This window comes from Vigna unguiculata, chromosome 4 (assembly GCF_004118075.2).
Source record: "Vigna unguiculata cultivar IT97K-499-35 chromosome 4, ASM411807v1, whole genome shotgun sequence".
In the NCBI taxonomy this organism is placed as follows: domain Eukaryota; kingdom Viridiplantae; phylum Streptophyta; class Magnoliopsida; order Fabales; family Fabaceae; genus Vigna; species Vigna unguiculata.
Window position 1 is genome coordinate 19,281,683 of NC_040282.1, and position 72,089 is coordinate 19,353,771.

Below are 72,089 nucleotides of genomic sequence, written 5' to 3' on the forward strand. Positions count from 1 at the left end.
ACGTCCCTGTCTCTTTTAACATAAAACAAGCCTCTGTAGGATGATTAGTAGAAGCACAAATTCCACATAAAGTAGAAGGGATAGGCTTTTTCTGTAAGTCTGTCAAGGTCCTTACCATGGCTGCTAAGTCATCCAACTTCCCTTCTAATTTCTTGTGATCTGCAACATATGAAGCTTCTACTCCATGGGTTCCCTTCAATAGAGTTATAGAATTACTCCTTGTGGAAAATTGTTGATGGTTCGACGCCATAGTTTCAATCAATTGTCTTGCATTTGTTGGCGTTTTGTCCATCAATGACCCTCCACTTGCAGCATCTATCATTTGTCTATCCATGATACTCAATCCCTCATAAAAGTATTGAATGAGGAGATGCTCGTTTATTTGGTGATGAGGACAGGAAGCACACAACTTTTTGAATCTCTCCCAATACTCGTGAAGACTTTCTCTTTCTTGTTGCCTTATCCCATAAATATCTTTGCGAATAGCAGCAACTCTAGATGCTGGAAAAAACTTTTCCAGAAATAATCTTTTCAGAGTCTCCCAGGTATTGATGGATCCTGGCGGAAGGCAGTATAACCAATTCTTAGCGGCATCTTGCAATGAGAATGGAAAAGCCTTAAGCTTGATATGTTCCTCTGTTACTGTCGTAGGTCTCATGGATGAACAAACAACATGAAATTCCTTCAAGTGATGGTATGGGTCTTCTCCTGCTAATCCATGGAATTTGGGTAAAAGATGGATCAACCCAGACTTAAGCTCGCATTCTCCATCTGGATATTGGATGCACATGTTTTGTGTAATTGCTGCATCCGGTGAAACCAACTCTCTTATTGTTCTTTCTTCCATTCTATCTTCTTGAATTTCTGGTTCAGGTGATGGATCAGAAGATATGTTAATCACCGGAGGTGATTCTAGCGGTACACTTTCAGTGGTAGGTTCAGATGATGATGGTGCTCCTTCAGTAGAACACCTGAGATCAAGTCTCCTACGTGATTTACGCAAGTTCCTTTCAAGTTCTGAATCAAGTTGATAAAATTGACCCGGATTGGCCCGAGTCATGCACTATGCAAGTCCACCTGAAAGTGTTTCCCTGTGTGTTTTTTTTCTTCTTCCTATTCTTGTTTTGGAGAAAGATTTCAAGAAAGAAATGAGTTAAGATGTCGTTGGGTCTACTCCCAGGAAAGAGAGGTGCGTCACAATGGACAACTTAAATACCAAGTCTTTCCTAGACAGAGTTTTCCAAACTAGTCTCAAAAAATTTCTTAAAAGAAATTCTTAATCAAAACAAAAATAGAAATTTGCTTGGAATATATTAACAGAAAACTAGATACTACAAAATAACAAACTATATCAAACGTATATGCGTAAAATAAATAAAAAAAATAAAAAATAAAAAATAAAAAATAAAATAAAATAAAATAAAATAAAATAAAATAAAATAAATAAAAACAGAATCAAAATAAAAGAAATACTAACCGTATTCCCCGGCAACGGCGCCAAATTTGATATCGCTGTCGTTAGGCGATCAAATTACCACTACTTTAGCAACTTCAGTATTGCCAGTTAGTAGTGAACAAAATAGTTAGGGTTAAGATAACCCTGAGTCGTCTCACAACGAATACGGAATTGATCTCAAATATCTGATTCTCAAAAATGCAATTTAAAACTAGCAACTATAAAAATAGGGGGGTTTTGATATGCAAAGAAAATGACACGGAAGATTGTAAACACAGTAATAGTAAATAGGTCAATTCCACTGCTTTTTCTAAATAAGATTCTTCATTGGTTATCTAGAGATTATTGTTAAATTAATTATTGTTGTTGATTTACAAATAAATCAATGTAAAGACTCAATTCATTTGTTGGCATCCTCACTTTTAATCAAAGTACAGTCTCAATTAAAAGTGAGAATTGTTTAGATTGTCCATAGTAAATTTAATCAAAGTACAGTCTCAATTAATTTTACTATGCCTAATCATGTCTATTCCTTTGTTTCTTTACCAAATAGAAAACTTAATTAATCAAAGTAAAGTCTTGACTAATTTTAGTTAAAGTAATTACCTCTAATCAAATTAAAGTCTCAATTATTGGCAAAAACTTATTTAATCAAATGAAAGTTTCTAAACAAAATCAAAGTAAAGTCTCAATTTAATTTAAAAACCTTTTAACTCATATGATTAGCATGTATGTAGATTTAAAATCATTATTTTCTATTCGATTAAGAAGCAAAGGACATAGATAAACAAAAACCACAACAATAATCAAAATAACAAAACATATAAATTCATCTAACCTCAGAATCCATTTAAGAAATTACAGTGGAATCAACCCTTAAAAGCTTAGCCCTCCATGGCTTTGATGGAATACATGATGATATGAAAGAAAGAAAATAAAAGAAAGAATGAGAGATGTGGTGGAGACGGTATTTGCCAAAACCAGAGAGTTCTAAGTGTCTAAGCTGTAAGTTGTAAATTGTCAGTTCCCCCGTTTCTGCTCCCTTAAGTCTCTTTATATAGGCTTCCACTGGACTTTGGGCTTTATCTGTCAGTTGCTAAAATCATTTATTTTTATTTTTTATTTAATTAATTAGCAACTTAATTTCTGTCCAATTTCCAATTCTGCCCCTCTTATTTAAACATTTTTACAAAATTGACCAGAATTTGACTGCTGACTTTGACCAGTTGACCAGAGTTGACCAGTTGACCAGTTTGACTGTCCAATAGCAGTCTGACACGTGGCGAGTCTCTCTCCAGAACTAGGGTTTCTCTCTCACACTCTTCCTTGGCTGCGCGGCTGACGGCGGCTGCTGCCGTTTTCCGGCGTGGTGGCGCGAGGAAGAAGATGGCGGAGCAAGGTTCGTGGTGGCGGCACTGCTGCAGTCGCGGTGGCGTCGCGATGATGGTGGCGCTGCTGCGGAGATGACGGCGCGAAGGCTGTGTGCTCGCAGAGATGCAGGTGTAGGCGCGGTGGAGATGGCGATGGTGGTGGCGTGTCGCTGCAGAATCGTGGTGGCCGGAAACGGCGGTGGCTGCCGTGGAGGTTGATGGTGGCGGCTAGGGTTTGGGGAAAATTAGGGTTTCTGTTTTGGGAGATGAAGATGATGACGTGGCAGAATCTGATTGGTTAATTTGGTGAGGGTAGGATTATGACACGTGGCTTGTTCTGGTTGGCTAATTTTAAGAGGTGGGGATTGCCACATGGCATGATCTGGTTTAGTGGAGTTTAAGTGGTAGGAGGGGTGCAACTTAGTGAAAACTAGGGGTGCAGAACAGGTTTTTGTGGTCCACTTGAGCAAGGAGTGTGCAAATAAAAACTGGGGGTGCATTTAGCTCCTGATTTATTCTTTTTCAGAATTTCTTGATTTTGGACTTATTTTGTAACTTTGAATATTTCAAAATCACATTATTAATCGACCAAAAATAAATTCCAGCTGCATTAACAAACGTTAAAATATCCAATAATATTTTATGCAACTAAAATCAATTTTTATGCCACTTTTACCAAACTTACTCAATAAATCCAATAATCACAAATCCTAATTAAATCAATCTTTAAGCACAGAAAATTCAATTAAATCCCCAAATTTAAATATTAAATGAGGGCAAAAATTTGAACTCATCAGTCAACCTATTGTACAAATTTAGTTACATCCTCTAGTTCAATTTTAATCAATTAATGCACCATAAATCTTTTTCTTTCATTTAATTTGTGCACGTAAATGCAAATGATGACGTTTTGTATTCAACATTTAAAAATAGGCAATTAATAAAATTCAACTTTTCTATTTCTATCATGGGACATTATATATATATATATATATATATATTTAGGAAAGACTTTTCAATTATCATGCATATTCCCTACATAATACTAATTCAAGTTTAATAATGTTATTCATGTGTCATCCAATATAAGAAAATATCAATATTATACATTCACACTTTTATAACAATTACTATATGTAATAATAAATATTCATTATACACTCATTTCACATATACATTTCATGTATTTCATGATATAAAAGAAAATATTGATTCTTACTTATAGATAACCAACATCAAACATGCTTATTTTATATAGTAATAATGTCATAGACAATTCATGATGAAGGATTATCTTGTTCCTTTTTAAGATTATTGAATATGGTGTGAGTTGTTTAAGAAAGCTAAGTGAAATCCCCACTAGACATTAAGATAGCAAGCTATCTAGATGTGAAGGTTCCTTTCACAAAGCTAAAGAGAAGAAGATGATGGATTGATTCAAACAAAAAGGAAATGGAAAGAACATAAACTATAGAAAACCAAGAACAATTAAAGGAAGAAGAAAACATAAAATGGAAAGGAAAGAAATGGTAAAAATGTGAGAAGCACGCCACTACAGGGCTAGGCTAGAAGCCATGGAAACCTTGAAGATGAGTGGATGTGTGCCGCCACTTGCTATGCAAGATAAGGCTTAAAAGTATTCACTCCCTAGGGAGGAAACTCTCACAAATGGTTGAGACACAAGAGTGTTTTTACTTCAAAATGTTCAACCCTTTTACATGTCTAGGAGCACCCCTTATATAGAAGAGTTTAGGGGCCTCTAAGCAAATAAAAGATACCTAAGGATGTCTCTACAAAAACCTAACCCTAGCTTCTAGAAACTAGGTCAAATAAGGTTACAAAAATGAGAGACAAAAGAGCCACTATGGTGTGTGCAAGGCTAATTTCGTTCTAGCACAAAAGGAGACAAAGAATGTGTCTCATATGTCTCCAAAAAGTGGCCAAAGTGTGCTAAAAACAAAGGAGACCAAAGGTACATAGGTACACTTGCTTCATGCCTTTTACTTTATGCTTTATGTCTTTGCTTTACTCTCTCCTCCACATCATTTATGCTCCCCAATCACCATGCGCCACCTAGCATTGCTTTCTTACTCCTAATTAACCTACAAAGCAAATAAACATAGATTAGCATGTTGGCTTAAGTCAAGTCAACTATAGTCAACAAGTCAAACCTAGTCAAAGGTCAACAAGTCAACTAAAGTTGATTCAACTAAGCCAACTTAGGGAATCAAAAAATAACAAACACAAATGAAAGGAATGAAGTATTAGTGAACTTCCTTTCTAAACATGCTTAGTCTTCTTAAGCATGTGCCTCCATCCTTGGTTGGGGTCAATCCTTCATCATCCTCCCCTTCTTGGAGAGAATTTGACCACAAATTCTTTAAGCCTTTGTGGATGGAACTTGACTTGATTTGGGTGAGTATTTGCGCCTCCCTTTTATGAGCTTTTGTTCCATCCTTTCTAAGGGTATTACCCCTAGCTTTGGTTAGGCCATCTTTATTTTCTAGACTACTCTTCCTCTCTTGCTTATGCTTTGGGCCTTCCTTTTGGCTTGGGAAGAGAAGGAAGAGTGATGCACATCTTGCTTTGGAAGAATTTTTTTGTAGGCAAGTAACACCTTGGTGAAAGCTTGCCCCTTTTCTTTTTCTTCTTTATCTTTTCTTATTTTATTTCTATCCTTATTAACTTCTTGAGGTGATAGAGGTAGTAAAGTTGTCTTTTTCCCATTTTTGAAGAAAATGTATTGGTTGGTATGGCCATCATGTAAAGTTTATTTATCAAATTGCCATGGCCTACCTAGTAAGATATGTGTGACTTCCATGGGAACAACATCACATAGCACCTCATCTTTGTAGCTTCCTATAGAGAAGTTAATTAGGACTTGTTTATTTACATCTATTTCTCCCTCTTTACTTATCCAAGCAAGCTTGTAGGGCTTAGCATGAGGAATGGTCTTTAAGCTAAGCTTTTCCACCAACCTTGTGCTAGCTACATTGGTACTACTTCCTCCATCAATAATTAGAGAGCAAACCCATTTGTTAATTTTGCATCTAGATTGAAAATGTTTTCTCTTTGAGTTGGACCAAGCTCACTTTGATCTTGACCTATCATGCGCCTTAATAACATAGGGTCTTTCTAAAAAATTTTAGTTTTACTAGAGGAAGAAGGTTCTTTTGAAAGAGAATGGGGAGATAAGTGTTCACTTTCAACATCATTACTCTTCTTTAAGATCATGGTCCTCTTGGTTGGGCAATTTAAAGCAATGTGATTATAACCCAAACATTTAAAACATTTAATAGAACTTGATCTTGGAGAAGTGGAATGGTGAATGTGATCACTTGGTGACTTACTTTTACTTGGTGGTTCTTGATGAGAGTTAGAAGGGAACTTACCATGTTTCATTTTATCATTTCCCTTCCATGAGTGACTAAAGTAGTGGTTAGGTGAGTAACTCTTCCTTGCCCTTCTTTTTCTTTTCAATTGAATTTCAATCCAAGGGCAAGTATGAAAACATTTTCAAGAGTGGAGTACTCATACAACTCTACTTGGTCTTGTATGTCTCTCCTAAGACCACTTACAAATCTTTTTATTTTTTCTTTGTTAGTTTCTTTTATTTCAACCCTACGCATTTAAGACTCTAATTCTTTAAAGTACTCACTCACACTCATAGAACCTTGGTGAAGCCTTTGGAGCTTCAAAAGAAGTTCCTTCCTATAGGAGGGAGAAACAAATCTAGCGCGCATAAGAGTTTTAATGTCCATCCAAGAAGCCGCGGGTGGCCCTTGGTCATAATTCTTACAAACTTTATGCCACCAAGTATTGGCATACTCCAAAAATCCTAAAACTACTAGATCAACTTGTGTTTGATCCTTTACATGATTTTCATTGAAAATTTGATCAACTTTAGCTTCCCAATAAAGTGATCAACTTTGGGATCACTTCCTCCATAGAACTTAGGAATCTTTGGAGTTTGCTTCTCTTGTGATGGGTTGCGCCTAGAATGCCCTCTTTTCCTAGCCTCTCTTTCTTGCTCTTTAGCTTCAAGCCTTTGAATGTGCTCTTGGATTCTTAGGTCACTTTGCTCCTTGTCTTTTCTTAATTGTTCAAAGGCCTCCTTCCTAGACAACTCCAAATCCCGGAGCAATCTCATCAATGTATTGTTTTTGTTTGGTGTAGGTGCATTTGATGAACTTGCCATGATTCCTACAACAAAAACACTCAAATCCGAGACAAAATAAATGGATTAGAGGTTAGACAACATGAAAACCGAGACCAAATGCAACCCAAATTGTAACCCAAGTGTTTAGATCACTCTCCCAAAGTAACAAGGCAAGGCTAGCACTCAAAATCCACCAAAGGAGTGAAGCAAACACTTTTAAAAACTTGTTCAAAACCTTTCAAATGCAAGACAAGTGATTCGGCCACAACATCCCAAGAGTTTCAAGAAAAGAAAACTACTAAGACACAACAAAGAACACCTAGTGACAAGCAAGAAAAGCACAAAAACAAGAAAGTTTAACTTCTACGGAATTTTTGTTTTAAAGAAAAAAACTTGAACAAGAGTAAAGCAATGAAAAACACTTTTAAAGACTCTATGGAAAGCATTTGAACAAGCCAAGATTATACCTCAAATTATGCATACACCAAGAAAGATCATAACCAAGTTAAAACATGGAACTAATTTGTCAATATCACCCAAAATCCAAGTATAAAATTTGGTAGCATAACACCTAGTAAAAATGGCCAAATGGATTCACCAAGCAACACATTAGCTCTCGGCCAAACTGTTTTTGGTCTTGAAAACACTTTTTCTTTTCAAAACTAGGTACTTAAAATGATGAGAAGGATGTTTTAGGGTGTCTTGAACACTTAGTTCCTTAAAATTAGGTCAAAATCAATTTCAAGGAGCATGCTACAACAAAGGCATAGATCTCATGCAATAGCTCAAATACTTAGAAACAAGAATAAGAAAACTCAAAGAAGCATATGACATATGACTCAAGCAAAAGTTAGACACATTTAAAGACTCAACATGACATACACAAAGACACAAACATGTAGCTATCATGCATTTAAACTCATGGATTTGAGGCTCAAAGACTAAGCATCCAAAGACATGTTATCCAACCACATTTAGGCTTAAAGAGGTGCAAAAACCGTAGCCAAACTGCCACAACAAAACCTGAAAACGCTGATTCACGTATTCTTGGCAGATCTGACCTTTGCTCACTAATTTCATCATAACTTTTTCCATGGAACTCCAAATGCGTTGGTTCTTTTTTTTTTTGGAAACTAGACTCAAAGAGATTTCTTTTGATATAAAGAACGTTACTTTTGGACCACTGAGCTAGCTGCAGTATTTTTTTCAAAAACGCACACGTTGCTGCCAGCACTGTTTTTATGTGGACCATTCAAAGATAGCTACACAAGACAAGGTTAGAACATGAAAAACACGATATTCAAGATAACCTAGGCTCTAGATACCAAATGATGAAGGATTATCTTGTTCCTTTTTAAGATTATTGAATATGGTGTGAGTTGTTTAAGAAAGCTAAGTGAAATCCTCACTGGACATTAAGATAGCAAGCTATCTAGATGTGAAGGTTCCTTTCACAAAGCTAAAGAGAAGAAGATGATGGATTGATTCAAACAAAAAGGAAATGGAAAGAACATAAACTATAGAAAACCAAGAACAATTAAAGGAAGAAGAAAACATAAAATGGAAAGGAAAGAAATGGTAAAAATGTGAGAAGCACGCCACTACAGGGCTAGGCTAGAAGCCATGGAAACCTTGAAGATGAGTGGATGTGTGCCGCCACTTGCTATGCAAGATAAGGCTTAAAAGTATTCACTCCCTAGGGAGGAAACTCTCACAAATGGTTGAGACACAAGAGTGTTTTTACTTCAAAATGTTCAACCCTTTTACATGTCTAGGAGCACCCCTTATATAGAAGAGTTTAGGGGCCTCTAAGCAAATAAAAGATACCTAAGGATGTCTCTACAAAAACCTAACCCTAGCTTCTAGAAACTAGGTCAAATAAGGTTACAAAAATGAGAGACAAAAGAGCCACTATGGTGTGTGCAAGGCTAATTTCGTTCTAGCACAAAAGGAGACAAAGAATGTGTCTCATATGTCTCCAAAAAGTGGCCAAAGTGTGCTAAAAACAAAGGAGACCAAAGGTACATAGGTACACTTGCTTCATGCCTTTTACTTTATGCTTTATGTCTTTGCTTTACTCTCTCCTCCACATCATTTATGCTCCCCAATCACCATGCGCCACCTAGCATTGCTTTCTTACTCCTAATTAACCTACAAAGCAAATAAACATAGATTAGCATGTTGGCTTAAGTCAAGTCAACTATAGTCAACAAGTCAAACCTAGTCAAAGGTCAACAAGTCAACTAAAGTTGATTCAACTAAGCCAACTTAGGGAATCAAAAAATAACAAACACAATGAAAGGAATGAAGGATTAGTGAACTTCCTTTCTAAACATGCTTAGTCTTCTTAAGCATGTGCCTCCATCCTTGGTTGGGGTCAATCCTTCATCAATTCACCTTCAATTAAATTATAATAAAAATAATTTAATATATAAAACTATATTTTGTATTGTCACATAAAAACTTCTTTTGCAATTTTATAAAATAAAGTTCTTTATACTTCCCTTTAGTTTAGCTAAGAAAAACAACAATATCAAGATGAGCGACATCCATATTTTTATAAAGACAAAAGTGTGTTTCTATGTTTTTATCCCTGTTTTGTAGGATGTTTTTATGTAAGACAAGTATGACCCAAATGGTCTTTACCTCAGGAATGATAAATTATATTTTCATATTATTTGTCATTGTTTTCATCTTCTTCTTTTATCATTTTCATACTATTGTTCCACTTCTTTTGATGACAAAATTTCTCTTTGAAATTTCCTTTATGATCACAAAAATATGGATCAGATGTTGCTGCATTCACTTTTAGGAATGTAAGACAAGTATGACCCAAATGGTCTTTACCACCGTAGTGATAAATTATATTTTCATATTATTTGTCATTGTTTTCATCTTTTTTTTTCTCATTTTCATACTATTGTTCCACTTCTTTTGATGACAAAATTTCTCTTTGATATTTCCTTTATGATCACAAAAATATGGATCAGATGTTGCTGCATTCACTTATGGGAATGAAGCATAACCAATTTAGTCTCATGGATGTTGCTCCATTCACTTCTGAGAATGAACATAACCAATTTGATCTTATGATTTTTCATCAAAAACTCATTGTTTTGTTTAGCCATAAGAAGGCATAAATAATTTGAGAATATTTGTGAAATAATTTTTTCACGATATTGTTGTAATAAGAGCAAATTATTGCTCAAATGCTTTATTTCTTTTTCCCCCTTTTTTAGAGCATCATCAAGACTCATTGCATCTAGATGTATTTCAGTCTCTAATACTCAAGAATATGAGTAATTTTTTCTTATAATATCAAAAGTCATAAATTCAAATTTTGTAAGGTTTGACTTTTTTTTAAACTAGCTCATAAAATATTGATAATAATCAAATTTTATTTATGAAACTATAAAATTAATATAGACAATAATTAAAATAATCAACATCACAATAAAAATAATAATAGTAAGACAGATGAAACTTAATAAAGTAAAAAAAAAATTATCCAAAAAAATAAGAATATAAGACAAAATTGTCAATAAGGAAAGGGTTAGAAAGAGTTTGTATTGAGGTACGGAGAGCATTGTCCTTAAAGAGAAAACAAAAATATCTCCACTAACTCAGTTGGATAGCCTTTGTACTGATAACATGTTATAAATAAAGGAGAGAAAGAGAATAGAGAATAGAGAGTAGAGACTGGACCACCGCTTATATCCAATATCTAAAAACCAGCAACCCCCCACAAGATGCGGACAAAACTTGGCTGGCTAAGGCCGCCAGGTATACCATGATAGGCGATGACCTCTACAAATGCGGGTATGGCCAACTGCTTCTCAAATGTGTCACTGTAGAACAAGCACAGTATATCATTAAGGAGTTACACGAAGGCATTTGTGGCTACCATTCCGGCGCACGCACTATGGCTACTAGAATCCTTCGAGCCGGCTACTTCTGGCCGACTATAGAAGTAGACTGCCAGGACTACGTCAGAAAGTGCAAACCATGCCAAAAACATGACAACTTTATCCACCAGAAACAAGAACAACTCCATTCCATACTATCCCCATGGCCCTTTGCTAAATGGGGAATGGATATCCTCGGCCCCTTCTCCCCCGGCAAGGGGCAGGTGAAATTCCTGATTGTAGCCGTTGACTATTTCACCAAATGGATAGAAGCCAAGCCGTTGACCACTATCACGGCCCAGCAAGTTCAGCAGTTTGTTTGGAAAGATATTATATGTAGATATGATGTTCCACATACTATCATCACCGACAATAGCCGACAATTTATAGATAAGGAGCTAGCCAAGTTCTACACTGGTTTGGGCATCAAACACATCACAAGTTCTGTAGAGCACCATAAACAAATGGACAAGCAGAGGCGGCCAACAAAGTTATCCTAGTAGAACTGTGCAAAAGATTAGATAGTGCCAAAGGCCGATAGCCCGAAGAGCTAGTAGAAGTCTAAAGGTGCACCCCTCAGTCATCAACAAACGAGTCCCCATTCAGCCTAGTTTACGGTGCAGACCCCATGATATCGGTCGAAATTGGCGAACCATCCTTACGCCGAGAACTATACGACCCAACCCGCAACCACCAAAACATGGCCACTCATCTCAACCTCCTACCCGAACTCAGAGAAAAAGCCCAGATACGCAACTTAGCCGCCAAACGAATAGCTGCTAGAAAGTATAACGCAAACCTATGCCCACGATCGTTCATAAGCGGGGACTTAGTATGGAGAATGGCCAGCAGTGCTAGAAAGAAGGATGGCAAGTTCTCCGCCAACTGGGACGGCCCATACTGCATACGTGAAGACGTAGGAGGAGGAGCTTATCGCCTGGAACACTTATCTGGGGAAGAGATTCCCAACACTTGGAATGTGTCCCACCTCAAATTCTACTTTAGTTAAATGTATACTGTATTGAACCGAATACTTGTAACCCTGGGTGTACTCTTTTTCCTCACCTGGTCTTTTTTCCCTAAGGAGGGTTTTGGCCAGGAAGGTTTTAACGAGGCACTCCAGATTCAATGAATAAAACGAAGGGTTCTCAACTGTACGACTTTTCTCTATTTAACTTTCACATTCGTGTTTAGTTCCCCACCCTTACCAGAAGTAAGCAGCCTGGGTCGAACACCCTTAACTCGTTGGTTAATTCGTTTAAGTTCCCCACCCTTACCAGAAGTAAGCGGCCTGGGTCGAACACCCTTAACTCGTTGGTTAATTCGTTTAAGTTCCCCACCCTTACCACAAGTAAGCGGCCTGGGTCGAACACCCCTAACTCGTGGTTAATTTGTTTAAGTTCCCCACCCTTACCACAAGTAAGCGGCCTGGGTCGAACACCCCTAACATGCAATCAACTTCCCCAAACATAACATACATCACAAATCATCATCATCCGGTACACAAAATAGCAAACTAAAAATCAATCACATTAAACATAAAAGCAAAAGCACTGTACCAAGTATCACGAACACAATGTACCAGTTATTACAGACAGAGGCTCAATAATATTTTCAAATCATTAAAAATCAAAGTCCTATTCTGTTGCATCATGGGCCACCTTCGCGACATCATCCGCCTCCTTCTCCTCTTCGGCCGCCTCCTTCTTCGCCTCCTCGTCTGGACTGCTCTCATCCTCCTTGACAAGCTTCCCATCAACAACATCCTTGTTCACATCAAATTTTGAGTCTGCGGCGTCAACATCTTGGTGAAAAAAGGCCGCTTGCCGCAAACCCTTCTCAAAGCTGTTGATATGCTCTTGGATGATGCAATTCTTCAAGTCATCGAGTTCACCTACAACACCATCATATTTTTCTTTCAGCTCATCGTAGTCTGCCTCCGAATCTTCTATCTTCTTATTCAATTTTCCCTCTGTGTCCAGGCAGCGGACCTTCCATGTTCCCAGCCTTTTTCTCTCCTCCACCCAACTCTCCCTTTCTTTCTTCCACGCGGCCCTCTCCTCCTCGAACTTGTCCACCTGTCCCTGCAACTCTTCCACTTTTTCCCTGCCCCCTCCTTTACCTCCCATCGATATAGAGACCCAACACGATGACTTAATATCAATGCTTTGCTTCCAAACTCGACCATCGTCCTCACAATATGATTCGCCTCCATACCGTCAATAGAGTTGATGATGGTATCTGGGAGGTTGATCGCAATATCCTTTCTGACAGATATCTCCGGCAACTCGATCAAGCCGGACTCCAGTCCCTTCGCCCCACTGACCGACCTTGCCCCACTAGCCGACCCCTCCCCGAGTAATGTCGCCCTCACCTTCTTCACATCTTTCCCCTTGCCGGGTCGAGGTGGCAACTCACCTTCCTCTTTGTTCTGTCGTGCACGTGTACCTCGACCACCGATTCCTGCAGGTTTGGAACATCAGTCTTCCCAACTGCCTTGGCTTTAGCAGCCATTTCTTTCCTCAGCGACTGGAAGAGCGCTATATTCTTCTTCCCCGATTGTGCCATGTGCCTTACAATAACATATTAAACCCCGATTAGAACAACTTAGAATCATTAATATAGTTTAAGTAACAAACAGATACCTTCAATATCAATAATCAGGTGCACCAAATTATAAACTCTAACTAGGCCCTTAGTGGGCAACTTATCAACAAACTTCATCAAGGTCTCCACCACCTCTTTATCCCCTGTCGACAACTCGTCGGTGCCCATTTCCTTATACCGAGAAGGGGTGCCCGTCCAGCTACACGGGAACTTCGTACTCCCATCTGCGTTCAAGAAATAAGGCTTTCCCTCTTCTTTCATCATAACTTTGAAGTATCCGTCCTTAAAATGCGTCTAATCTGCTGATGCTGGGACGACTTATCAAAGAAAGCCAAGTAGTCGGTTGGCGGGGCCTAGTATCATAGAAGTACAGAAATGCGTAAGGAGAAGGCTGTAGATATAGGGATTGGCACAAAACGCGGAAGGCTTGCATGTAAGCCCAACTATTTGGGTGCAGGTGCGTGGGTGCAACGTTCAACGCGCGCAACACACCCATGGTGAAATCGTCCAGCGACAATCGCACATGTACTTGAGAAAAGTGGCACACGTACATATAGAAGAACTTCTCGGTTGCCCCCTCTTGCCCGTGACACACACCGTCGATGGCGCTCACCCTCTCTAGGGAAACAATACCCCCACTTACACCTTTTGCGATAACAGGTGTACAATTCAGCCAAGAGTTCAACAGGCGAGACCACCGAAATAAGGATGATTGATTACGAACATCGGCAGACTACTAGACATACCTTTTCTCGTGTTTCTGGAAAGATGTCGGTTGGAATTGGGAACTAGTCGGACAAGAAAATGCACACAAGATCTCTGACTGGAAATTCTCGCAAATGAACCAATAAACCCTTACTCGTTTTAAAATCCACATTTATAGGCCAGAATTCCAAACGGCAAAAACCCCTTCCCACCAAAATAACAACCCATACCAATCGACACAAACATTCCAAAAGACATGACTCTTAAAAACGACGGCGCAAAATCCCCCTTGATTTGACCCCTGACATCCCTTCACCTACCATCAACCCTTTCTCGCCATTAGCCTTAACACTGTTCATCACACTTAAAGGCTGGGGGACTGGTGTACCACACCTAGCCGGCCCTGCTAACATATCAACATATATGACCCTTGACCGACACCTATATCGGCCAAGGCTGGGGGACTGGTGTACCACACCAAGCCAACTCAACATAATAGTAATAAAATGATACCTATATACCAAAGCATTCAAGTAATTAGCATAGGCTGGGCTAACCTAAGCCTAACCGGCCTAAACCGGTAACCTAAACATCTCGAGGAACAACCTGCATAAGACAGCACATGACCAACACAAACCGCCAAGGAAAGTAGTCGACTTAGGCCAACAACCCCAATATACTTAGGAAAATCAAATCCCCCCTAGTATTCAAGGGGTCCACCTAAGGACCTGGGTTAGGGCTCATGCCCACTTACAGCCCAAACTAAGGCCCAAGCCAAGGCTCGGCCCATGGCATAACCAGGCATAATTAATACTCTATAAATACATGTGGACCCCAGTAATTAAAGGTACGCATTCATTACTCCATTAATCACCTGATTTGACCTTTTGAGAGCTTTGACTCACTTGAGCTTTGGAGTCCCTTCTGCAGGTAACCCCTCCTGGGTCCAAGCCGACATGTATCAATCGGGAAGAGACCAACTGAGGAGATAGCGGACTACGTGGGTAAGGTGACGCTTGTGCCTAACTTATCTTGTTTGTTCTCTACAGGAGCATGTATATATATATATTATATATTATCTTATATTATATATATATATATATATATATATATTATATGTCTATATTATATTATATATATATATTATATATATATATATATTTTATGTCTATATTATATTATATATATATATATATATATTATATTATATATATATATATATATATATATATATTGTAGACGGGGATAAAGAAGATGCTTTAAGAGATGAAAATGTTGTGGATTTATCTATTCAAGATTCTAATACTATAGTTTGATAAGTGATAATAATGATTTGATGTTAGATATTTTTGTGATTTTGGATTGTATTTGTAGTTTAACATAATTTGAGATTTTATTTGGATTCTATTGAAGTTTATTTATATTTTAATCGGAATTATAATTTAGTTTTCTTGAGATTGAAGAAAAAATGTTGTGTTTCTTTTTTTAATTAAGTGAGCTAGTGAGCCAACCCGTTTAACCCGCCAACCCGTGGTGGGTCAGGTCGGGTTCTAAATTTTTTGGCTCGCTAATAAATGAGCCAGATTGGGTTTGTAAGACCCATGAAAAATTAAATAGTTAATTAAATAATTATTTAATAAATGCGGATAAAAGGAGTTATGATGTGGAAAAGTACTAGCTATGATGTGGAAAAGTACTAGCTCAAAGGGGTTAGAGTACTTTATTGTGTGTGATGACTTGGGTTCGAGTCCTATGTATGCCATTTGTGTGTTATTTAATTATGAATTTTGAAGTTATATATTTTAAAGAGTGATGTGATTGCATAACCTTAAAATCTAAGGAATTGTCACAAATGTGATTTGGTTGAATTGGTTGTGCACTTGGATTGCTAATTGATGGGTTGAGGGTTCAAGTTTTGTTAAGAACCAAATTAAACTTCCTTTTTAGGTTGCTCTTATTTTTGCATGGAATTTGAAAAGGGCAGCTTAACCTAGTTGTCTAAGGGGTTGGAAAATCATATTAATAATCCACTGAATAGCTATTAAACCCCATTTATGGTAATTTTCGTTGTGGTAAATGAATGAGTGAATAGAGTACTCCTAAGCTAAAGATAAGCTAAAGAGAGAGAGTGAATTAGTGAAGGGAGAAGTGTTGTAGTACGTGGGAGCCTTGGACAGAGGGATTCTAGTGAATTGGAATTGATAGCAGAGGGAGAGTGAGGAGGAGAAACTAACGTGGGAGTGAGAGCAAGGGCAAGAAAGCTTTTGATTGGATTACACTCACACTAATTCGAATTTGAAGCGAATTCTAGGTTAGGGGAGTTATTTTCTTGTCTTTTGTGATTGCATCTGAATAATTGTGCAGTGCCATGAATTATAGCATGAATTCCCGCGTTGTTCTGCGTTGTTTGATTGGAGTTTCTGGATTTTTCCAAAAACCGCCTGGCGGTTCATCCCCTACCGTCAGGCGGCACATCAGATCATTGAGTTGTTCTTGTTTTGGCATGAACCGCCTAGCGGCGATGAGTTTCTGCCAAGCGGCGCGACATTGGTTGCGTTCTGTTTGGTGGTTTTAATGCTAATTTGGGTGAATATAACAAATTGGTGGTCCCAGTTGATTTTATATAATTGTGTGATGGTTTATTGTCCTAAATTTCTTGTTTGGCATGCTTGTGATCATATTGAAATTTCGTATATGGGAAGTTTAGGTTGAAATCAAGGAGTTATTGTGAACCTTGGATTGTTGGGCTAATTAGGAAGAAACTGTAATTAAGGAATGCAAAAATATAATGTTGTTAAGAATGGGTGTTGAAAATGATGTAAATATATATGTGGTGGTTATCGGGGAAGAAGAAGAGTGAGATAGGTTCGTGGGGAGTGCAGAAATGTATGCAGGTGACCTGATGCTGGTATGTCGCCTGGCGGGCCCGTGCTGTCCGCCAGGCGATGATGTGTGGCAGCCCTGATTGGGTGTTGTACTGGGGGTTATTGCAAGAGAGCGAGAAAGTCTTGGTGAGTGAAAAGGTTGATGTAGTGGGAGAGAGAAAATTACTAGTGAGAAGTTGGGGAGGATAGGTAGCTTGAAAGGAGGCAATGTAAAGGGATAGGAAGTGGTTTATGCTTATTTGTAGTATAATGAATATGAGGAATGCAACTAGAGTATTTTGATGTCTAATAGGAACTGAACATGATGTTAAACTGTTAGTTGATATTGTGGGTCAATGATCGTGAGGAGGAGTTTAGTTGAGAAGGATGGTAGATAAGTTGGAACTAAGAATTTCCGTGAATTGGGCAAGAGGAATGGGAAGGAATGGTGAAGGATGAAAAGATACATGAATTGTGGATTCAGTATATGAGTGTTGTTGATGAGCGTAATTGTTTAAAAGGAAAATATGAGAATGGGTTCTGTTATTGGCGAATTAAGATATGATGTCATGACATAAGTATAAATGAATCCATAGTTGAAATGTGTGAATGATAAAGATGAGCTATAGAGAATCAAAATAGATTGGGATTGGCAGGAAATCAGAATTTAGTACTGGGATCTAAAGGCGAATTGTCCCTTAGAGTAATTTGGATTGTAGAACCAACCTAATTGAGTGCCAAAATCAGCTGCAGAATGTCTCTGGTATGGCGCCCGACGGTTTGCTGATAACCGCCAGGCGGTAGACGTAGTGTGAGAGAACATTGCACTGAGAGGTGCCTGGCAGCAAGGCGAGATCCGCCAGGCGATGACTGAAAAATAGTGGGGTTAGTGGTAGTGCTGGCGCCTAGCGGTGGGAAGGTACCGCCAAGCGGTCTGGGCCTGTGTCGCCTAGCAGTGCTGTGTGTTGCGCCAGGCGATTGCGTTGCAGGTTATGACTTGTGCGCGTTGTTTTAATTGACAATGATGCTACACTTGGATCGGGAGATGCTGTGCCATGAGCGGGGAGGTTCATATCCAGTTACTCTCACGTGGGGATACGAGCGAGGTAGGTTCGTATGTTCCGTGCTCACGGTCGAGAGATGCCACGTGCGGGGAGGTACGAGGCTGGTGGATCACATGTGTTGGACTACAGGCGGGCAGGTCCGTAGAGCAGGACTATGAGCGGGGAGGTTCGTAGAGTAGGACTACGAGCGGGGCGGTTCGTAGAGCAGGACTACGAGCGGGGCTGTTGATAGAGCAGGACTACAAGCGGGGCAGTTCGTAGAGGCAGAACCACGAGCGGACAGGTTCATGTGAGCATCATATTCCCGAGTCTGAGACTAACCATTTGTGTGATTGAAGGCTATAAAGCCTTGGGGGTTAAGGTCTTGGCCAAGAACTATGTAGAATGAATAAGATGGGTGTATGATTTATCTTGCGTAATTTATATATCTGTTATTTATTTTCTCAGCTCACCCTTTCAGTTTGTGTATGGCGATGATCGTGTGATTCGTTACACGGGAGCAGATGTTGAAACAGGTGGAGCTAAGGATGTCCAGGCGACGGAGTGAGGGCTAGCTTTGAGATTAGAGCTAGGGTTTTTCTCACATGTATTTTACTATGTTTTTATTATGAACACGAATTTTGAGAACTTGTAACACTTTAACATTTATGTTATAAGTTTCGGTGTGTGTTTTCATGAATTTAAATTTTCCCGCGTTGGGAGGATTATTAATGCGACTTTTGATATAATTTATTTCTTTTATTATTTATTTTAAGTAATATTCCTTAGGGATGTCACAGGGTTGATCCACTAAGTGGCCAACCCGTCGCGAGCCGAGCCGGGTTGGGTCGGGTGACCCGTTTTGATAGCTCTATCTAAACTCATCCAATCTTTTATAATTGTCTCTTTCTTTCTACACTAGCATAAAGATGTTTGTTATTGATTGATCTTATACCCCTGTTCCTACAATCAAAGGTGAAAACTATTGTTATATAGGTGTTTGAGAATTTATGTTTCACTGGCTTTCATGGATATGTTGTTAAAAAATTCAAAATTTCTAATAACAAACCAACATCTTAATGCAATCTCATTTTTGAACTTGAGCCTCCTTTATTTAGTTTGGGCCTCTTAGTTTATGCTTACTTATGTGTGCTATTTTGGTCTTATCACTGGTCAGTACATGATCTTTGACTCACACTCCTCACATTTGGGATTGCACATCTCAATTAGATTTGTAAGACTAGACATCTACCATACAGGTGATCCTACAATGACCCATTTACAAGTGATCCAATTGGTTTAATAACAACCATTAGGATAAAATTTTGATGTTGTGTATGTATTAGAATTTTTGTTAAGGCCTTACTAGAAATTTAAGATATAGCCTAATTAGAATCTGGGGGATGCCTTAAAAAACCAGAATTTTAGGTTTGAGTTTGTGTTAATTTGAGGTTAAAGTTGGAGAGCACAAAAGAATTTTGAAGGGAATAATTTCTTTGTTCTTCATTTGGTGCATCGGAATTCATGAAGGCACTCATCCAAATTTTATCCAAACATGACAATTAAAGTTGGCCTGCGCTTAGTATGAGGTGAATTGTGGCAAGTATTGAGTGCATGAAAGTGTTTATGTATCACGTAAGCTTGGCATTATTTCCTTGTGAACCAATTCTTTCTATATTTTAATTGCTAAAATCCACATGGTTTATTGACAACTTTTTTTGACATAGGATTTGCTAGTCCAACTATTGAGATGCCAAATAATTTTGTTCACTTTTTCTTATTTCCTTAAACCAAGATAGATGAGTTACATGATTGCATTGTCATTTGGTCATTTATCACAATCAAGATTTCTTTTATGTCAAATACCAAGGCTCATTTCAGTTTCAACAATTTTTTTCTATATTTTTTGTTTCATCATCATACGTTTTACAAAAACTTAAATTTTTTTCGATGTAACTACTGGGAGAAGTTTGTATGTCACTGTTTAAATGTTTCAAATCTTGGTCTTCTTTTATATAGTGTTCTTTTATTCCTTGCATAAAATAGTAGTACCAAACCTCATTATTCACAACATATTTCTAGGTTGGTGGTTGTATCCTGATTAATTTTCCATCATTGTAGATTTATTATGAGATAATGGGCCTTTGATATCTGCAGAGACTCAGGAAAGAAAATTGATGCTTTGGTTGCAGAGATAGGAATTGGAGGATCAATAACAGGTGCTAGAAAATTCTTCAAGCAGAAAAATCCAGACATCAAGGTATATTTTTTTATAGTGCATAATATGCTGGCAGTGATCATGGGATAGGTTTTCTTGTGCTAACTTTACAATTTCTTCTTCGTTTCCCCAACTATATGGTGTGGAACCAGCTGAAAGTGCAATTTTGAATGGAGGAAAGCCAGGTAATTTTACCACCTTTCACCAATTTATTTGATCTAGCATTGGTGAGTCTGTTATACTGCACTTATGTATTCTACTTGTGTACTTTAATTTATGTTACTATTGTTTCTTCAAGTATAACGTGTTAGTTGAAGGTTGAAACAATAGGGTTTTGTTTTTATAATTAGTTGCTCTGGATTTTCTTTTTTTCAAAAGGTCTTAATATTTTCTTTTTTTCAAAATTTTCTTAACTTTAGGGACACCTTATAAAGAACCCTAGCATGCTTCTAACAGGGATAAACGTGTTGGTTCATCTATAGCAAGAGTAAGGATTATTTGTGTTCCAAAATATAGAACACAGTTCACAAAAAAAATTGAAAAGCAAAGAGATAACTGTATGCTTGAAAATGATCGAAGATTTCCTTTTTACCCACTAACGATCAAGATGAATGAATTATGTAACCTTCACTCTATGACAATTTTCACTTAATTAAAAATTCTAACGAACTTTTCTGTTCTTTAAAAAGTTGTCTGATTCTCATTACTTGGAGACACCGATAGCAAAAACAATTTAACATTAGAACTTGGAAAGACCTTGTTCATGGCAAGCTTTCTGTTAGAAAAGACTAGTTAGGCTTTCATGCAGAGAACAAAGTTCTCCCAAACACTTCAATCAAACATGGTTTTTAGAAACGACTTACTCGCTGGTCTAACCATAGCAAGCTATGAAGCTCCGACACAGCGTCGGAGCCACGCTTCCCGCGTCGGAGGCGCATCGGACACGGACACTTGCCGGAAGCGCACACGACGCGGTGTCGGAAGCTTTTTTTTTTGCCGGACACGGCCTTCTCTCTGGATGCGGAAAGATACGTTTGTGGTGCTGCAAAAAGTGGAACGTGGACGCCTGTTGCAGAGTTGCCCGTTGCAGAGTTGCAGTTGCAGAGTTGCCCGTTGCAGAGTTGCCACCAAATTCACGGAGAGGAGAAGGAGGATAGAAGATAGGAAAGGGAAGTTAAGCAAAACAAAAAAAATCTGAAAAGAAAACATAACCATATTCTTATCAATTTAATAATTTAGTTATTTAATATGAAATTTGTTTTAATTTTACGGATCCCAAATACAAATACATCTATTCAGTTTTCACTTTATCTAAAATTTCTTAAAATATTTTATTTAAAGAGATTTTAACTTGTTTTATCATTATATAATATATTATATTATAATTAATTTAATCTATAACATCTTTCATTTTTTATACGTAAATAAATATAAATAAATTACTAGATACATGTTCCATATTTCAAATAAATATAAATAAATTACTTTATATATAAAAAAATAAAGATAAATATATAATAATCTAACTAAAAATCTTAATAAATTATATAGAATTAAAACTAAAAATTTAACAAAATAATCCTCAAATATATCTATTTGAATATCTTTATATCTCATCTTTTAATAACAAAAACCTTATACATGTTCTATAAATACATACAGAGACTTACAAAATATACAAAGAAAAAGAAATCAGTTAGAGGTAAAGAAAGAAACGTTGAGATTTAGTGAGCGAAACACATAGTCATTGCAAGAAAGCTCTTAGAGGAAGAAGGAAGAAGCTCGGATAGAAGAATAAAAAGAGATATATTTTGAGCAGGAGAAAAAAGTAAATACTGAGAAGAAGAAGTGTGTAGAAAAAGGTAAGTACTCTTTACGTCTTCTCTCCTTCTATCTATTAAATTCTTTGCCTTCTATATTAAATTTTATCCACACCCTCTTTTTCTTCTACTTATTAAATTCATCCATTAAATGCTAATAATTTAACTTTTTTAATACTTAATGTCATTCTATGCATCCATCATATTTGCTATAACTTATACATGTGAGAGTATTATGTTCCTTGTTCTTTTAACAATATAAAATAATTTAATAATTTAACATTACTTTAAAAATATATTATTTTATAAATAATTATATTTTATAGATAATTATATTTATATTATTATTAGATTATACATGATACTTTATTAGTTTTAATTTCAAATTTCAATACATATGCATTACATAATTTTAATTTATTTTATAATTTAAATTATAAACATAAAATTATAAGTTTATATTTTGAATTAATTTTATAAATATATTATGTATAAAAATTATTTAAATTATATACTTTGGTTTTATTTTTAAATTTAAATATTAAGTAAATTTTGTATTTTCAATTTATTTTATTATAGGAAATTAAGATGAGTAGACCTAATCAAGCTATTGAACAAGAAGATGAAACAAAACCCCTTTGGAGATATTTTACAAAGATAAGAAAAACTCCTGGTGGTGGAAATTATATGGTCAACTATACTTTGTGTGATTTGAATTTAATGGATCTTACACTCGAGTGAGAGCTCATCTCTTAAAAATTAAGGGAGAAGGGGTTAGGGTTTGTCCAAAAGTGAATCCGACAAAACTTGCTGAGCTTAAAAGATTGGATAATGAAGCAACTTTGAAAATTGAAAATTCAAAGAAGAAAAAGGTCTCTCTACCACCTGTATTTGAGGAAAGAAAGCAGACAAGCAGTGGTGGTGTTCACCAAAAACTCAAGGGTCCTCTAGAAGCTTCTTTCAACATTCAAGCTAGAGATGCTCTTGATTGTGAAATTGCAAGGATGTTTTATTCTTCAGGATTACCATTTCATCTCGCAAGAAGTCCTTATTATAGGAGTGCCTTTTCTTACGCTGCCAATACTTCTAACCTTAGTGGATATGTACCACCATCATATAATAAATTGAGAGGTCCACTGCTTAATAAAGAAAGAGCTCATGTAGAAAATCTTCTGCAACCTATAAAGAATTCATGGGAAGCCAAAAGGTGTGACAATTGTTAGCGATGGATGGAGCGACCCTCAAAGAAGACCTCTTATCAATTTTATGGCTATCAATGAGAGTGGACCAATGTTTTTTGAAAGCAATAGATGGATCTGGTGAGACAAAAGACAAGGATTTTATTGCCAAACACATGAGAGATGTAATTATGGAAGTTGGACCACAAAACGTGGTACAAATTATCACAGACAATGTAGCAGTATGTAAGGCAGTAGGTATGATCATAAAATCAGAATTTTCTTCAATATATTGGACTCCTTGTGTAGTGCACACCTTGAATCTTGCATTGAAAAATATTTGTGCGGCAAAAAATACAAAAAGAAATAGTGATCTTTATGAAGAATTTTATTGGATCTCACAGATTGCTGATGATGCTACATTTATTAAAAACTTCATTATGGGGCACTCTATGAGATTATCAATGTTTAATAACTTCAATTCATTGAAGTTTCTTTCTGTTGCTCCAACGAGATTTGCTTCAACCATCATCATGCTTAAAAGATTTAGAACCTTGAAAAGAGGACTCCAACAGATGGTAATTAGTAATGAATGATCTGATTACAAAGAGGATAATGTTGATAATGCACGAACAGTCAAAGAAACTTTATTGAATGATAATTGGTGGATGAAGGTTGACTATATACTTGCTTTTACTGCCCTATTTATGATGTTATCAGAAAATAGATACGGATATGGCTACTCTTCATTTAGTGTATGAGATGTGGGATTCATGATTGAAGATGTGAAGAAGATCATATACAACATGAAGAAAGGCACAAGTTGAACATTCATCTTTTTTTGAGGCAGTAAACTCAGTATTAATTGATCGTTGGACTAAGAGTAGCACATCTCTTCATTGTCTTGCTCATTCTTTAAATCCAAGGTAATTATACTATTAAATTATTTTATTATTATATATTTTTTGTATATGTCTTATCTACAATATATAATATTTATGTTAATTTATGCTATGTTCTTTAATACTGTAGATATTATAGTGATGAATGGTTAAGTGAAGATTCACAAAGAGTTGCCCCCACATGAAGATGCAGAACTTACTCATGAAAGGAAAAACTTTTTATGAAGTACTTTGATGATGTGGATGTAAGGAGACAAGCAAATTTAGAGTTTTCAAACTTTTCAAATGAAAGAAAAGATTTTGCAGATCCCGACGCTATAAGGGATAGAACTAAAATGGATGCAAAATCATGGTGGATTATTCATGGATCTCAGGCACCAATACTTCAAAGATAGCTCTTAAGCTACTTGGACAACCTTCTTCTTCTTGTTGTTGTGAAAGGGAATGGAGTACCTACTCTTTTATACATTCTTTGAAAAGAAATAAGATGACTCCCAAAAGGACAGAAGATTTTAGTATTTATCCATAGTAATCTCTTCTTCTCTCAAGAAACTCCTCAAGTATAGAGAAGAGGAAACTAAATGTGTGGGATATTGGAGAGATGACTTTTCATTGGAAGACAGCGGAATTCTTCAGATTGCTAGCCTATCTCTTGATGAACCAGAATTAGAAGAAGCATTTTTCAATGAAGATGAACAAATATGAGAGTTAAACATCATGATTTACTTACGTTTTTTTTTTGTTTTCTTTTGCTAGACTTTGTTTCTTTTATAATTGTTATCTTGATTTCTATTAGATCATGAAGTATAATTGGTGGATTTTTTTATATAAATATTAATTTTCAATTTTTTAGACATGAATTGTAATTGTTATATATATATATATATATATATATATATATTATATAATATATATCCGTGTCCGTGTCCTACATTTTTTCGATTTAGACGCTTCCCTGTGTCTGTGTCCGTGTCTGGGCTTATGCTTGAAAATGATCGAAGATTTCCTTTTTACCCACTAATGATCAAGATGAATGAATTATGTAACCTTCACTCTATGACAATTTTCACTTAATTAAAAATTCTAACGAACTTTTCTGTTCTTTAAAAGGTGTCTGATTCTCATTACGTGGAGACACCGATAGCAAAAACAATTTAACATCAGAGCTTGGAAAGACCTTGTTCATGGCAAGCTTTCTGTTAGAAAAGACTAGTTAGGCTTTCATGCAGAGAACAAAGTTCTCCCAAACACTTCAAATCAAACATGGTTTTTAGAAGAACTTACTCGCTGGTCTAACCATAGCAAGTCTCTGCATTCCTCAGGTACAACTTATAATAGTATATTTATAACTCTACACTGATAAAATCACGAGATTTGTTTATTTCCTTTTCACATAGAATTTAACCAGCTGCTTGTAACAAGAGAATTGTTACCTTTACCTGTGGATACTGATTAAGAAATTAAAATAATGAAATGGTTTATACTAGACAACAATCAAGAGAAAATTATACCATTACATTCTTTTGACAAAACTCATTTTTAATTCCTCAAGAAATTCTATTGGTATTGGTTATGTAAGTGCTTTGCCCTCACTAACCTTGGTAATTCCTTAAATGTTCTTTGTCTAATAGGTCACCTATTGTTTGGATTTCAGGATTTCCAAGGTATTGGAGCTTCTATATTTATCTAGACGTCTCATATTGGTGATTTGGGACTTACACTTACAGAGCAGATCGTGTGATCGTGTGATTGTTGTTGATCCTACTTGAAACCCAATGTGTGTCTTGAAGCACTTTAAATTTTTTATAAATTTGTTGTATAATATACAAAAAGAAGTAGCATTATTGGTATTTTCTAATTTAGAAAATGTTATATATCCACTTAATTGTTTTCTGCTATATCAGTAAATAAATATTATTTGAACACCTTTGACATGTTTGATAAATAAATTTAGCTTTTTATTTTTTTTTATTTTTAAAAAAAATATGACTTTACCGGCGATTACAACTGTAGTTAAGGTATTAAATATAATTATTTTAACCACCAAGTATTAAATATAATTTTTGTAAAATTCACTTGGTTACCACTATCGCTAAATTTTTAAATTTTGAATTTATCGACAATTACAATTGTCGTTAAGTATTAAATATACTTTTTTAAAATTTATTGGTTAAAATCGACTTTAATATTTTTGCTGCGGTAATAATTAACCAACGTTATGATGTTTTGTGACGTCAAATTCCATGTTAATTATTTAATTGACGAAAACAAATAGTGATTGTTCAAACCACCACTAAATTATATATCAAATTGGCGTTAAAATTTAAGACTTTAGGAGTGTTAGGTACAAAATAATATAATAACAGCAGTTACAAGAGAGAATTTTTATCGTCATCCTTCTTAATTCTTAATTAAAGATTTTATTTTAACAACTCACTAATAAAAAAATTTACTTGCCGTTTGAAAGAATTTATATAAGTGTATAATTTTATAACTCAATGATATTTTTATTATAAATATATTTTTTAAATTATTACTCAATGAACTATAATTTTTATAATTTTTCTCTTTAAAAGGTATTATTTACATTTCCTCTTTATTTTTGTGTTAATTATTTTAATTAATATTTAAAATATTTAAAAAATTTCTTTTCATATATTAACTCATTAGTTTTCAAGAAAATCAATGTGATTTTAATACTTTTGTAATACATTTTGTTGAAAAGAAGTTGAAAATTGATATATAAAAAGAACTAAAATAAATATATTTCATTCAAAAGATAATTTTAATAATATTATACTGTGTATTAAAAAAATCATTTTGGAGATGAGTAACATTTGAATCAAATATGTAAATAAATAATCATATATGTAATTTAAATTGGAGAAGTCAATTAGGTTTTATTTCTATTTTTTGGTATGGTTTAACCATTATTTTTTATATTTTTAGGAGTTAAATGAAACTTAAAGACAACATTTTTTCGTTATATTGTACTCAAATTAAGGTGTCCAAAAAGTTATGTCAATCTTAATTGTACCAATTATGTATCATTAATGTTTTTTTTTAAATTTAAAATGATTTTTAATTTCAATGTTTGTACATGTACATGATGATAATTTTTTTATATTTTTATAGTATTGTTAGTTAGTTAGTTTTTTTTTATTTGTGTTTTTGATTGATATCGTATCCATTGTTTCAAAATGAGATAAGGGTGAGCATAAATTAGATTTTTAATGATTAAACCCACATACAATTTAGATCTAAATAATTGATTAGATTTTCAACCCAAATCTATTTCTTTAGCAAAACTAGTTTGGATTTTTTTAAAATCCAGATCCAAATATTTGGATCAAGATTAAATCCAGTCCTAATATTTGGATCAAGTTCAAAATTCAGAATCCATTTGGTTCTTTCCACTTCCATCCTAGTCCATCTGAGTCTTCGGGCCCGCTGTGCTCGTTTGGGTAATCGGGCCCGGCGTGCCCGTTCGGGTCATCAGGCCCACCTAGCCTATTGGGTTCTTCCGTCCCGCTTGGCCCGTTCAGTTCTTTGGGCCCATTTGGCACGTTCGGGTCTTTGGGCCCACCTGACCTGTTTTGGTCATTGGATTTGCCTGACCTGTTTTGGTCATCGGGTCCGCTGGCCAATTCGGATCTTCGGACAAAATATATTTTTAAGACCACAAATTCATATATTTCATTCGGTCTCTTCTTATATTTAAACCCAGTAATAAAATAAGTAAAAAGTATATAAAGGTGGATAAAAAAATAACAGAAACAAAATAACAATACCGTATTTTATGATTTCAATTTTTAAAAAATTCATACTTAAAATTGAACTTAAATATTTTCAAAATAGTGGTAATCATATGTTTTATTCTCAATCCACTTGTATTTATTTTCATTACGTATTTGTACATATTATTATAAAATAGAAAAATAAGCTCATCATATTATTACTCATATACGTGCATAGTTAAGCAAATTTACTATTTAAATAATTTTAAAAATAAAGTTCTAAAAATATAGATTATATTTTCAATTATATTAGAGTCTATTTATTACATGAGTCTTAATATTTAAAATATTTTTAATTATATTTAAATGATTGGTTTCACTTTGATTTCCTGTTCCTTTATTTAGGACACATAAGGGGAATGTGAAAATAAAAAGGAATTAAGTGAAAGTTAATTAAACATTTAGAATACTGTCTTTGTAAACCTTTTCATCTTGAATTAAATGTCCTGAACACAAATACTTGAACGAATGATAATTTGATATTGTGTTAGATGTGGTTGATTTGTAGGTTTATGATTTGAACAGGTGTAATGTTCTGTCAATTATTTGAATATTGTATTCTGAATTGTTTACCCATTAAGATTTAGAAAATTATACTTGTTTTAGCTTTGTTAGGTATTGTGCAGTTTCGAAACAAAAATGACCTTTAATTATATTTTTTATGTAATAAATTAAAAGTATAAAAATATGGATAAAATATATAAACCAAAAGGAACAATCCCGTGTTTTATGATTTCAAAAGTTTGGAATATTATACTTAAAATTCAACTTCAACTTCTTCAAAATATTGGAAATCAAAAGTTTTCCTGTTTCTTTTTTTTTACAAGAATGTGCATATATGTGCAAAGTTAAACAAATTCTAATATGTCAAAGAATTTTAAAATAAAAGATAATTGTTCATAAACTTTCCCTACAAGCCTAAAATATTATAATATAAAAAACAAAAAGAATGAAAATAAAATAATATGAAAAATGAAATCTTAATTTAAAATTGAACACTAACATAAAATATATAAAAAAATAATAAATAAAACAAAAAGTTGTCACATGTTACTGCATTCGTATTGACAATAATAAGAATGCATAGTTAGGGTTTATTGTAAATCCAAAATCACAGAATAGGATTCTTATTTACAATAATAATGATACATCTCTAAGATAGACAAAAGACGAGAGAGTAGGTTTTCTTCTCGTTCTTTTAAGTAATTTGTAATCTACCTAGAGAGAAGAAGAACAGACACTACAAAAATTTATTTTTTATTAGTGTTTTTCTTCTAGCATTTTAATAAATCGTTACAAATATTTTTATTTATGTTATTTTTTAACCGTCACAAAATTTTAAATTATTTTAAACTTATATGCTTTTAGAGTTGTTAAAGTTTCAAAACAGAGAATTGGAAACTTTGTAAATCAAATATTCATGGCTTGTCTCGTCTTCTCCTCTCCTCTCAGGTTTTCTCTCCCAAGGGCTTCTTCATTTCCCTCTAACAAGCGTTATCATTTCTTTTCGTTGTGCATTCTCAATTCTTATTTTTCACTTTTCTCCGATGGTGGAAAATTACTGTGGGGATTTCTTGGTTTGAATTTAGATGTTGATATATTATTGATTTAGAATTTAGATACACAATAATTTGCAATTCTATTCTTTATTGCTAAATAAAACACGCTTTGTATGGTTCCTGACTAATGCTAATGCACTGTTGAGACTCTTTATGTTATTATTTCCTAGCAGCATGTCAAATACTTTTATATATATATATATATATATATATATATATATATATATATATTCTTCTGATATATATATTTAACTCCAGGACCAATCAACCTGAGTACCCTTGAAATATAGTTATACTAGTTTAGTTAAATAATTAAAAAAATATTGATTACTTTATACTCTACGTACTTGTATTTTATATTATATAAAAGAAAGTTTGATAAACATTTCATGCCCTTCTTATGAGTCCACAATAAAATATGTGTTTCTTACATATTTGGAGTTTCTCTATACAATGAGGCCTTAGGCCATGGCATAATCTAGTGAACTATGACACAATCTTTCCTTTGTAATTCATTTTTAATGATGTTATAATTAATTTCTATCTTATTATTCATGCAGGTACTAGCATTTCATCATTTGCTTGGTATTTCTCCTTTGTCCGTCTATTTCCATTACCCATTTTCATAATAGTTAGTGATGAAGGATTATCTTGTTCCTTTTTAAGATGATTGAATATGGTGTGAGTTGATTAAGAAGTTAAGTGAAATCCCCACTGGACATTAAGATAGCAAGCTATCTAGATGTGAATGTTCCTTTCACAAAGCTCAAGAGAAGAAGATGATGGATTGATTCAAAACAAAAAGAAAATGGAAAGCACATAAACCATAGAAAACCAAGAACAATTAAAGGAAGAAGAAAACATAAAATGGAAAGGAAAGAAATGGTAAAAATGTGAGAAGCACGTCACTACAAGGCTAGGCTAGAAACCATGGCAACCTTGAAGATGAGTGGATGTGTGCCGCCACTTGCTATGCAAGATAAGGCTTAAAAGTATTCACTCCCAAGGGAGGAAACTCTCACAAATGGTTGAGACACAAGAGTGTTTTTACTTCAAAATGTTCAACCTTTTACATGTCTAAGAGCACCCCTTATATAGAAGAGTTTTAGGGGCCTCTAAGCAATAAAAGATACCTAAGGATGTCTCTACAAAAACCTAACCCTAGCTTCTAGAAACTAGGTCAAATAAGGTTACAAAAATGAGAGACAAAAGAGCCAACTATGGTGTGTGCAAGGCTAATTTCGTTCTAGCACAAAAGGAGACCAAGAATGTGTCTCATATGTCTCTAAAAGTGGCCATAGTGTGGTAAAATAAAGGAGACCAAAGGTACATAGGTACACTTGCTTTATACCTTTTTCTTTATGCTTTATGCCTTTACTTTACTCTCTCCTCCACATCATTTATGCTCCCCAATCACCATGCGCCACCTAGCATTGCTTTCTTACTCCTAATTAACCTACAAAGCAAATAAACATAGATTAGCATGTTGACTTAAGTCAAGTCAACTATAGTCAACAAGTCAAACCTAGTCAAAGGTCAACAAGTCAACTAAAGTTGATTTAACTAAGTCAACTTAGGGAATCAAAAATAACAAACACAAATGAAAGGGATGAAGGATTAGTGAACTTCCTTTCTAAACATGCTTAGTCTTCTTAAGCATGTGCCTCCATCTTTGGTTGGGGTCAATCCTTCATCACCCTGTCATTATAACTAGGTACCTTTCACTTTTGTGTAGTTCTTTTAGTCATATAGCAAAATTCTTTCACCAAAAAAAATTACTTTTAGTTTCACTTTTTTAATACCATTACATAAACTGTTTTGGTTGACATATAGGAGTCACCTACTTATGCTAAATTTTTAAACCATGAATTCAACATCCAAAAGGAATGGTTTAAATTAGATTTTCTTGTGAAGTGCTTTGCAAAGGATTCTTCCTTTTTCTTTGCTATGAAAGTGCATCAATTGATGTGATCCTTTGCCCCCCTTTTGATATAACATCTAATTTATGGATATCATATGAGAAGATAAGGGAATGTTGATATATATTCCACTATGTTAGAGTATAAATTATATCTAATAGTCTTCATGAGTTTGAAATAAATAAAATGCTTGTTTTTTGTATTGATGTTTTTTGTATTAGATCCTCAAATATGAAGAAAGGAGTAAAATATTATTGCAATTGCTAATGCATTCGAGAAAAATGCAAGTGCAATAAGTCTTGAGAATGAAGTTGATGTTGTGGCTGCTGGATTTGAAAATTCGTTGATATCACCTTTAACCCTGAAGGATGAGAAGGCAAGCATTTAATTGTTTGCATACTATAGTTGAATAGCAAAGCATAAGATGCATAATTTTCTTTGCTGTTATTGTCAATATAGTTCTCTCTACCTTTGTTTTCTTCTCTTGCAATATAGTTTCCAATTGGTGGAGTGATATCTAAGAAAATTCTCCCTGCATGTGTTCCCACTTTGCTGGAAGTCATGTGAGATCCACATGTAGTTGTAGATGGTTTTACTTATGAAGCTGAGGCTATACAAGGATAGCTTGATGGTGGTAATGACAAATCACCAATGACTAATGATAAGCTTGACCCTCACAATCTTGTTCCCAATTATGCTCTTCGTTCTGCAATCCATGACTGGCTTCAAAACCACTTATCTAGTGCTTTTCTCCCATTTTAATTGAATTGTACATCTACTTTTTACAGACATATCTAGGAAAGAAAGTTATCATTTCATTTTGTTAGCTTGGATCAAGTTCTTCAATCACAATTTATACCTATCATCTTGTATAGGTTAGACAACAACATGATTATCCTACAATAGTTCTGAAGTACACATTATATAAGATATATATCAGAACGAATCTTTATGTGATTATGTTTATTTTTTGGTTAGTTTTATATAAGGAAATTTTGATTCATGTGAAGGAACTGTCTAAATTCGATAACAGCAACAATTTTATAAGTGAGAATCTCAAATGGTCATGATGTGGTTGGTTATTCCTTTATGTATGGGTTTATCTAAAGCAAATAGTAACACACTAAAAAGAGATTTAATTTGTTTTAAAAGGGAATGCTTGAAACAGTAGCTTAAATGTATCTTATTTGTGATGATTTTTAACCGTCAAAATGTGATATATTTTGTAGCAGTTTTTAACCGTCAAAATATGATGCATTTTATGGCGGTTTTTAACCGTAAAAAATATGATGCATTTTGTAACGATTTTTAACCGTCAAAATATGATGCATTTTGTGGTAGTTTTTAACCGTCAAAATATGATGAAATATAAATAAATTAGACTACATTTTGTGGCAGTTTTAACCGCTATTATTTTTTTTCTGACAATACCAGCAGTTAGAATATTTTTGTCACAATATGTTTTTGACATTCGTAATTCTGAAGGTTCTTTAAACCGTCAGAAATGTCATTGTGACAGGTTTTAACCGCTAGAACTTGTAATTTTAACTGTCACAAATATTCACTTTTTTTTGTAGTGAGAAGAGACAGTGTTCTTCTTCAACTAACTTATCTATACTTTTACCCTTTTAATAGATCTGTCACAAAAATGTTTCACATTTTTTTCATTTCTTTATATAGCTAATTTTACGTATTCATAATCAATAATTTTATATATTGAAATATTGTGTATTTTTTTATATTTAGTTAAGCTAAAAGGAATGTTAAAGTTATCGAAAAATCAGAAGAGAAAATTCAATGAAGTCTCAAATTGATACTTTAATTTTTTTTTTGTAAACTTTTTAGACGTTTAACACCATTCTTTGTTGGTTTTTCTATTATTTAAACTTTTTATATTTAATTATATTTTAAATTTTAACAATATTAAAATAATTATTTATCATTTAATTGTTTTTTTAACTTTTATTCGTGAACATTAAAAAAAATATTAAACATAGCAGTAATATTTATGAGCATTTTTATTCTTTAAATAAAATAAAATTGTATTGAAGGTTATCATGTCGAATTTGATTTAATATCATAATTAATAATAAACTTTTACGATATTCGATGTATATTAATTATCCTTAACTAGTGTCTTAAAATAAAAGTCTTTCGCATCATGAATTTTTTCACATCATATATATATATATATATATATATATATAACAAATAAAATAATAATAAAGAAAACAAAATAATGTCACATGATCAGTTTCTAAAGCCTGTGGTACTGCATTGGTATTAATAGTAATAACGGTGCATTGTTAAGATTTCTTGTAAAGTTAAAATAAAAAAAATAGGCTTTGTATTGACAGTAATAATGGTGCATTTCATGGTATTGGTAGTACCAATCTTAATAAATGTAATATATGTGTATGAACAAACCATTGGAGCCTCCTGAGAGTGAATGCACATTAGTGGGAGACATGAGTAAATGGGAAAGAGAGAAATGGAATATTATTGAAAAAAGAAAAGGTAGCACGTCTTTTGCTTATATAGGCACAAACAGAAAGAGAAAGAAAAAAACTTAAACTGAACCTAATTGTGTAAAAGAAATACTAGCACTACTAAAAATTCTTGTATTACAGGGGAATTTTCTTGCAAATTTGTTTAAAAAAATTTGCAGGAAAAGATTTTTCCTGCTACTTTTTCTAAGAATTTTAATTGGCAGGTATTCCTTCGTGGATAATTATTTCCTACAAAATTATAAAATTCGCAAGTATTTTCTACAAAATTTGTTACGAAAAGTTTTTTATACAAAATATTTTGTAAAAAAATTGGCAGCAATTTCCTACAAATTTTTTTTCATAACAAAATTTATAAGTATTTCCTACAAAAAAAAAATCAAAATAAAATTGGTAGGAAATATAAGTTTTTTAGTAGTATAGGACAGACTCCTCTTGATCGTTGAAAGAGAATTTAGGTTGTATATTTTGACAACCAACAATGCATATTGCTTTAAGATAAAAGAGAGAGAGTAGGTTTTGTTTTTGGGATCGTATTTGTTCAGAATAACTATTGGCAACACGTATTAAAAAATGTATTTTTTCTGGACTAATTTAAAGAACCAATACCATGAAATGCATCGTTATTACTGTCGATACAAAGCCTATTTTCTGATTTTAGCTTTACAAGAAATATGAACAATGCACCGTTATTACTATCAATACCAATGCAGCACCACAAGCTTTAGAAACCGATCACGTGACATTTTTTTTATTTATTATAATTTTATTTTATTTGTTATATATTTGATGTGAAGAAATTTTTTCACTCAAATTTGTGTATTCAAAGATTTTATTATATTGTATTATATCTTTATAAATTAGATACTTATTGATAAGTATCAGTAAACTATATAGTGACTAATTATTTTTTCACTAAAATTTGTCACTATTCAAAGATTTGATTGTATTGTATTATAACTTTCCACCAATCTATTTTAAGCTTCCATACCACATAAAATCTCATCTTAAAAAAAGTTTGAATTTATAAACAATGAATAAGTTAGACCCCCAAAATTAAGTTAAATGATATCAAATATTTTAACATTCTTTAACATTGACCTGACCCTTTGAGAAGGGGATCTTCTTAAAACACATACCAAATTTTTCACTCATCATCACCTTATTAATATCTACTCTATTGTAATGAAAAAAACAAAGTGAGTTTGAAATTCAGAAAAAAAATTGTCTTCTAATCTTTCAGTTACATTTTACTCTCTTACCCTTCTCTTATTCCACCACCATATATAAATTCTCTATTTTTTTATTTATCAACAAGAACAAATATATTAATAGGAGCGATAACATTGCTTTAACCTAAATACAAAAAATAAAAAAAAAGAAAAGGAAAAAAAAATCATCAAGAACATATCTAAACTATACATCTTTCTCTACAAATCAAGATTAAAACATAGATGAAGTTGTGGTTAGTGAGGTGAAATAAAAATGTTTAAATTCTTGTATATTTTAAATTAAAAGAAATGAAAAATTTGTCATCACATTTTTTTTTCATGTTTTAAATTTTCATTTTGCATATGTTACGGTATATTATAGAGTGGAGTTAAATATGTTTTTGATCTCTTAACTTTTAGTAAAAATTGAAATTGGTCCCTTTTTGAAACTTTGACCCAATTTAGTGCCTCAACCTTAGAAATGCATGAATTTAGTCATTTTAACCAAATTTTGTTAAGTTTATTTGACGTTTCAATGTTAACTATTTTACATTTGAGTTGTTTATACTATTTTACATATTTTCGCTTTAATGTTACTAAGCAGCATATTTGAAACGTCAAATAAACTTAATAAAATTTGGTTAAAAGGATTAAATCCATGCATTTCTAATGATAAAAGACTAAATTGGTCCAAAGTTTCAAAGTTTGGTTAATTCTAATTTCTGATATAAGTTAAAAGACCAAAAAATATATTTAATTTTTAGAATTAGAGTGTGAAAGTTATCAAAATGGAAATTTTAATTGATGGTGATGAAATTCTTTTTTTTTTCAATTTGTGTGTTTGTTTCTTGATTTCATGTTGCATTTCGCATAATAAAATAAAAAACAGAGGGCACAGAGTAACCGCATCATTAGTATCATATCATCAATCAAAGTTCTCGCCTTCAACACATACATTACTTCAAAGTAAAGAGAAGATTCCAAGAGTAATTTAAATTTTTATGATTTATTAAATAAAGGGGTGACTCTCTTACCACATAACTTTGTTATTACATATATAATAAATAAATGTATTAAACTTTTTAAAATAGTGAAAATAAATAATGAGATAAAAGAACGTAATATAGAATATATACAAATATAATATGTAAAACAAAAGTTTGTGCCATGACCAAATTGGTTTTCAAAATCTGAAACTATTCATGTACTCATGGGCAGTAGTGGAACTTCATGCAATATGTTGGGGGTGTCAAAATTTTGGTTAAATTATTCTTTGGTCCATTTTTTGTCTAAAAATATCATGTTGGTCATCTAGTGTTTTTTAGTTTCAATTTGGTCTCGATTTTATAAAAAGTAATGCAATTTTATCTTTTTCGTTAAATTTCTTGAAGTGGAACAAGAATTTTTCATTAAATTGATACTACGATTATGCCAATTACACCCACAAAGCAAATCATTCACAACTTCAGTTTGATGAAAAATCTTGATTTGATTTAATAAATTTAATGAAAAAGGACAAAATTACATATATTTTAAAATTCGGACCAAATTGAGATAAAAAAAACTAAATGAGTAACTTAATATTTTGAACGAAAATAGGAACCAAAAGAGTAATCCTAAAATTTTATATAAAGTAGTCAAACATTGTATTTACTTTTTTTATGATAATAAAAAATAATAAAATTCAATTATTATTATTATAATTATAAAATTAGATATAAATAATTTTTATAATTTTAGTATAATTAATTTTTCATTTATAATGATTCAATTTTAAAAATAAAAAAGATTAAATTAAACCAAATAATAATTTAAAAAATAATATTAATAAAATAATTATTTTATTTAAAAAATGTTTAAAAGATTAAATTGAAAAATAAATGTAAAAAAGAAAACTTTTTCATATATACAAATATAATGTGTAAATATTTAGTAAAATATTAAATTTGAAAAAAATTTACTTAAAATCATATAATCAATTATATAAATGTAAAAAAAGAAAAAAATTTGGGTTCATGGCCGCCTTAGTTCCAACGTTGTTCCACCATTGCTCATGGGCATCCATCCTAGCATTAGTGGATGCTTTTTCTTGTAAAGTCTAGAGAGTAAGAGCTTCTTTTGTAAATATTAAGAAATAAAAAATATATAATGATCAAAGTGAAAAGATATTGAATTAAAAAGAAATCATATTCTTTTGAAAAAATAAAAAAAATTCGTTATTTAATTTGATAAAATTCAAATTACTAAATAGAATTTCCAAATTATTGTATGTTTCAAATAATCTTAGAATATATATATAAAAAAAAATTAGTAGTAAAATAATGATTTAAGAAAATGAAAATAATATAATGTAAGATAAAATAAAATCTCTTAATTTTAAAAGTAAAAAGTAAATTAAAATATTTAAAAATCGAAAGTGCCTAAAAGCGTTGTCTATGAACAAAAAAAGCGCTGTCTATAGACATTTTTAGCGTAGTGAAATCTCTCACATGAAATTCAGTTTCTTCACTTGTTATACATATATTATTTCTAATGGTTTTGTTTTTCTTAAATCACCACTTAAAACTTTTGATTGCTTGATTGCACGTTAGATGCTCTTATTAGTGTTGGTTCTACAGTGAGTACTCATTAAATATCCACATTAGATAATATGATGAGTAAAGTAGCAGGAAAGTAATATAGAAATAAATAGTTTTTTTTTTAGTTATCACCACAACATGATATATCATCTGAACCTATGAGAGACTTGAATAGTTGTGTGGCATTAAAAGGGTCGCAATTTTGTCCAAAAAAAATGAATGAGAGTATGACTTTTGTCCAAAAAAAAATACACGATAAATGTTTGTAGTTTTGTTCAAAAAAAAAAATTTATGAAAGTTTGAAGTTTTGCAAGAAATAAAAAAAAAATGAATGTAGTAGCTTGAATATAATTACCAGTAATATTCTCATTACTTTTTGTATAAAAATAGTCAATGCTTTTACAATGTGGTAGCTTGAATTTATGTAAGAGGAGAAAATTTATATGGGAAAGAAAATTTGTCTTTAAATTTATTTTGCATGACAATATAGAAACATATGTCTAACATTCTAGCATAAATTATTGTGGAAATTTCTCTTGCCATCATGATAACTTTACCCCTAAATCAAACATTTTTTTATCAACATTAACAAATAAATTAATAAGGGCATAGGGTTACCCCAACCCAAATACAAAAAAAAAAAAAGAAACAAAGAAGGAAGAAAAAAAGAAAAAAACAACAAGAATAAATTTAAACCATACATCTTTCTCTCCCATAACTGTTGCCCACCAAATTACAAGAAAAATTATAATAAGAAAGGAGATTAGAACATGAACTTGATCTACCACTCTTAATGTCAATATGGATCCTGCATAGAATCATAAGCACAACACCACACACCAGTGTAGATTCCAATACCAAAGAACAAGTCATGTCAATATAATTATTCTTGCTATCGTGATATGTTCTTACCATGCAAAAACTAAACAAAACTTAAGCAACACAAAACCATACACAGATAGAATTTCATTCTGAACCTATTGTAAACAAAGAACATTACCTTCACGTCCCCACCCCATCAGATAATATAACAGTCTACTAATACAGGGATAAAAAATGAGTCCACCACCAACCTAAACAGAAGAGCCTAATATCTGCTAAAAGCACAAAGATTGTAAACACATGGTTGGGCATAAACACCAATCAGAGTATGAAAATAATGCTTTAGGATTTTTGTACACTATCCAAGACCATGATTTATGTTGGGCTAGAGTGAACACTTCATCAGCATCAACCCTTTGTTTCTTTGATTTCAAATGCACCATATAATGACCACCCATATACAGTGCCACAATTTGTTGCAATTTTTATTCATACCTTGGAGTTTAAACTGAATGAAGTGACATATAACAGTCCCACCCATAAATCACACATGCTTCCATACAAAATACATGCACAATACTCACGACTTTTTTACAATTGTTTAAAAAAACAAGTGAATCTAAGCTAATCTAAATTCATTCAAATTTGCATCTTTTTTTTTTTCGCCAAAACAAACAATTTTTACAAGGGAGAAAAGAACATCTCATGTTTTATGACTTCAATATCTTCAAAATATTAGAAATCACACTCTCTATATGTTTGTATTTATTTCCATTACTTATTTAAACATATTTATAATAGAAAATTACACTATAAGTTTCATATTTTTTTACTATAATGTGCATTTACACTATAACATACAATCTATAATTTTACTATATTTCATTGACTTTTTTTTTCAACAGTGCCTTATAAATTAAATATTAATTTAGATATTCAAACTCAAAATGTATAAATAATCCATGCACATTGACCTAATGAAACTATTTACTACGAACAAATTCTTTAAATAATTTTACATATATTTCTAATAATGGATTATAAGGTTATGGAAAATAGCAACACTAAGTCGTACTAAATAAAAATCTAAAAATCTAAAAATCTACATCGCTAACATTTGGTTAAGACAAAAGATATAAAATTCTTAAATTGTAACTACTAGAAATATTCAAAATATATACATGACTTTTTAACGAACATCTAACTAGTTAAGTAAAATAAAATACAACTATAAATAGTAACTAAATTAAAAAGTCATTACATTTCCTATTCCATTATAATAAAATACAAAAAAAAAATTAATATATCGTGATCACAAAAGTCTCTTATATACAAAATAAAAAAAGGAGAATTTTGTTGTAGCATGCAATAAATTAAAAAAAGAGAAGGATTGTCAGATTAAATTCTCGCATAAGTACGTCTTGAGTTCAACATTATAAATTTGGGTTCTATTTTTATTTTAGATGAATGTGAAAAAAAGTTTTTAACATGGATATCATTCATCAGAGCAAAGTTACTTTTCTATCAAACTTTCTTTCACCTTGCCACTACTTCCTCCAATTCTCTCTAAGAAAAAAAAAAGAAAGGAAAGAAATAAAGAGAAAATATATTTATGACAAAACTATTAATAAGGTAAAAGTATAGATAAGTTACCTTGAAGAAGAACACTGTCTTTGCATTTCTTTTTCTCTCTCTAAATAGGTTACAAATTACTTTTTCTTCACGAAACCTATTTTTCAATGGCGAAACTTGGAAAAAATTAGAGATGCCAAATTAAATTTATTTCTTTATCAAACCAAGACCTATCTAAATGTTTAGAAAAATACAAAATCGAGGAATGAAAAAAGAAGCAAGACATCAAATGATAAAACCAATGGACAGTATATAATGCAAACAAAATTATAGCGAAACCCAACACTAAACCTATGTAGCAACAGTTGTTTGCCATACATATAAGTTCTTTTTCGTCCTAGTGTGGTCATACAACAAAACCAACATTTTATTTTTGCTTTCAAAATCTTGTGCTAATAACTACTTGTTTACAACTTGGATAACTTTCAACCATGATTTTTGTACCACACCAAAATATTTTGACCTAAATCGATGAAAAATGATCGGACAGACTAGAAGATTTTGCCGCAGTAATCATTCTGGCAGCCTTTGATCTTCAAAAGGATGAGAGCACAGTGAAAAGTTTTAGAAAGAAATTAGAAAAATTTAGAGAAATAGAGTTTTAAAGAATAATATTTTCTAAATAATGAAATCTTTTATGAAATTTCTATTATATATAAATGGTTTATTTATTAAAATAATACTAAGATCTCATTATTTTAAAACACAATCACTCCTAAAGTATGATTTTATAGGTTCTCACAATTAATCCTTGTATACAAAAACATAAAGGAGAATTTTGCTGCAACTTGCAATAATTAAAGAAATGGAAGAATTTCATATGAAGTTCTAGTACAAGTGTTTTTTACTAGCTCAGTTCAGTATTATAAATTTTGTGTTTTAATTTATTTTAGATGTTTGTATTTTTCATAAAACTGTATTAGCATAGTTAGGTTATGTTAGTTAGAATAGTTAGTGGTTATTCTAACTACTATGTTTCAGTTAATCAGTTCCCTTCTGTTGTGCCTCTGCAAGTCTCTATATAACCTTGCATGCATACCCTTTGAATGTAATCTTTCACAATCATAATAAATGCTTTTCTTTTCTCTCTCCTCTGAAACTGTACATGGTATTAGAGCATAATTTTTTTCGCTTCCACAATGTCTTCTTCACCTACTGGGAATTCCCAGTCCTCTTCCTCCATAATGCATACGCCTACTCTGCATCCTGTTCACCACTCCCGTCAGCGTCAAACTCGATGAACATAATTTCATGGTTGGCAGCATCAGGTTATGGCCACCATTGATGGTCTTAGGTTCCTCAAATATCATGAAGGCAAAGAAGCCCTACCCAAGTATCTCAATGAAGAATCACGAGCCACTGATATCATAAATCCTCAATACGTGCATTATCACCAGCAAGATCGCCTAATTGTTGCATGGCTACTCTCGTCAATGTCTTCCCCATTATCTCACGAAAACGATTGGATTAAACACATCCTACGAGTATGGCAGAAACTCAAGATCTACTTGCTAGTCAATCACGGAGCAAAAATTAAAAGCTCAGAACTTAACTCAAGAGCGCCAAGAAAGAACGCTCCATCTCCGTCTACATTCTCGAGATAAAGAAAATAGTTGACTCTCTCTGTGCTTGGCAGGTGTCTCTGTTTCAGAGGAAGAACACATTGAACATATCCTTGATGGATTGTCTAAAGAATATGATCCCTTTGTCACCACTACTCTCTCGTGCCATGAACCTTATACCGTCGAAGAGATCGAGGCTTTACTTCTTGATCAAGTAGAAAGGTTGGAAAGGCATCAACAAGTCGACTCATCGTCGCAGATGCATTCCACCACCATTTCTTGGAATTCTTCAATCGTGGCAGGTCCTATGATCGTGGTCGTGCACGTTCAAGATCAAATTCAACTCGAGGTGGACGTCCTCCCATTGGTCGACAATCGTCTAGATCGAATTCGATTCCCCTCTCAGTATCAACAGTTGTCCAACAATCGACCTCAATGCCAAATATGTTCAAGGGTGGACATACTGCTATGGACTGCTGGCCTAGATTCAATCAAGAATACAATCATTCGTACAAACCAACAACACCCAGGTTTTATCTTCCAATACTGATATCTCTGATCAATTTTCCACCATTTCATCCATGCCTGATTCGTTATGGTACCCAGAAAATGGTGTTTCTCGCCATGTTATGAATGATTCTACAAATTATACCTCTAAATCAAACTATAATGGTGCTGAACAAGTCAAATTAGGAAATGGAACAGGTTTATCCATAACCCACATTGGTTCTGCATCTCTTTCGTCTCTTTCAAATTCATCTTCTTTTGTCTTGGATAAAGTTCTACATGTTCCTCAAATAACCAAGAATCTTATTAGTGTTTCTCAATTTGCAAAAGATAATCATGTTTTCTTTGAATTCTATCCTAATCATTTAATTGTTAAAAATCAGGTAACCAAGGAGATTCTACTCCAAAGAACCCTTAAGGAAGGCATCTACGTTTTTTTGACTTTGCAAAGGTCTGCACCACCAACCGTTCAACACACTACTACAGGATCTTCTTCAATTATTCCTCTGGATGTTTGGCATGCCAGAATGGGGCATGCAGCTCTCAACACTGTAAAATGTGCCTTTTACGCTTCTAATATTGGTGTAAAAATGAATTCTTTTTTTTGTGACTCATGTGTTGTTGCCAAGATATATCAACTACCATATCCTGTGTCTAATACTCAATATATGAAACCTCTTGAAATGATTTTTATTGATATCTGGGGCCCTGCCCATGAATACTCTATAGATGGTCATCGATATTATATTTCATTTGTTGATGCATGTTCAAAATTTACGTGGCTGTATCTTATGCATGCTAAGTCTCAAGTGTTAGATATCTTTCTCAAGTTTAAACTTCTTGTTGAAAACCAATTAGGACATAAAATAAAAAACATACAAAGTGATAATGCTCGTGATTTTATTTCCTTTGATAAAACTCTTGCCTTGTTTGGTATTCATCACAGATATATTTGTCCTCATACACATCAGCAAAACGGTGTTGTGGAACGAAAGCATCGACATATTGTAGAGACTGGTTTAAGTTTACTTGCTCATGAATCCTTACCTTTAAAATATTGGAGTTATGCTTTCAAAGCTGTTGTTTTCATTATAAATAATCTCCCAACATCTATCTTGCATCATCAAACACCACATACTATTCTTTATAACCATCCTTCAACCTACAATTTACTTCGTGTTTTTGGTTGTGCATGTTTTGCTTTACTTAGACCTTATAATAAATACAAGTTTGACTTTAAATCTCACATATGTCTTTTTCTTGGTTATGCTATAAATAAAAAAGGTTACCTTTATCTTCATCCTAATGGAAAAATATATGTCTCACATAATGTCTTGTTTAAAGAAGGTGAGTTTCCTTATAAAACAAAATCCAACTTGTTTGAACCTAATGGTTCCTCCATACCTGCTTCTATATCATCACAACCTTTATTTTTACTTTCTGAACCTCATTCACCCACGATCACACATGTACCTCAATCACCTACAATCATAAATACACCTCAATCACCTACTGTCACGCCCCTTGCTACACACAATACTACATCTTCCTATGAATCTATGATGTCATCTTCCCCTACCATTTCCTCTCCTAATATTTCTAATGCAGCTCCGGCGTCAACCATCAACATGCACCCCATGCAAACAAGAGCCAAGTCTGGTGTCTTCAAACCCAATGTTTGGACAACCACTGTTAGTGATTTCGTTCCTGTCAATCCGAAAACAACCATTGACGATCCTGAATGGAAGAAAACTATGGATGTTGAATATGATGCACTCATTAAAAACAACACCTGGACTCTCGTAGATCCATCTTTTGATGCTCACATCATCACTTGCAAGTGGATATTCAAAAACAACTACAATCCCGATGGCTCCCTGCAACGACGAAAAGCTCGTCTTGTAGCTCATGGATTTGATCAAATAGAAGGCATAGACTACTTTGATACGTTTAACCCCGTGGTTCATCCAGTTACTATTCGAACCTTCTTAGCCCTTGTTGTTTCTCATAAGTGGTCAGTGCAACAACTTGATGTAAATAATGCATTTTTAAACGGTGATCTTCAAGAGTTGGTCTATATGCAACAGCCGTACGGTTTCACTACCTCATTTATGAAAGTTTGTCGTCTCAACAAAGCCATTTATGGCTTAAAACAAGCACCACATGCTTGGCACCATAAGCTAAGTAGCACACTTGTTAACCTTGGTTTTAAATCTACTATTTCTGATCCCTCTCTCTTCGTTCATGCCACTCATACTACCTTTGTCATTATTCTTATATATGTTGATGATATCTTAATTACAGGGTCTTCTTCTACTGCTATTAGGTCTTTGATCTCCACTCTTAGCCATACCTTCGCCTTGAAAGATCTTGGGAAACTACACTACTTTCTTGGCATTGAAACATAGTGGAACTCAGATGGGTCACTTATTCTCCATCAAGACAAATATGCTCAACAATTTTTACACAAAGCCAACATGACAGAAGCCAAACCACAACCCACTCCCATGGTGACATCTCTTAAACTCACCGCAGATGGTTCTACAGCCTTTCACGACCCAACCTTGTATCGTCAAATTGTTGTTGCTCTCCAATATTTAACTTTCACCCATCCAGACATTACGTATGTTGTCAACAAAGTTTCTCAATACATGCATAATCCTCAAATCCACCACTAGAAAGTAGTAAAAAAGCTTCTTCGATACGTTGCAAGTACATGTGCTTTTGGTATTCGCTTTACTTCCTCCACCAACCAATACATTCATGGTTTCGCTGATGTTGATTGAAGGGCTGACATAGATGATAGGAAATCCACAACAGGGTATTGTGTCTATCTTGGGGACAACATAGTTTCGTGGTCCTCCAAAAAGAAGAAAACAGTCTCCAAAAGCAGCATTGAAGTTGAATCACGTAGTATTGCCTTTATCACCACAAAAATCTCTTGGTTGCATACCCTTCTTCGTGAGCTAAGACTCTCACATTCAACTCCAGTAGTCTATTCCGATAATCTTGGATCTGTTCTTCTCACTACTAATCCAATTATGCATTCCAAAACTAAGCACTTTGCCATGGATGTTCACTTTGTCCGAGATCTGGTTAAAAAACGCCAACTGATAGTCAATCACATACCAACAAGATTTCAAATAGCTGATGTTTCACCAAACCTATTTTCGGGTCTTCTTTCTCCTTGTTTCGTAGTAAACTTCGGGTTCTCTCGTTACGCTCTCCACCCTCAGTTTAAGAGGCGTGTAGTAGCATAGTTAGGTTTTGTTAGTTAGCATAGTTAGTGGTTATTCTAACTATTGTGTTTCAGTTAATCAATTTCCCTTCTGTTATGCCTCTACAAGTCTCTATATAACCTTGCATGCATACCCTTTGAATGTAATCTTTCACAATCATAATAAATGCTTTTCTTTTCTCTCTCCTCTGAAACTCTACAAACTGTGATATACTTAGCACGACTCTTGCAGAAAAAATCTGAACTAAGTTTAATGCTATAACCCTAACTATCATATGCAGCATATCAAAGATATATATATAAATATATATATATATATATATATATATATATATATATATATATATATATATTTATATTTATGGTAGGTGAGACTACAGTAGTAAACCTAAACCAAGTTGTTGAGATATCTTCCTCAATAGTGGTGCTAAGCATATCATACTTTTACAAAAACAAACAAACATCTTAAATAAAAAAAATCTGAGATTTATAATGCTAAACTGACCTAGATCAGAGACATATGGGACAATACTTCCTTTTCTTTTTAAGTTTTTACAGGTTGTAGCACAATTCTTCTTTTTTGGTCGATACTTTACGGTGGAAAACCAACAAAACAAAAGACTCAGTTTCATGTACATCATTCTCAACCAGTTTAAATGATATTAAAAACAACAACAATAAGGAAAAATAAAACAAAAAGAAAGACGAAGTGGTAAAAGTAAAAAAAAAAAGAAATAATACACAAAAGATAATAATTTTTAACTGGATTTGAAATACTTACTCAATGTTCAAATCAATTTAATTTCTTTTCAAGTGTAAACTCATTCCACACCGAGAAGATATTGTATTAAAGAACTAATACTTACCAGTGTATTACAAATAGTCAAAACTAGATCTCACAATTGAGCTTTTTCCTCTATAATCACAATTAAAGAGAGAACAACAATAAACAAAAGTGAACCAAAAATAAAAAAATATATTTATTAAGAATAAAAAATATAAGGAAATTATTATTGACAAACATTTATATATAAAACAATCAAACTTTAGACAATAAAACTTTAATGATGTATAAAAATTACGTAACTTTAGGATCATTAGATCTATAAATGGATAAATACCAGATAATACTTAATTAATTTAATGTTAGATTTATCTAATTGGAAAATTAATTCCATGTAATTTAGTGTATAAATAATGAAATCATGTGTTGAAAGGGGAGCTTGTTCCAACTCAAGTGAAGATGGTTTTGATGATGTCCAAGTCTATGCATCATGTGCATCATTGGTTTAGGCTTAGTCCTGATTTTCTATCTTTTGCATTAGGTGTTATAGATCAAGTATTACATGTAAAACAAGTTTGCATCAAATTGTGTCAGGCATAAAACTCTTGAATGTGAACTCATGAATAGATTAGCTACTTAACTAATAGATTAGATAAGGACATTGCACTGATGTAGTAAAAATACACTCACGATAATGTACTAGGTAAATTCCTAATCTATTAGTCACTACAGCATAACTCTGGTATAAAATCAATTTTGAGAGAAAACTAACTGAATTGTAAATTGAGAAACTGTGTTTCTGCTTTTCTGAAATCTATTTCACTAACGGTGTTTAAATAGTTAATGTTTTTGAACAGTACATGCCACGTGTCAACTCCTGATTTTTATTTTTTTTAATTTTTTAAATTTTTTAAATTTTTTTTAAATTTTTTTTAAATTATTTTAAATTTTTTAATTTCAAAAAAATTGTCCTCATGTCAAGTCACAATTGTGTCATGTGTCAATGCTAGTGTCACATGTCAGTGTGTGGTTGTATTATTTCTTTTTGTTCAATTTCGTCCCAATATTCGTTATTTTTATTCAATTCAATCCCTATATTCGTTATTTTTGTTTAATTTAGTCCCAAATTTTGTTAAACTAGAGCAATATAACTTTTAAAATTGACATTATTAGTTATTTTTGAAATTCAATTATAAATTATTATACTTCATTATAAATTGAATATAATTCTTAGATTCAATTGTTAAATAAAATATAATTATTTAAATATTATTAAAATATAATTATTAAAATTTTAAAAATCTATATTACCATTTGTAAAATTGACATTAAAATCTAAAATATTTAATATTTTCATTGCATTTTAGATATTAAAATCTAAAATATTTTATATTTAAATGTTAATTTTTCAAATATTAGTTTATTTTTCTAAAATATTTTGAATATTTAAAATATTTTTAATATCAATTTTTAAAAGTATTTTAGAATATAAATATTAGAAAAAACATTTAATAATTATATTCTTATAATATTTTAAATAATTATATTCTATTTAGCAATTAAATATAAGAATTTTATTCAATTTATAATTAAATTTAATAATTTATAATTGAATTTAAAAAATTATAAATTCAAATGTCAATTTTAGAAAAATTATTAATATAATTTGTATAAAAGATATTAAATTTAGTGTCAATTTGAAAGGGCAAAATTGATTTATTTTAACAAAAATTGAGACTAAATTGAACAAAAATGACGAATATAGGGACTAAATTGAATAAAAAAAAATACTACCACAAACTGACACATGGCACTAGCATTGACACGTGGCACAATTGTGACTTGACACGTGGACAATTTTTTTGAAATTAAAAAGATTTAAACAAATTTTAAAAAAAAATTAAAAAAATCAGGAGTTGACACGTAGCATGTACTGTTTAAAAACTTTAACTATTTAAACACCGTTAGTAAAAAGGACCAAATTGAACAAAATTTGACAAAAATGAGGACCTAATTGAACACAAAACGAAAATGGGGACCAAATTGAATAAAAACATCAAAAATACCAAATGTATATTCAAGCCTTAAAGAAACTTTCAAGATTCATTTAAAATTAGTAAAAGATTCAATAACTAATTCACCTCTATCTTGGTTGAGTTATATTAGACAGATCTGTTTTAACAATTGGTAGGAGAGTTGGTTAATCGCACGCTAATCCATTAGAAAGATCCTGATATGTCTAATACATCTCAAACTTTTGCTGAAGGGGCATCCATCAATAGGCCTCCTTTGTTTGCTGGTGAAAACTATCTTTTTTGGAAAATTAGAATAAAAATTTTTCTTGAATCAGTGAACAAAGGGGTATGGGATGTTGTGGTAAATGGACCTTTTCAACCAATTAAAGTTGTGGAAGGCAAAAATGTCCCCAAAGAATTCTCACAATGGACTCCTGATGAGAACAAGAGGGCACACTATGATGTTAGAGCCAAAAATATTATATCTTCTACACTAACTTTGGATGAATTTTACAAGGTGTCTGTGTGTGAATCAACCAAAGAAATGTGGGATGTCTTGGAAGTGACCCATGAGGGGACAAATGAAGTCAAAAGGGCAAGGAAGAACACTTACATTCAGGAGTATGAGATGTTCAGGATGAAGTCTGGAGAAAGTATATGTGATGTGTAGAAAAGATTTACATATATAGTAAATCACCTCCTAGCCCTTGGCAAGACTTTTGACAAAGAGGAACTCAATATCAAAATTTTGAAGAACTTAAATAGGACATGGCAGCCTAAAGTTACAGCAATTTCCGAATCAAGAGATCTCACCAGTATGAACATAGCCACTCTCTTTGGAAAATTGAGGGAACATGAACTAGAGCTTGGAAGAATCAAAGAAGAAGAGGATGGAGAAAATAGGCACACTATAGCCTTGAAGAGTGTAGTGAAATCTGCAACAAAGCTTAAGAAAACATAATATGCAGATGACTCAAATGATGAAAATTCTGACAGTGAAGCCTTGAGTTTAGTGGTAAAAAGTTTCTCTAAATTCTTGAAGTTTAAAAATAAGACTAACAACAACTATGCAGACAATAAGAGATAGTCCAGAAAGCAGGAACATTCTAGCACTCCAACCTGCTATGAGTGTGGCAAAACAGGACACATCAAACCAGATTGACCTGTACTCAAGATGAAACAGAAGCTGGAAGATAAGAATAAGGCAAAGAAGAACATGAAGAAAAAGAAAGCTTATATTGCATGGGAAGACAAGATTCCAACACATCCAATGAATTTGATGATAGCATTGAGGAGGAAAACAATATATGTCTGATGGCTGGAACAAGATCCTCTAAAAGTAGTGTGAGTAGTTTCAAATATGAACATGATGAAAATAACTACTATGAATTGCTTGATGCCTTTAATGAATTACATAAGGAAGCCACGAAACTGCAAAAGTCAAATAATAAACGGAGAGGAGAAATTAAATGACTTGAAAGTAGAATAAAGCAACTAGAAGAGGAGAATGAAAATTTAATAACTAGCTTAGAAAAACTAGAAAAATTTGTGAAGCACTCTAGGTCCAAAGATGGAACAATCTCTCCCCAATGTGAACATTGCCTAGGACAGCTAGAAAAGATAGAGTATTTGATGAAAACTCTCTCAAAATTCACTATGGGAAGATCAAACCTAGATGTTGCGTTAGGATCTCAAAGGAGTGTACTTAATAAAGAGGGAATAGGTTATAGTGGCAAATTTAATCCATTAGGCACCAGAAATTTTCTAAATATGAGTAAACCAACATCTGTTATTTGCTCCTATTATTCTGAATTTGGTCATGCATTAAATTCCTGCTATTTTAAAAATTGTGGGGTTCCTAAAGGAGAGTACAAATGGGTACCTAAAGGAACACCTCAAACCACTAACATGAAAGGACCCAAGTTCAATTGGGTACCTACATCTTCTCTTTAATCTATGTTTCAGTTGTGATGAAGGATTATCTTGTTTCTTTTTAAGATTATTGAATATGGTGTGAGTTGATTAAGAAAGCTAAGTGAAATCCCCACTGGACATTAAGATAGCAAGCTATCTAGATGTGAAGGTTCCTTTCACAAAGCTCAAGAGAAGAAGATGATGGATTGATTCAAAACAAAAAGGAAATGGAAAGCACATAAACCATAGAAAACCAAGAACAATTAAAGGAAGAAGAAAACATAAAATGGAAAGGAAAGAAATGGTAAAAATGTGAGAAGCACGCCACTACAAGGCTAGGCTAGAAGCCATGGCAACCTTGAAGATGAGTGGATGTGTGCCGCCACTTGCTATGCAAGATAAGGCTTAAAAGTATTCACTCCCAAGGGAGGAAACTCTCACAAATGGTTGAGACACAAGAGTGTTTTTACTTCAAAATGTTCAACCCTTTTACATGTCTAGGAGCACCCCTTATATAGAAGAGTTTAGGGGCCTCTAAGCAAATAAAAGATACCTAAGGATGTCTCTACAAAAACCTAACCCTAGCTTCTAGAAACTAGGTCAAATAAGGTTAACAAAATGAGAGACAAAAGAGCTAACTATGGTGTGTGCAAGGCTAATTTCGTTCTAGCACAAAAGGAGACCAAGAATGTGTCTCATATGTCTCTAAAAAGTGGCCATAGTGTGGTAAAAGCAAAGGAGACCAAAGGTACATAGGTACACTTGCTTTATGCCTTTTTCTTTATGCTTTATGCCTTTACTTTACTCTCTCCTCCACATCATTTATGCTCCCCAATCACCATGCGCCACCTAGCATTGCTTTCTTATTCCTAATTAACCTACAAAGCAAATAAACATAGATTAGCATGTTGGCTTAAGTCAAGTCAACTATAGTCAACAAGTCAAACCTAGTCAAAGGTCAACAAGTCAACTAAAGTTGATTCAACTAAGTCAACTTAGGGAATCAAAAATAACAAACACAAATGAAAGGGATGAAGGATTAGTGAACTTCCTTTCTAAACATGCTTAGTCTTCTTAAGCATGTGCCTCCATCCTTGGTTGGGGTCAATCCTTCATCAAGTTGTGTCTTGATGCAAGGAAAACAATGTAGCTTCTATATAATGGATGCTCAAGACACATGAAAAGAGATGTGAAGAACTTTTGTAGGATATCTTACAAAGCCAATTAATGGTCATGTTACAAGAGGGGATAATAACAATAGTAAAATTTTAGGCATTGCCAAGGTGAAAAGTTCCTCTTCCATTGTGATCAAGAATAATTGTTGGTTGAAGTACTCCCATATTTTGAATTTACTATATGTTTGTTCATTAAAAAGGAAGAAAAATGTGCATTTTTCATATTTCTGCATAAATTAATCCATTAGAATAGCTTCAAATTGATTAAAATGGATTGTTGTTGTGATTGTGTGTTTTGAGGGCTTGATTAAAATTATGTGCCTTGATTGCTACTAAATCACCTTTTGTTGAGATGCATGAGTTGATGTTATACTATGTTTTGATAATGTGAGTGAAATTGCATACTTTTATTATTATTAAACCACATTCTGTAATTGATTATTATTTTCCTGCTATGGCTCATTTGCTTCTGAATAATACATAATTCATTAGATTAGTCATCTACTAGTACTGTAATCCTTAATTGATTGTATGCACTCTGATGTCTTCATACTTTGCACTCTGATACTGCACTACTTAATTGCTCATATGATTTATGCCTGTATGCACTCAAAGATACTGTTGTTGGATCTACTCATGCAATCAGTACTTGCTCATTGGTTTATGCTTGTTTTGTGTGTTATTTATCTTTGCTGCTTGTATTTGATACTTATGTTTGCTGCTCATACATATCATTTCACATATGCTTAACCCCTGCTGCCATGAATAAACTGTTATACTCTATGAGGTGATCTTAAATGTTACTACTCTTTTTGCTAATGTCCGAAGGGGAAGAAAGGTTGTTTGTCTTGTCTCTATGTTGCAGGAAACATTTTGGCCATCATAAAAAATGGGGGAGCTTGTTCAACTCAAGTGAAGATGGTTTTGATGATGTCTAAGGCTATGCATCATGTGCATCACTGGTTTAGGCTTAGTCCTGATTTTCTATCTTTTGCATTAGGTGTTATAGATCGAGTATTACATGTAAAACAAGTTTGCATCAAATTGTGTCAGTCATCAAACTCTTGAATGTGAACTCGTGAATAGATTAGCTATTTAACTAATAGATTAGATAAGGACATTGCACTGATGCAGTGAAAATAGACTCACGATAATCTATTAGGTAAATTCCTAATCTATTAGTCATTGCAGCAGAACTCTAGTATAAAATTAGTTTTGAAATCATTTTTAAAGATAGAGAGAAAACTAATTGAATTACTGAATTACGAATTGAGAGACTACTTTTCTGAGATCTACAGAGTTCTTGTGCTTTCTTGAGAGATCATTCAAGTGAACCTTCAAGAAGATTGATGGTGGATTCAACCTTGATGGGTCAAGCTTGGATCTAGGATCGAGTGACAAATCTACACATCCACTAGGTGTATTCGTTCCTATTCCTTTCTTATTGTATTTTTGTTTACAATTGATTCACTGTGTGAAATGAAGGTCTAGGTGCAATTGTGTGGATGCATTGCATGTAGGGGGAGTTCTTGATTTGTAGATCAAGCTCCTTAGTCTTTAGGGTCTTGAATTATATAGATGCTCTTGTAATTCTTGTATCTCTATTTATTTAGTGAAATCCTCCTAAGTGGGTTGCTTAGGAGAAGACTGGACGTAGATTCATCTTGAATCGAACCAGTATAAATTGTTGTGTTCTTTGTTTCTCTCATCTTTTATGCCTTTCTCAATTGCTTTACACATTCCATTAACACAGAACTATGAAACTGGTTATTTAGAGTATAAAGATTAAAGAAACTTTCAAGATTCATTTAAAATCAGTAAAAGATTCAATAACCAATTCACCCCTATCTTGGTTGAGTTATATTAGACATATTTGTTTTAACATCATGATCATAATGAAATTGCAGCACACATGTAATGGCATGTTAAACACTGTGAATAAAACTTTGACACATGTTATGGTGCAACTACGCAATGTCATAAATATCTTTTAAAAGACCTTGTTCACAGTTAGTGACATAATATGATATAAATTGGGATGTGACATTTATGGTATCAGAGCCGTTCGTTCTTAAGATGACCTGAGGGTTCTGGGTTTGTCATGTCTTGTTTGTGTTAGAGTTTGAGTTTAATAGAGTTTGTCTGTGAAACCGAAAGTATTAAGAACAGAAAACGTCTTGACAAAGTAATGAGTGTGCACACTCATGACTAGATCAAAGATTGTTTTCCTTTCTTAATTCTAATGGTTTGAGGAAAGAACAGCGATAAACAAAAAGTTTTGGCTATCAATAGTTGTTAGAGTTTTACTTTCTGTGTCCATGTTTATTTTGTTGCACCTCTGTGGTTTGCGTCTAGTGTTTATAGTGATAGAGGAATGCAGATTCGAGGTCAACTTGACTTGCTTACCTTTGTGATGGTTGTAGTTTTTTAGATAACTTTCTGCCTCAAGGATATAGGTTTGTTGTATGAAGTAGATCGATGAGCGAGGAAAGTTAAGCTTTGGGTTAGTAGACTGGATAAATAGGTTAAAATTCAGCATCAGCGTTTAGACTAAGGAAGCTTCAAGGGCATGCTCACGAGATCGAATATCAAAAGTTTCCCAAAAGGAGTTAACGGAGTTGGGTTCAGATGCTAGAAATAAGGAAGATATCAGTGTATGCCAACGCAACAATGTTTGAGAAAATCAACTTGGTTCTACATCCCGACAATTATGAGGTTCAGAGTGGTACAGATACATGAAATGTTAGGAGAAGTGTCATTAGATATATTCGTAAGACCATATCTAGTGCTTTCTTGGATTGGTAGAAGAGAAGTAGTTGGCAGATCCTAGGTTACAGAAAATAATGAGATTGCTTGGCATCGAGTAAGCTAAGAAAAATAAAGATCGTGAAGTGTAAAAAGATGACAAATCCCTAGTGGGAGGTTAAGACAAATTGGAGTTTGCAGATCAGTTAGGTAAGATGATGATTCCTAAGTAGAAAGAGAAATAATATGTGGATGAGAATGAAGTGGCATAAAGGTTTCATATTAGGTTCAATAATCAGGAGGAGATGCTTGGATCTTCTCAGTAGACAGCAGGATGTTTCCAAGAAAAGTAGTTCATGAGTATAAGCATTGACATTGGGCTGAGGTAGAGGAATTCAAGTGTGGGAAGAAGAAGTGAACCGTTAAGTTCAATCTTGTGGGAACAATAAAAGCTAGAGAAGGTAGAGTACCGTAAATAATGAAAGGAGAAGGAAAATCTTAAGTAGTTGAAATGATGTCTACGATAGTCGGTGTTGGAGCTGTTAATTATCAAATTCAAAAGATGGTGTTTGGGATATGACTTTTGGTTTCGTTCGTGATCATAAAACCTTGGTGTCGTCAATATGGTAAATGAGTTATGGTTAACTGTAAGGAGGAGTTGGAGTTTGAGCTAGTAGTTTTTCTTCTATGGCGAACAAGTGAAGATTTCTTGGATGCATGGTATGTTTCGGGGTGATCAAAGGATTTAAATTCAAAGTCAACTTGAATTACTTCCTTTATAAGGTTTGGTTGAAAGCATAAATCTCAAGGGTGAGTTGGTTGTTTGCTAAGCTCATTCTGGTGGAATGTGGTATCATAGGAAGTGATGTTCCTTGTTTCAAGAAGGTGAGTAAATGGTTGTACATCAAGTATGGAACAAGTTGAAAAGTGAAGACAGAGTGTTAATGACCGGTATGAGTGTTTATCTAGTAAAGGCCCGCGAAGAACATATGCAAGGGATCTCAGTGGTGAAGTAGTTTTAGTTATGTTATGAAGCAAATGTTAGAACAATTATCGATAAGCGATGGGGTTCACTATTGCATTGATATCTGAAACATAACCAATGTCAATAAGTTTTTATTGGATGATGCTACTAAAAGTGTGGAGTCAAGACAATAGGTAGAGGAGTCCTTAGAAAAGCAATGGTTTAATCGCAGTGTGTCATTGTTAGTAATCCAGTCTAACAAAGTTTGGAAAGAGAAGTAATTATATGTTAAGATCTACGACCGTAAGTGGTTAAGTTGAGTGGAAAATGTGTTAAGGGAAAAGAAGTTCTAAGAGTGACTTTAAGTAAGGTTTTACAAGCAAGTTATTATCAAGGTTTCGCGACAAGTTTCTCAAGTGTGAAGAGAGTCGTCAAAACGTTGAAGAAAAAACATGATCGGCGCTTTAATGATTGATTATTCTTTGCGGTCTTTTGTGGCTAAACACATCAGAGGTGAAAAATGGTTGTTGATCAGAGTGACGCAACAGAATAATGGTCGGATATACTTATCAATAGTGGGAAAACAGAAGTAGAGGGGGTATCTTATTCATAACCTGGTGGTTGATGTGGTAGTGAGTTCTCTAAAACAACATAGGCGTCAGTGTTATGAAGATTTGTTAAAGATGTCTAGTGATCATCAACAACTATAAGTATGGAGTTGCATAGAGGGAGATGGATAGGAAACGAGAGAGATGAATCGAGCTACGGTTTTGAGTTATGCTATCACCTTAGAAGTAGAAAAGTACTAATATATGTTTTAAGTAGAAAGAGAATTGCAGTGGTTGGTTCGATAATGAAGAGTAAGAATTGGTAGAGGGATGGTTGTAGATTAGTGGTTTAATAAATGATGAGGAAGTGCCAGAATTTGGTGTCGTTGTTACCGCAAGTAAAGGGTCTAGTCTAGAAGTGGGATAACATTATTATGGACTCTGCTGTCCTGGTCAAAGTCAGTATGAGAACCATGTTGTCATGAGGATGGTGGTGGATATGGTGGTCAAGAATGTTATGAAGTTGTGTGTGATCAAGTCAGATGAGTGGTACCTCAAGGAAGAAACTAGATTATGAGAAGTGTGAGATCGGTTGCAAATCTTTAAATTTTGGTAAAAAAAACCTACCAGAAGTAGTGGAAAGCATATGGAAGGTGTGTCGGCATATCAGACATAAGTGGGTTGGTTAGGTGTAAAGGATCATTCAAGTTTTAAGGTGGAAGGTGGAGAATTGCTTTGAGAGTAGTGACTAATCCAATCTACATTGTTAAACATATATCGCTTAGCATAGAGGCAGAGTTTTCAGTAAGTTTAGGTGTTGCAATTGTGAAGTCAGTCATGTCTAGGTGGTTGTTGTAGAGAACATGAGGAGTGCATGGTTTTCTTTCCATCCGACGAGTGAATTTTTGGGGACGAAAATTTTTCTTGTTGGGGAGAATGTAAAACCCTAGAAAATGGTGTTTTAAAAGTGATAGTGGTTTAAAAATAGTGAGACTCGATTATTTTAATATTAAAAGGTTTTAGTATAAATAGAATTGTTATAAATGAGTTTCATTATTTTAAAACACATGATCTCTCTAGAAACCACTTTTCTAGAGTTCTATGACTTCTCTCTAGAGGTTCTGTCTCTCTGGTCGTTTGATTGAAGAACCGAGACCGTAGGATTGATCCTCTCAACGAGCTCTTCAAATTGGACCGATCAGTTTCTTCGTTCGTGTAAGTTGAGTTTCCGCTCTCTTTTTAGTCTTTTTCTGTTTTTTGTTGCATGCGAGCCTTCTTCCACTTGCATGTGATGTTTTAATCATCAGTATGAGTCTTTGCTGATCAATGATCATAATGGTATGTCCTGATCATTCTTGTGATGTTTCTATGTGCAGATAGAGCATCCTGTGGAGTTAGAGGTGTTGACGTTTTTAAGGCGTTGACGTTTATAAAGCTGTCTAAACAGGATAACAGGTAAGGGAAGCTAGCCTTTTGCTCAAATTCAGTAGAAATATTTTATGAGAACTTAGATTTGCATGATCCTATGTTTGACTGATGTTTGAATTAATTATTGTATGGAAATTGGGTTTTCTGGTATGAATTGTGTGGCTCTACATGTGAAAATAGATTGGAATTCTGTTGATTTCGCCCAGGCGAGCAGCTCTCGCTTGAGCGAAAATACCAGAAATTCACCCCTGCAACTGCGCGAGGTCTCGCCTAGGCGAGCTAGATTCGCCTGAGCGAGAGACACTCTCGTCTAAGCGAAACAGCTTAGCTTGAGCGAGAATTCGCTCAGTTTCAGAGTTGCCCACTGTTTGAGTCTCGCCCAGACGAGAGTGACCCGCCTAAGCAAGAATGACCCTCTCGCCTAGGCGAGAGCTTCTAGCTTGGGCGAGTTCCTATGTAGAATTGTCGATTATTCCTCTGTTTTAATTATTGGAAGCTATAATAAATGATTTAATGTGATGTTTATTCATATTATGCTTGGATTATTGTGACTTGTAGTACATGTGGTAGAAATTGTATAAAATCATATCATCAGAAGGTGTGGTTGCACTAGAATTTCGAGGGGAATTCTAGAGAATAAGTTAGTGTATGTGTAAGAACATGAGGACTCCTAATTTGGTTGGTATCCTGAAACTCCAATAATCATTCACGCTCAGGTAGAACAAAATGGATTATGTCGTGAGGAGTAGCAGGAGGTCCTAGTCTTTGGACTTGATCAAGTCTTAGACGTGAAGAGGACTTACCTTGTGAGCGGTCAGGTGATAACTCCTTGTGTCCAACTCTGCAGAGTTTGGGAACCGTCACAGGTGCACGCCACTAAGAGATCCAATGTTGCTTACATAATCCAGATATCGAGTCTAGAGTAATATATTTGCATTGTGTTTGTGGTGGTCTATGTGATTCTGATGAAAATGAGAAAGATTGCATGATTTCTGTTTATAATTGAATTGTATGATTCCTTTAATCAGATTAGCTTACCCTTGCTTTTTGTGTTCTTGTCTTGTCTTGTATCTTTCCTTTTGCGATGATCACCTATAATGGTGGGAGCAGATGTGGTTGCAGTGTCAAAGGCACTTCTGGAGGATGAAGATCCATCCTTTTTTTGTTGAGGAGGAGGTTTCCAATGGGAGCTTTAGTAGTGGTCAGTTTAAGTGTAGAGTTTATTAGTTTCGTTTAAGTGTATAAGTGATATATTTTTATAGTCATATCTTTTGTAAGACTGTATTAATATATTGTGTACACTGAATTATTTGTTTTGGAACTATGATGAAACTCCCTACTTTTATTAGCTTTAAGCTGCTGAAATTGGGATGTTACATTTACGGTAGAGGTTTCCAGTGGTTGTTTTAGGTGTGGTCAGTTTAAGTGTAGAGTTTATTAGTTTCGTTTAAGTGTATAAGTGATATATTTTTATAGTCATATCTTTTGTAAGACTGTATTAATATATTGTGTACACTGAATTATCTATTTTGGAACTATGATGAAACTCCCTACTTTTATTAGCTTTAAGTTGCTGAAATTGGGATGTTACATAATACATTGGTTTTTTTTATATAAATTTTATTTTATTGATAGTGTTATAAATTAATGATTGTCCATTGATTTGATACATTTACTGATATGATTCATTACTCTTTATGGTAAATATTTGTATTAACTAAGTTGATTTGTTTCCTTTATGGATTACATATTGTATCTATAAATAGGACTCTTCCTATCAATAATAATACACAGATGAGTTGCTCCCTATTCTCTATTCTCTATTGTTTCTTCTCTATTATCTATTATTCTCTCTATTATTCACTTTATTTCATAACACGTTATCAACACGATGCTCCAATTGAGGACTAGTGGAAGTTTTTTCTCTCTAAGGACACTGCTTTGCGTGTCTCAATCCAGGCTCTTTCTAATCCTTTCTCAATTTATAATTTTACCTTATATTCTTCCTCTTGTGATAAGAATTGTTTGACCTTATCAATTTTTATCTTCGTCTTATTATTTATTTTTATTATGACGATGATTATTATTAATATTATTATTTTGATGATGATTATTATTATTAATATTATTATTTTATGTGTTAGTTTTAAACACGCGAAACGTTGCAAAATTTGGATTTGTGACCCTTGATATTGCAAAGAAGAATTCCTTATATTGAATTTTAAATGTTGAAATACATTTAGATGCAATGGATAATTGGATACCATTAAATAAAGAAATAAAGCATCTAAGCAACTAATTTGCTCATGCGACAAAAATATTGTGAAAAAGGATTCACAAATATTATGAATTTATTTCATGCTTATGTATGGCTGGCTGGACAAAGCAATAAAGCTTTTGATGAAAAATCATGAGATCCGCCTAATCTGTTCCATTCCCAGAAGGGAATGCAGCAATCAATATTATGAATTTATTTCATACCTTTGTATGGCTGAAAAAAAAGCAATGAGCTTTTGATAGAAAATCATGAAACCTGTCCAAATTGGTTCTGCTCCATTCCCAGAAGTGAATGCAGCAACATTTTATTTATATTTTCATGATCGGGATCGTGATCGTGATCTTGATTATGGACATGGTTATAAAGAAAATTTCAAAGACACATTTTGTCACCAGAAGTGGCATAATAATGTGAAAAAAAAAGGAAAAGAAAAATGTGAAAATATTGACAAAAAGATGAAAGTATATATTATCATTACGGTGTTAAAGGCCATTTGAGTTGTACTTATTGTACACCAAAGCATCCTACAAATAATGAGAAGAACATAGAAACACACTTTGCTTATGAAGATGGTGATTCTGATTATGGCTATATGGATGCTACTCATTTTGATATTGTTATTTTCTTTGCTAAAGCAAATGGAAGCATTGATCACCTCATTGATTATGAGAGTGTTAAATTTTTCTTTTGTTTGATAATGTGAGACATCAATGTTAGTATTATTTATAGTACTACAAATATATTTGAAGACTCTAGAAGAGCTATTATACTTCTACTAAGAAGTTGATAGAAACTTATTAAGTTTCAATGATATTTGTCTAAATGGATATTATATTGAGACAAACAATGAAAAAGATATGAAATATCTTTATATCTCTATGATTAAGTTGAAAAAGAAAGTGTATTGGAGAAATTATCAACATTCTCTTATAGTTTGTACTACAAGTTTATTAGTACAATTGAAATGCATGTCATGGTAAACCAGAAATTTACAAATCAAAATGATGCCTTGTTTGACATGATCAATTATGATGCGAAAAAAAAAAGGGTTGAAAAACTCATGTGAACACGTTTGAAGCGTGGTAGATATGTTGGTTCCAAAGATAAAAACTCTTGAATGAGAAAGGGAGCTAATATGCAAAATGACCTAATCGAAAAGGTTGAAATCCCAAAAAGATTCATTTGACATAATTAATGGTTCGGTTCCAGAAGAACCTCAGGTACCTGAAATTGTTGACAATGATGAGATCTCAATAAATTATGTCATGAATCATATAATATGGAACTAAAATGAAGTCAACATTGATGAAACTTTTACATATAATATAGCGATGAATGCTATGAATGACAATGAGGATCAATAGCCAATGATCGTTGAAGATTGTCGACAAAGACATGATTGGCCAAAATGAAAATATGCAAAGAAGCATAATTATATTTGCTTGCTAAACGAAAGGTTGTTGGACGTATAGTTCGCACACTTAAAGTTGTGAAACCTGTTGGGTACAAATGGATTTTTGCGCAAAAATCAAATTAAAAATGATAAAATTGTTAGATACAAAGCATAATTAGTTGCTCAAGGTTATTCACAAAACCTTGTATTGATTAGTGAAAAAACATGTTCACTAGTATTGGATGCAACAACATTGCAATATTCGATTATCCTAGTTACACAACAAGATTTGCATTTACATCTAATGGATGATGTTACAACCTATTCGTACGATCCTTTTGAGAATCATATTTATATGAAAATCCCTGAAGGATTTTATTTGCCCAACAAGACAAATTCTAAAGAGGGTTATTCAATAAAATTGAACATGCTCTTTTATTGATTAAAGCAAGGATGTGTGTGGTATAACCATCTTATTGAGTTCTTATTAAAATAAGGATATGGAAATGATCCTTTTTGTCCTTGTATTTATATGAAAATATTAGAAAATCAATTTTTCATAATTATTGTTTATGTAGATGACATAAACATCGTTGAAACTACTAATGAGCTCACAATGCAATTGAAAGAATTGAGATAATGATCTTTGAAGGGCAAAGTCTTGTTTGAAATTAGAAATTGAGTATTTAAATAAAAGTATTTTATACATCAAGAGCTTATATGATTAAGGTGCTTAAAATGTTCTAAATGGACAGTCATGTCCATTATGCACTTCAATAGTTGTGAGTCGTTAGATGTGATAAAGACTCTTCTTAGACCTCAAGAAAATGATGAAGATCTTCTTGTCTAGAAGCACCATCTTAGTGTCATAGAAACACTAATGTATCTTGCGAATTATACCGATCTAATATTACATTGCTATAATTGTTAAGCAAGATATAGTTCTTCAACTACAAGAAGAAAATGGTTTGGAGTAAAACATATACTTCGTACTTTAAGGGTACTACGAATATGACTATCCATCCAAATGATCAGATTCAGACCAATGGGTTTATGGATATGCATGTTATTTTACATATTCTTACAATGTCACAAGGTGATCACAAACAAGATGTTTGTTACATGTGGTAGCACAATAGTTTCATGAAGTATATGAAACAACCATAGTAGCAACATCGTCTAATCATACAAATTACGAGGAAGTTGTGAATATGTTTGGTTAAGGTTTATAATTCAACATGTGCAAGAACTTGTGACTATCCCCGAGAAAGATGGAATCAACAACATATAGAAGACAATAGTGTATTTCATTGAAAGGATGATATAGTATCCAAATTCGTTCATCTGAAAATATGACAAGTCTATTTGTAAGTTTTTGCCAAGAAAAACTTTGAGCAAATGACTCACAAATTCGGACTCACCTTAATGATGTAAGTTTACATGAGGGGGAGAAATAGAATACGTGATGAACAATATTGTATTAAAGAATACAGAATGTTGTACTCTTTTTCCTTCACTAGGTTTTTATCCAAAGGGTTTTCCTAGTAAGGTTTTAACGAGGCACATTCTTTATCAATGGCACTCAAGGGGAGTGTTATGAATTAATGATTGTCCATTGATTTGATACATTTACTGTTATGATTCATACTCTTTATGGTAAATATTTGTATTAACTAAGTTGATTTATTTCCTTTATGGATTACATATGTATCTATAATAGACTCTTCCTATCAATAATAATACACAGATGAGTGCTCCCTATTCTCTATTCTCTATTGTTCTTCTCTATTATCTATTATTCTCTCTATTATTCACTTTATTTCATAACAGATAGAATGTTTTATATATAATATATATATATATTATATATATATATGATTATCAATTTTCTTAATTGCTCTACGTATCATCAAAGAAATTAATAAATACACTAATATTCATGCGCAACAACTCGGTCTTTGCGCGAAGGAGTGGTAACACTATGTTAGAGAGAATGGATACATTACTATGAGAGGTAGAGGAAATTAATATACTAAAGAGAATTAAAAAATATTTAAAATATTAATTAAATTAATTAAAATAATAGTAAAGATAAATGTAAATAAATATTTTTAGAGAAGAAAATAATAAAAGTTATAATTCGTTAGTATCTAATTTGAAAATGATATTTTATATTAAAATAGTTATTGATTTATAAAATTCTACATGATGATTCTTCAATGGTAAGTGAGTCGTTTATTAATGAGTTTATTAAAAGAAAGTTAATATTTAATTAAGAAGTAGAGAATTCTTATTTAATAAAAAAAATTAATCTAAAAGGGACAAACTTGAAGGAATTTAGATGAGTTTATATTTAATTTTTTTTTAAATTGTAAAAAGGTTGTGAGTTCATTATATTAGAATCATCATGACAAAAAAATTTTCTTAATAGTTTGTACTAGAAAGTTAGACTTATGTATCTTATTGTCATGCAAAATAAATTTGAAAACAAATTTTATCACTTGTGAGTATAGTTATCACTCGACAATATTCTCCCAAGCAATATTGATTAATTCAAGCTATCACATTGTAAAAGCATTATATTTCACCCATGATCATTGTATGTGCAAAGGTAATAAGAATAGTGTTGATGCGTCATGTGGATAATTCACCATTTCCAATATACTTAGCCCACAATCAAGTTTTAATAAGAAGGTTATTGTACAGAATAATTAACCATAAACATCTCCATAATAGGCCTAGCCTTTTTGGCATAGACCCATTTAGGGCTGCACCAAAATAACTGTACTGAACTGAACTACCAAAACTGCACTGAACTAAAAACAGTCGTATGAATGCACTGAACTAAAAAACAGTCAGACGAACTGAACTGAACTGTTTTCTGAAAATAAACTGGACTGAATGCACTGTACTAAACTGCACTGCACTATAATATGAACTGTACTGAACTGTTATAAACTAAATTGTTTTATGAACTGCACTATATCAGAACTGAACTGCACTATTTTTAACTAAACTACACTATTTTTTACTGAACTGCACTATTCTTGAATTGAACTGCACTAATTTTTAACTTAACTACACTATTTTTGAACCGTTTTTTGAATCGAATTGCACCGATTTTGAATAAACTTCACTATTTTTGAAACCGATTGTATTATTTTTGAATCGAATTGCATTGATTTTGAACTGAATTGCACTGTTTTTGAACTGAATTGCACCTGCTTTGAAGAATTGCATTATTTTGAACCGAATTGCACTAATTACATATGATTGTAATACGCAATAATAATATAAGTTATAATTTGAAAGTGCTTAGGAAATAATAAGCCTCATACTTCAATACACAAAATCAAAATATTTATACATCTTAATACATAGGTTCTCTAGTAGGTTCTCCCACAAACAACATCAAAATGTTAATACATCTTAATAAATCTTCAATCATCTAAATAATTGCACTTGAAGGTCCCACTTCGTTCTTGAGAAGTTATATCTACAAAAATATATATATTTTAGGCTTTCATATAAAGTATCAACCAAAAATATATAAAGTTTCATATAAACTCACCTTGCTCAAATTCATCAAGCTTTTAGGATCCTCATTAAAATATAGAGAAAGGTGTTCCTCTTAACCAATCTGTGTGCAAACAAGTACTCCACATTTTAGCGTTAGCACTACGATAAGGATTAACCACCCTTCCTCCTGTACTGAATGCACACTCTGATGCTATGGTAGAGATGGGAAACTAACACTCTTGAGCCATGTTTGCAGGATAGGAATCTAGTTGAGTTGACCTTCCACCATGTAAAACATCAGCTCAACTGACTTTGTTAAGGTTCAGGATCCTCTCTCAAATATTTATCAAACTCTGATATATAATCAAATCTACGTCTTGTAGCTCTTAGTAGAAGCTAATGCCATGAGGATCATCATCTTCATCATCTAGTTGGATTCTGTTGGCTACTTTGAGAACCCTCCTCAACCCCTTGATATTGATCATAAAGTGTTTTTAAAGATGACAATAATTTTGATTTCAATCCACTAGCCATGCTAGGTTCAAATATATAGTCAATGAGTAATAACAAATCCAACTTACTCCTTGGTCAAGCACAACAACATCATAATAAGATATTAATTCCATTTGGATTTCCCAATATTGTCATACTTACCCTCATCCTCATTGCCATCATCTTATGCTCACATCAGTACTCTCAAATATGTCGAATCTTTTTACCAATTCCAAACACTTCCTTCATATACATATGACTAGTGACTAAGAAGATCTAGAATTCCGCATGGTAGAGTTATAAAACATCTTTAAGAATGGTAGAACAGACCTCGCATATTCCCAATCCTCTTCTAGTGGCACGCAAGACAAAGGCATTTTGACTTCAAGCTTGCCTCTAAATTAGATAAGTTGAATTCCATCTGGTTCAACATCAAGGCAGACAAGACCTCTATAAGAAATTCCCTCTTGTTCAACACAGGCCTGAATCTAGCAAATCGAGTTGGAGAAGATTTGACATATTTAACTGCACTTCGAATTTTTGAAATTGAATCTTTATCTCTTTAACCCATCCTTCACAATCAAACTTAATATATGTGCGCAACAACGCATATGAACATATTCTCCTTTAAGACAAGACAATCCATGATAACATCTTCTTTTGAGGTATTGGACCCCACATCATTTGTTGTAGCATTATCCACAGTGACCTAAGACTCGCTTCAGCTCCCAGTTATTCAAACAACCTCACATGTTTAGCAATGAGCTCTCCTGAATGACCTGTTGTTGAGAAAAATACAAATTTCTTATGAAGCTTCCAATCTTCATCAATAAAGTGAGTTGTTAAACTCATGTAGTTTAGGTTTTGGATTGAAGTCAAGTGTTTGTAGTTAACTTTGCTTTGGATTGACCCTCCCACACTGCATTGATAGAAAATTTTAACTTTGCTTTTTCCTCTTCATAGAGTTCCACATTTCACGCCTCAATGTAGTGCAGGATGGACTCAACCGTGGCTGCAAGGATCGTACAAGTCACAGAAGCCTTCATCTTCCACAAATCGAAAAGGAATCTCGGACTTCACAAACACTTCACCAACTTCATTCAAGATGCATTTTGGTCAACTTAGAAATGTTGGTGAAGGGCCAACACTAGCCCTTCTGTAGTTGATGATGACATTTTTTCCTTTTGAATGCTTCTCTATTTGGATTTTCCTTGCATCTTATCAAATGATTCCTCTATCCCATTGGTCCAGCAAAATATTTAATCAATCACCACAGTAATTGCACTTAGCCTTCTCTCAGAATAAGGATCTTGTTTGGTAAAATGCTCCCACACATCTGATCGACCTTTACTATGCTCAGTTGATGATGTAGCATACAAGGAGGTAAAGACAATCCCAGAAGTAGCTGGTGTGAGAGTTTCGACAGTTTCTGGCAATGTAAAATCCATCTGATCCAAGATTGCAGCTTAAAACTTCACTGTTTTGTTCTCCAACCTGAATTCATCTCTCCAACCTGATTACATATTTATATCAGTAAAAAAGAAATGTTCCAAGAGACCATTGGCTACTTTTCATGTTAAATTTCATAACAACTCTATGTTTACTTCAAAGAAATTTTGAAAATGGAAATTTTTTTCCTAAGATGATATTCTAGGCCCATATTCCAACAAAGCCAAGTCTGTACCTAAATTTGTACATTGCGGGCAAGCAGAACAAGTAATTGAGATTACAAATGCATGAACACTTACTATTATCAAGGGTAGGAAAATTTCCTTTATTCCCTTAATACACTGGATGCGCCTCAATTTTGAAGACCTAACTTTCAATCATATTTATGTGCGTATTACCTAAGTTCGTATTCCAACATTAAATAGATAGAAGAATTGATTGAAATAGTACGGTACCAATTCAATGCTTAATGTCATTCTTAGATAGTTGAGATAAAAGTCATGTAAGGTATGTCAATTTATTAATCAAAACTGGAAAAGGGAACACACAAATTGGCCTATTCCATATAAATGTTATATTTAATATCCTAACAATTTAATATTTATGGAGATGCTCTAATGTTGATTCTAGGTATTTAACCAAGTCAAAACTTGGCTACTTGCTATTTAATTTCGTCTTTTCCTATATAATAGTCATTTAAGGCTTTTGTTACCAATTTTTTTTTTACTTTTAATATAATTTAAATAAGTTATCATTATAAATAAAGCTGATAAAAAAGAAGAAGATAGAGGAAGAAGAAAACATAGATTAAGACCATTTCTATGTGTATTAGTGGCTAATATAAAATATATTTATAGATACAAAACGAAATTTGTACCTAAACTTGTTGCTGTATTTGCATGATTTAGATGTGAAAGCAGTGTTGATAATGCAATTAAAGTGTGCGTCAACCTCCAAGGAGGAAAGAAATGGCTAGGAAGCAAAGGCATAGAAGGTCTGGTTGCTCGTTTGTGTAAGTCCCTTACTCCTATACTTTTGAAGCATGCTAAAACCATGATCTCTCAAGCATTGGTGGTGGAATTCATGATATGATAAGTGTGTAATTGAGAGACTTTCCTGATGTAGAAACGAAATTGCTAGGCTAGGTGATGTTGCTACTCATACAGTGAAATACTGTGATGATGGACAAAGATATAAATAGGCTTTGATACCCCCAAAAAAGGAAAGAAAAGAAAAACCTACAAAAGAAGATAATGGCACTGAAAAAGCATTGAATAGGGATTAAGATCATTCCTTCTGAAAAAGCATTTTTGAATGCCTTTGACCTTAGATCACTACTCAAGCTTGCTACATCTTGGGATGGAATAGGAGAACCACATAACTTATTAATTTACTTGCAAATTCCAATCATTCTTGCTGAAATTTTATGTGATTTATCCTCCAAAAACATTTGACTACATGTTAACATGTCTTTTTTACTGTCTGACAGAAGTATTGTGTGTGGAGGTTGTGCTGCTTAACACACATCTATTGCAGCGTCACTTTTGACATGGATGTTATCTTGCAAAAGCTTCAAGGTCCAAGTGTGGAAACCCTGACACCTAATCATAATTTTTGAATGTGTACCCTTATGCTTGTATTGATTGTAACTGGTGTAAGATGGTAATATCTAGTTATTTCCTCTTCACAAGACCCTGTTAAGACACTGAAGGGAATTTATATTAAGACAAAAAACTGGAAGGAACTCCTCACTGATGAGCCATTCACAAGGGATGACCTTATAACCATTCAGGTAAGTTGGGTTTGAACAAGAACATTTTCTTTTCTCTTGCTTCATCTTTCGGTTTCTTAATATCAAGTTGTGGTGTTTGTGTATTATGTGCAGAATCCTAATGCACTTGACGACAGGGTTCTTCTGGATTTTGATCATGTTAAAAATGACTTGAAAGTTGATGATGAGGGTATGCTAGCTCATTCATCTTATGTGAGCTATAAATCTCATTCATCTTAAAGCAAGCTAGAATAGGTTGGAGTATAAATTATATTCACTCAACAAAAAAAGAGAACAAATTATTGTAAATAAAAGACTTCAATTCAATATCTTGTGTCTGCTTATTCACTTCAAAAAAAATAAAACAGAACATTCCTAACATTAAAAGTGGTCTAAACTACACCATGCTTTCATGTCTTTTGATTTTACCTTTTCTGCACATTTTTGAATTTCATGAGCTCAACCTGAACGTATAAGGCTTTCAAAGATAAAAGACTTATGCTTAAAAAAAATATCAGGTGAAATTTTTGGAAAGGCATGTGTCAAGTTTCCAAAGGAGGGAGGAATTGGTCCATAAAGCATGTTACGGGCCAAGGACAGATTAACCATCTTTGTCAAGTTTCCAATATTGGAAGGAATTTGTCCTGTAAGACTATTTTGATCGAGTTCAAGAACATGCAAATTGGTCATCTCTCCTATGAAGTGTGGAATGGGGCCAGAGAGACTATTTTGTTGGAGCCTGAAGAATTTTAAATTTGTCAAGTTTCTAATTGAAGGGTGGATTGTACCATTGATAGAGTTGAGTTGCAGATTAAGTTCAACCAGGTTGGCCATCCTTCCAATTGTTGGAGGATTTGATTGAAATAACAGACGCTCTAAGTTTCTCAATTATGCAATCTCTTCAGGAAGAGGGCCATAAATGCTATTGTATTACAAGTTTAGAATCTTCAAGGTAGCTAACTTGGTCATGGAAATGGGGATTGGACCACTAAAATTATTTGTATTCATTATCAACTCAGAAACTCTGGACAAGTTAGCAATTTGGTGAGGAATGGTATCACTGAAACTGTTGTTACTAACATCCAGAGGTAGCAGATTGGGAAAAGATGAGAAATTGAGAGTGTGAAGAGTACCTTTTATGCCATGATTTCTTTCTCAATTGGGTTTCACGTTGTTGACGAAGAAATCCCTAACAGTAGGTTCATCCCAAAAGATTAGAATGATCGAATTGGAGAAAAAATAAGAAGCGAAATGAAAACCTAAAGATATAAAGAGATCACCTTCGACGGCAACAATCTTCGACGACGGCGAAACCTTCGACGGTGGCGAAACCTTCGACGACGGCACAACCTTCGACGGCGGCGAGGCGACGGAGACAGGATCTGTTTTGGTCGTGGTTGAATCTCGGTGGACAAAAAAGAAGAAGTGTGTGTGAATTGATCGGGATCGAAGAGAAAGAAAAAATCACAGTTCAGTGCACTGGATGTGAACAGTTAACTGTTTGCAGTACAATTTTTCTAACTTTAACTACAAAATAGTACAGTTTAATTTTACTGTTAATAATTCAGTTATTTTTGGTTTAAAACAGTACAGTACAATTCAGTTATTTTTGCCCAGCCCTAGACCCATTCAAGTAAAACCCCCCAAAAAAATATATAAAAACTAAAATAGATTGTATGTTATAATGTAAATGCACAGTAATAAAAAATGAAACTTATAGTGTAATTTTCTATTATAAATATGTCTAAATAAGTAATGGAAATAAATACAAACAAATAGAGAGTAAAACGTGTGATTTCTAATACTTTGAAGACATTGAAGTCATAAAACATGAGATTGTTCTTTTCTCCCATGTATTGTTTTGGCCAAAAAAGAAAGATGGAAATTTGAAAGAATTTATATTAGCTTAGATTCACTCGCTTTTTAAAAAAATTGTAAAAAAGTTGTGAGGTCATTATGCATGTATTTCTATGGAGGCATGTTTGATTTAGGGTAAAGTTTGTTGACATGAGAAGCCAAGGTGGTTTGCTTCTTGAAGATTTGATGAAGATTGAATGAAGCTCTTTTGAACTATCTTGAAGCCATAAACATTGGAATGAAGCCTACATTGATGAAGGAAAGCAGATTTGATGATATCCATGGTGATCAAGGCTGGAATGTGTGCTCTCCATGTAGTTACATCATTAAGAAAGTGTACTTGTAGTTTGTAATTCATGTTGTAGACCTTAAAGCATTAATTAGATGTAGTTTGGTCTTTGTTGTGTTTTTAATCCGTTGAATGATTTTTCAACAGGTTAAAATGTCTCTTTTAATCTGTTGAATGACTTTTTAACAGGTTAAAAGGTTGGCTGCAGTAGTCTTAAACTGCAACAAATTCAATCAGTTGATTTAGTTTTTAATCGATTGATTTCACTTAAGTCAAGTGAAATCAACCAATTGATTTGAAAATCAACCTATTGAATTTCGTAACAGTTTGACTATAAAAGCTGTGATTTTCGAAAGAGATGTCGGTTGATCATTTTAGAGCACGATTTGGTTCTAGAAACTTGTGGAAACTCTCTCCTTCGTGATCATAGGTGTTACAGCTGTTGAAAATTGATCTTGGATCAATTCTTGAAGCTTTTGGCTTGGTTTGAAGCTTGGAGAAAGTGGTTTGTGGTAGGCAAGGATGTGCTACCACTGAGGTTTGATCTTTCTCAAGCTTTGTGTGTGTGCCTGGTGGTTTTCCAGGTCTGCAAGAGGGTTCTTGCTGTGCTGGTGTGATTCTTGTGTGATTCAAGAGTCTTTTGTGGTGTTTTTGCATATTTTGGAAGTGTAAGGTTGGATTCTTTGTAAAACTTTTGAAATAGTGCAAAGTCAAGCTAAGGTTGCCTTGACAAACTGGATGTAGCTCAGGTTTGAGTGAATGATGAGTACGTATTTTTGCCCTCATTTAATGTTTAATTCTGGGTATTTAATTGAATTTGTGTGCCTAAAGAGTGATTTAATTGATAATTTTGATAATTAGGTTGTTTGAGCTTGTGTGATAAAAATGTCTTAAAAAGTGATTTTTAGCTGCATAAATTATTTTTGGATATTTTAACGTTTGTTGATGCAGCTGAAGTTAAGTTTTAAGCTCATTTAGAGGTGTGGAAATAAATTGATTAAAGCTTCATGACACCTTAAAGATAAATCAAAGAATAAGAAATTATCAAAAGCACAAAAATTCAGGCCAAGCATTACATGAAGACGGCAAGAAAAGCTTGAAAAAGTGAAGAAGTTTGGCTAAACCAAGAAGAGAGGAAAGAAAAATTGGACCTTGCGGTTTTCTTTATCTTTATGATAGAAGATAATTTGGGAAAATATATCTTTAGATATTTTATTTGATATTTTTAAATAATTATCTTATTTAATTATATCATAAAATATTAAAAGATAATAACTACCAAATCTTTTAAATATGACAAGATCTTCTTGAATCTTTTTAGTTCCACAACAAACAAATATATCTTGAAGATATTGGATTATTTAGAAGATAATTAAGGAGATTGCAAAGGGTTGATTTGGAAAATTAATACAAATATTAATTGGTGATAATTTATCATATATCTTTAAGTAATTAATTAATTTAATTATATAGATATTGAATATTATCAACCAATTATATTTGTCAAATAGTCTATATCTCTCCAAGTATTTTTAAATATTTATATTTATCTTTATTCCAAAAGATATTTGAGAGATTTTAGCAACAGAAAAGCCCAGTCCAATTCCTATATAAAGAGACCAAGGGAGAAGTAGAAAACAGCTCGGGACTTCGGAGTTTTGGAACCCTTAGGGGTGCCTAATTTCGTTTCCTTTTCTCTCTCTTTTCTTCTTCTATTCTTCTTTTTATTTTGTATTCCATGGATTGCTAACTTTGGGTTGATTCCATTGTAATTTCATTATGGATTCTGAGGTTAGAATGAATTAATTTCTTTGTTCTTTTTATTATTGTTGAGGTTTTAATTCATCTATGTCTTTTATCTTGAATCTCGTAAAAGTAATGATTTTAATCTATATGCATGTTGATCAT